Source organism: Musca vetustissima, unplaced genomic scaffold (genome assembly GCF_032173495.1).
Source record: "Musca vetustissima isolate MV318-11 ecotype Yass unplaced genomic scaffold, APGP_CSIRO_Mvet_v1 utg14521, whole genome shotgun sequence".
Taxonomy (NCBI): domain Eukaryota; kingdom Metazoa; phylum Arthropoda; class Insecta; order Diptera; family Muscidae; genus Musca; species Musca vetustissima.
The window spans coordinates 120,506-192,594 of NW_026878878.1; the positions used below are offsets into that span (position 1 = coordinate 120,506).

Here is a 72,089-nt window from a genome sequence, read left to right on the forward strand (position 1 = left end):
TCATTTTTTCCAACTCAATGGCCCCTCCCCCTCACTCGGCCGATCCCTAGGCTCCCAGCAAACACGCAGCACTTGCTTTACTTCCTTTGCATTTTTTTGTTCCTCTTCTCCTCTGCCTTTGGTTCGATGATGCAAAAATTATGGGATACCCTTTAGCGTGACCCTTGTTGGCTGGCTGTCTGTTGTTGTTGTCGTCGTTGATGATAACGATGCGATCCAATCCGAACCAATCTTGATGATTACCAAGGTGATGTTAATGATGACGTTAAGTGTAAATGTTGTTCTTGTTTCAATGAAAATGAATGGGAAGAAATGAAAATATCAACAAACGAAACAAAGATGCTTGGTGATGATCTGCTGTGAGAGGATACGATACGATATGGTGACGATGGCAATGGAGATGCTATGTGCTGTTGCTGTTATTGTTATGACTAAAAATTCATTAAAATCAGTCCACCAACAAGGGCTTTTGCTGGTGTGTGGATGGACTTCGGATTGTTATGTGCCCATTTTTGCAGGGCACAGTGAAGTCAAATTGTTCGGAAACATTTATATGTTTGTAAGAGAAAAAATTACTATAGAGAGAAGGAAGACCTCTACAGGCAATACAACTTCTTAAGGACAGAGCATCTTCTAAAGGTCTCCTTTAGATTGAAGACCTTCTGAGGGATTCTATAGACTGAAGACATTCTGAAGGACTTCTGCAGATTGAACACCTCCTGAGGGCCTTCTACAACTTGAAATCCTTTGGAGGGTCCTCAATAGGCTGAACATTTTCTGAGGGTCTACTTTATTCAGATGAATTTCTTCTACAGGCCTTCTATACGCAGAAGACCTTCTGAGGGTCGAAAGGTCTTGTTAAGACAGGATACGGTCGGAAGATTTTCTATAGGCAGAAGATCTTCATGTATAGTCATCTTTAGACAAATAAGACCATTTGATGGACTTCTGTAGAAAGAGAACCTTTGAGGGATTCTTTACATTGAAGACCTTCTTAGGATTTTCTATAGATTGAAAACTTCTGAGGACCTCAGTTTACAGTCTAAAGGATTTCTATACAGTCTATGTAAAGGATAGGGACCACTTACAGTTTGAAGATCATCTGAGGGTCTTCTTCTGTAGATAGAATACCTTAAGATGGAGATGCTATGTGCTGTTGCTGTTATTGTTATGACTAAAAATTCATTAAAATCAGTCCACCAACAAGGGCTTTTGCTGGTGTGTGGATGGACTTCGGATTGTTATGTGCCCATTTTTGCAGGGCACAGTGAAGTCAAAGGAAACATTTATATGTTTGTAAGAGAAAAAATTACTATAGAGAGAAGGAAGACCTCTACAGGCAATACAACTTCTTAAGGACAGAGCATCTTCTAAAGGTCTCCTTTAGATTGAAGACCTTCTGAGGGATTCTATAGACTGAAGACATTCTGAAGGAGTTCTGCAGATTGAACACTTCCTGAGAGCCTTCTACCACTTGAAATCCTTTGGAGGGTCCTCAATAGGCTGAACATTTTCTGAGGGTCTACTATATTCAGATGAATTTTTTCTACATGCCTTCTATACGCAGAAGACCTTCTGAGGGTCGAAAGGTCTTGTTAAGACAGGATACGGTCGGAAGGTTTTCTATAGGCAGAAGATCTTCATGTATAGTCATCTTTAGACAAATAAGACCATTTGATGGACTTCTGTAGAAAGAGAACCTTCTGAGGGTATTCTTTACATTGAATACCTTCTTAGGATTTTCTATAGATTGAAAACTTCTGAGGATTTCAGTTTACAGTCGAAAGGATTTCTATATGCGGGTCCTATGTATAGAGGAGACCTTCTAGGGACCACTTACAGTTTGAAGATCATCTGAGGGTCTTCTTCTGTAGATAGAATACCTTAAGAAAGCTTCCTACAGAGAGAACACCTTCCGAAGGCCCCTTACAGACATATATTCTGAAGGTACCCAATAGACATATCTTCTGAAGGACTCCTTTAGACAGAAGACCTTCTGAAGGTCTTTTGTAGACAAAAGACTTTCTGAAGGTCTGCTATAGACGGAAGACCTTCTGAAGGTCTCCTATAGACAAAAGAAATTTTGAAGATCTCCTATAGACAGAAGGCATTCTAAAGGTCTCCTATAGACAGAAGACATTTTGAAGGTCTCCTATAGACAGACGAACTGTAGACAAAAGTCCTTAGAAAAGTCTTCTAAAGACAGAAAATCTTCAGAGCGTCTTCTTACACAGAAGACCTTCTAATGGCATTCTATATACTTAGGATTTTTTGAGGTCTACCTGTTAAAATTTTCCGAGAAACTTATATAGACAGAAGACTTCTCTATAGGCAGAAGACCTTAGAAGTATGAAAACCTTCGAGAGGTCTTCTAAATTCAAAGGATCTACGAAAGGCGTTCTAGAGACAAAAGATTTTCGAGAGGTCAGAAGACCTTCTTCTATAGAAAGAACACCTTCTAAGGGTATTTCAAAAATTAAATATCAATATTCTGAGAATGCCTTGAATACTAAAGAGATGAACTCAGAAGGTCTAAACACAATATCTTTTGAGGATGTTTTGTATACAGTAACCCATAGGAGGTCTTCTGTTTATCTATGACATTTTGTGAGTTTTTTTTACGAAGTTCCAAAATATTTTCCCGAACCACTGTCCCCCCACAATATTGATTACATTCATGCAATACGACTTCTTGCAAGCAAAGACGGCGCATCGCTACGACCACAATTATATTCACATTCGTATTGCAATAAAATTCCAAAAAGCAAACTCAAAACAACAACAAAAATTTTGCGTGGCTTGTTTTGATACGGTTTTTAACACTCTGTCTGCCTCCACACACAGAAAATGTTCGCCTATATATTAGTCGGCATCTTTTTTGTTTTGTTCACTGCTTGTAAATGGCTTTTGTGGTACTACAAAACTTCAATCGATTTCCAAGGAATTTCGTTTAGTTTCTTTTGTTTTTTTCTCCTTCTTTGTTCATTTTGTATCCTCTTTCATATCTGGGGCTCCAAATACAATAAAGTTTTAAAACATATTATATGGGGGTTTTCTGGTGCAACATCAGCATCCTACATGAGACCCAAAATAAACTTGAAAACAAACAATTGGAATTAAAACCATGGACAATATTTCGGGTATATTGTACTTTGCTTTTGTATTTCAAAAAATTGGAATTTCTTTTTGGCAAACATAAGACAAATGCGACCAAAAGAAATATTGACCTACAATTTTAAAGTTCATTTGATGCCTACTTCATTGTTATATAGCAACTCCAATGCCAGCTCTTTGCTAACCCACTTCAAAATCAACATTTTTTGTTTTTCTGTTTATGTTCGGCGGACAGACGTCATACGAAGTTCCATGTGTTATACATTGTTTATTTGTATTGCAGTTTAGATGAAAACAAATATCATCGAATAATTTGATATTGAACAAGTTTGATTGCAGTTTGGTTTCATTGTATTACTTTATGTATACATAAGGATTCTGGTTAAAATATTCACATTGATGAGAGATGGGATTAGTTACACTTATAAAATATCTAAAAATAAATTGTAAAAAGTCTATACGCTACAAATATCATTTTTCGGGAAATAACCTTTTTTTATTATTGTATCATTGTTTATGTACTCTCTTTAGCCGTAAGACTGATGTTATAACAAGTACTTTTAGCATATTTATAGTACGAATTTAGAAAACCTCCCATTATATTATACTCCTTCACCTCATACCAGTTATACAAAAGTTAGTACCAATTGCCAGTTTTCCAAAGTTCTAGTACCAAGTTTCCAAACCTCCTCCTTATTTCAACCCTCCACCCTAACATGTATTACAAAAACTCAGATTCTGGCTGTATTCAATTGGTAAATTTTAGTAATTTCGTACGAAATATTAAAAACCATTTGGCACGTTCCCACAGGTCAAAAATTATCAGTCCTATTAATACAAATGAAGCAAGTAAAGTTCGACCCGGCCGAAGTTTTTATACCCTCCGCAATGGGGATGACACTCAAATGATCTTAAAATAATGGGGGCTCCTAGGAGAAAACTCTTGTTTTGATAGGACCATGAGCATACGGAAAAATACGGAGATGTGGATACCGTTGTGAGAACCCAAAATAACAAATGTCAGCCAAAATGGGGATTGATTGTCAAAAACCCTTATATTGGGATGCACCATATTATGGGACTACCCTTAAACGTACGCTAATTTAAACATTTTTGGTACGGACATGTACTATACAATGAGAACCCAAAATACGAAATTAAACCCGAGTTGGTTGGAAATCGTGTCTAAACTACCGAGTATTGGAGAGTACCGTTATATGGGGGCTACCCTGAAACTTGGGTCAATACAAATAATTTTTTGTACGGATATGTGTTATTCAATACCAAATTTAAGCCAATACGGTTGGAAACCCGGAAACTTGGATCAATATTAATAATTTTTGGTGACTTTATCTAAGCTAGGAAAATATAGCAGGCTGTGCGAAACTTGGTTCAAATTGAACATTCCATTCGCCTGATTTTGGATTTACAAATATAGCAAATTTTGACTATTTTTGGGAGAGGTACCAGAAATAGTGGACCAACGGGCCCCATTTACGGACTTAATCTAGGCTGGGTAAAAATAATATGTTGTGTAAAGTTTGATTCCAATCGGATAGTCCCTTCGCATGATATTATGAAATAAATTTTCATCAACTTGTTAACCATTTTTTGTGGGAGGTACCAGAAGAAATGGGCCGATATTCTCAATCTTCGAACTTGAACTAAGTTTGGAAGAAATATTACGATGTGCAAAGTTTGGAAGAAATCGGATACACCCCTCCAGAGTTTTCGTTAGCGAACATTTGACATTGTCTGAAACGGATTTGGTCCAAAGAATTATTATTCAGCCACAGAGATATTTCGATTTACTTTAAGGCTATGTGATTGACACGCGTCAATATAATAAAAAAAACAAGGCCATCACTAAATTTCATATATGTAGCCCTATCGGTATTTTTTTTTTTTATAGTGCAATTCCTACAACTTTTCAATATTTTTTAGTGCGAATTTCCAAAGTTGATGTGTATGTTATTACAAACACATAGACAAAGTCTCATTTTATAGTACAATTGCAAAAGTACAATGTATTGTACATTTTATTACACTTTTCCAAAAACCCAGTTTTACCAAAGGGTCTTCTATAGAAAACCTACCTTTATTTTGTAAAAGATCACATAAATCCTTACCAGAACCCCAATTAAACGACTTTTAAAATAAAATAACTAGTAACCATCTTCCATCCACACAACCATCATTCTCTACAAAAGCTATTTATGGTATTTATTATAAAAAATATATAAGAAAAATATTAAATATCAAAGTAAAAAACTAAAAATAAATAACACACACATCCACAACATGTCAGTTGTCCTCATTCCATCCTTCTTGACCACAAACAAAGTGAAGCCCTTCAACAGAAAAATTCCCACAGTTAAGACATTGACGACGATTTGAGCGGATGGACAGAATGGGTAAGCAAATTTAACACTAATGCGATATTAATATGTCATCTGTAAATAATATGGACTAACTATGGCAGAAAAGAAGGCATATATTTTGAACAACCTTGACACTTTTCTGGCTGGGTGTAGCCATTACAAGTCATCAACGGAAGTCATTAAGAGATGGTGAGGTGAAGAAGAAACATTTTTTATATATGTATAGGAAATAATGGATAGCAAAGTCAAGAGAAGTAATCATTTACAAAACTTTATACATACAAAAAGCCTTCTTGCTAGACAGGATGAATGTAGCAAGAAAACAAAAATGTAAGAAATAACAAAACAAACCAGATACACAACAAAATTAAAAAAAAAAATCTGCAAATTTCTAGGTAAAGATCATTGACAGTCTTTCAATGGTTGTTATTGTTTACAAACATTCAACGAGGTCCTTGCACTTCTCAACATTTACTACGACGACCTAGTGGAGGTTGGGAGACTTCGGAGTAGAAGAGCGGTTGGCATGGCGGCCGTTGAATGTTTGTTTTTGTTGGGCAACTACACAAGGCACGATTTTTTGTAAAAATCAGCAGAATAAGTAGAATATGTTGTTGGAGTAAATGCCTTGCTGTTGTCTTTAGCCTACACAGTCTTCCTGGCCATGGAATAGCTTGATCGCCTTACAAAATATTTGTTATTGTTTGTATTTTTCTATGTACACCACAAAGTCGTCGTCGTAGTAATATCCAGAAGGATGAACTATTCTCTAGTATAAGACAACTGGTTTAGACAAGAAAATCTACCGTAGGAATACTTGTTTACCAACTTAACACAAGGTATAACAAGATTTACGAAACGGAGTGGAGGCACAAAATTGCCATGTCACGAATATCTAAGTTGAGTACACTTACATATATACACTGAGAATAATTAGGCGGAATTGATCCTTTGTGGAGGCTAAATCCATTTTTTTCTACAGAGAATGAACTGTACTGAATGGTATTTTCCTACAGAAAATGACTATTCAGCAAGGCTCAACACAATTTTCTTATAGAAATTGATTATTCAGCCAGGCTGAATACAATTTTCATATAGAAAATATCTATTCAGCCATGCTGAATACAATTTTTCTATAAAAAATTTATATTTTCCTTTAGATATACAATAACTTTCCCATAGAAAATTTCTATTCAGCCAGGTTGAATACAATTTTCTTATAGAAAATTACTATTCAGCCAGCCTGAATACAATTTTCCTATAGAAAATTACTATTCACCCAGGCTAAATACAATTTTAACATAGAATAGCCATGCTGAATATACTTTTCCTTTAGAAAATTTCTATTCAGCCAGGCTGAATATAATTTTCCTTTAGAAAATTTCTTTTCAGCCAGGCTGAATACAATTTTTCTATCGAAAATTACTATTCACCTTGGCTGAAAATTACTATTCAGTCAGGCTGAATACAATTTTCCTATAGAAAGACTATTCAGCCAGGCTGAATACATTTTTTCTATGGAAAATTACTATTCAGCTTGGCTGAAAATTACTATTCAGCCTGGCTGAATACAATTTTCCTATAGAAAATTACTATTCTGCCTGGCTGAATAAAATTTTCCTATAGAAAATTAATATTCAGCCCGGTAAAAAATTCTAAAACAAATTTCCCGCAGTATCTTGTTTACAATTCCAATGGATATTCATATTAAGCCAAATCCGCTCAACTATAACTTAAAATAGCCAAGAATGAAAAAAAAAAATATAACCTTATCTAAGAAATGATGTAAATTTTGCATGCCTGCCATATGGTACCAACCGACGATGATCTTAAAAAGAGGCTGCTCTGCTGTTGTTGTTATGTTTTCAGAATTCTGCTCCAATACTCATCCAGCAAAGACGACTTTGGTTCTGAACATCTCCACGCTTTAATGATTCTTATTAACATTTTGTTATGCTTTCAAAAAAGGCTTCATTGCTGCTGCTGCCTCCATACTCCATTCAGGGCAGAGAAAAAAGTACGAAGGATGGGATGCAGTAGTGGCGGCAGCAGCAGAATATAAAAATTGAAAAGAATTATGATAGAGAAAATTAAATTTAATTGGTGATATTTATTTTATAACAACATCATCAGTGTCGTTGTTGTAGTCCTCCTCCTCTTTATCGTCATGTCACTTTCAAGTTACGTCGGATGGGGTGTTACTTAATCTTGTTTTGTTTTTATTTAAGTTTTCATTCTGTCTTCCTCTTCTTCATTTAATTAAAATAAAAGGACTCATAAATGGAGTTAATCAGTTGGACAGCGGCAGCAACACATGGCCACTGTAAAATATCTGTTTCTTCCTCTTTGCGGTAGCAGTTTTTTTGTTGTTGTTGTCGTTTCAAATTTTAGAAAGGTCCATCCATTCTTTCGCAAATTAACTTCAATGAATGGGACACTACTTACTTACCACCGCTACTTTGAGTAGTGCCGTATTTTCATTATGTGTGTCAATTTGAAGTTTTCTCATCGTTTTGTAATGAATTGTAATTTCTTTAGCCGCAAGAATGTCTCTGAAGTTCTTTGGGAAACAACTTTCTCGTCACTTGCGGAGTAGTTAATTTTAGGGAGTTTTTTGCGCAAGCGCCTCTTTGCGCTTTGTTTTTGTGAATGGCCAATAAAATGTACTACAAGTTTTAGTGGACTTTAACAAAAAAATGTCATTGTAAAGTGAATTGAAATAAATTGTTGAACACATGTTGTGACTGTCATGAAGTGTATGGCTCAAGAGCTCTTGAGCTTATAATGCAGAAAAATATATGTATTTTATGTATGAACATTTTTACATAAAAGTCAAAAGTCCTCGAATAGCAAAGAAGTAACCTATTTAAAACAAACTTTGCACATCATAATATTTCTTTCAAACCTAAATCGCAGATGGGGAAAATCAACCCACACCTTCTTGTATATTTCCAACCGAATTCAATTAAACTCTACACAAGAAATATTTTGCAAAAATATGTGTAATTTTTGAAGATGGGGCTTATTCGAATTTCTAACATTTGTAAATCTAATGTGAAGCGAATGGAGTGCCCCATTTACCATTGCTCAGGGATGGTCCGTATTACGAATTTTTAGGTTTTCGACTTTCAAAAAGGTGTAAACGTCGAAAACGTCATATACCTTTATAAAATGTAATAAATGTAGAAAACGTCATTTATTCGAATATTATTACCATATACCGTTATTTTAAAAAATACATCTTATTTTTACATATATCTGTCTGTTTCTTACTAGAACTAATACAAAATTCTAAACTTTTTGGAGAAAAATTTTTTGAAATTTTATATGGATTTCAGTAAAGCATACGTAATTTCCAAATAATTAATGGAAATGGGTATTTTGTCAAAAACCTAATGGTTTTGGGTGGGTTTCCGACGTTTCTGACGTATGTAATATACGTCGAAAATGTATGTAATTTACGTCACTGTTTCTGAAAGACCATCTCTGCCACTGCTCCACTCTTTCTGGTATTTAAACTCCGAAAATAATATGCATGGTAGTTTGGATGATGAGCGGTCAACATTTCGAGATAAACTGACTTAGAGGGATTATTGTAAATATTTTTTTCAACAAATTCTGCAACCAAAGCAAAAATCCTTATAAAAGTATTCTTAAAAAGATTTTTCAAAGAATATTTTTCCTGGGAGCCTTAACCGTCGAATTGACAATAAATATTAGATTTTTATATGAAGTACAAGACTTTATTTAACATATTTCGTAATGTCCGATTTGGTCCAAATATGCACCGTTTTGTTGTATGATTTATTGCCACTTTAAAGGTAACTTCACAAAGCCTGTCCTGATATTAAGACAGAATACAGTCTAAAGTCCTTCTATTTTTAGAATGCCATTAAAAGATCTTCTACAGAGATAAGACCTTATAAAACCTCCTGGTAGTATTTCAAGGCAGAAGAACATCTGAAGGTATTCCATATAAACGCAAGATCTTCCTTTTCGACGGGGTAGAATTCATTCTGGAGGACCTTTTGCAAGTAATGCAGACATGAAACCCTTATAATATCTCCTACATACTGAAAATAGTATAAATGCCTTGTGTAGACAATATTTCATAAATAAATACCAAAGACAATCTACAGGTCTTCTTTAGTCAGAAAAGCATCTCAAGGACTTTTCTATAACAGAAAAACAATCTGAGGGTCTTCTAAAGGTACTCTCGGAATTTTGACGATCTTCTCTGGACAGAAGACCTTATAAACCATATTGACAGAAGGCAAGCTGATAGTCTTTTATAGTCCATATTGAGGATATTAATGGTGTCTCTGGATAAAGGTGGGTATTTATTGAAACATGAAGGATGTTATTATATACGAGATGGAGCAGTCTCCATAATCTAGACGAAGGGAATACCTATAGATCAGATTTAAGGGAATATCATTAGAAGAGCTAAGGGAATGATTTCATAAACGTACTAACGAAATGAGTTTGAAAAGAAGGCATTCCAATATTGGATTTGTAAATATGGAGAGGATCAATGGGTCCCATTTTCGGACTTGATCTAGGCTTGGTAAAGATAATAGGTTGTACAAAGTTTGGTTCAAATCGTATAGTCCGTTCGCATGAAATTATTAAATACATTTTCAGCAAAATTGTCACCATTTTCTTAGGGAAGTAACAGAAGGAGTGGACCGATATTCCCCATCTTCGAATTAAGTTTGGAAGAAATAAGAAGAAGGTAACATCATAATGCCCCTCTCATAGAAGTCCTGCTATCTATATGCAAAAAACTCTAGTAGTCGATTTTCACAGTAGACACTAGATACCAATTTGTTATCATTAAAAATTTTGCAATGTAAGAAAGATATGATAATCGCTTTCGAACAAGTCCGGACTGTATGGCGGATGCATCAATACTGCCCAGCCAAGCTCGCGAAGTTTGTGGACAGTCACTGCAGATGTGTGTGGCCTAGCGTTGCCCTGGTGGAACACGACGACTCTCCTGTTGGCTAGTTCTGGCCGTTTCTGATTACTTGTAAATGGTTTATGGTCGATTTTTACCTCCTAGCGACCGCCAACATGTCGGTCAACTTCGATCATTTCTCCGATTTTATCGACATTTTCGATAAAATCCCCCAACCTAATATAAGCTATAAGCTTGATTTTTTTCAAGGACTACTATGAGCATGCATTTGTTTATACGAGGGCAGCTCGGAAAGTTCTTAGCCTAGCACAAAAAGCGCGGTATAAACAGAAAAAGTTAAGTGTTTTGGAAACTTCAATCTCAGTTATGAACACACGTTAAATTTTGTTTCGATCATATAGAAACAAGTGTTCAAAAAAGACGCATCAGCATTTTTTTTTTACATTGAAAGCACGCATTTATCATTTTTCAATTGTAAAAATTGTGGATTGGCATCGTCCTTGACCATAACCGGAACTTCATGTAAAATCGTGATTGACAATATTAGAATAGGTAGACCCTAGTAAAGTTTTGAGAATAACACTTGCATCCGAGGACGTGCATCAACAAAATTGGTATCAATTTAAAGGTAAACCACTCCTCTTGCACATTTTGTCATTTGACTCGATAAATATTGACATATCTTCATCAACACAGTCATGCCTATTCCATTGGCAGACCCCTTTCGCATAATTTTGGCCTCAGAGCGTCCTGAATATAGACAAAAATAGTTTTTGTTTCATTTCATCCCCTAAACAAAATTTCGTGGCGATTGGTCCATGACTGTGGCCTGTATCGTGTTTACAAAATTGGCAGACGAACGGACAAACATATCTACATCGACTAAACCAGTCGAGATATGATCGATGTATTGAAAGGACCAGGACCAATATTTCGCGGCGTTTCAAAGTCTTGGGTATAAAAATCCATGCCATTAGTTTTCAAAAAAAAAAAAAAATGGTTTTTGAAAACCCAAGCTCTTTTTTAATTCCACGGCTATCTTATCACTTAAAAGATAATGTTTTAAATATCCTCGCCTTTCGTAGATCTTTAAACAATTTTTTTTTAAATCCACGTCCTTAAAAATATATATTTTTTAAATCCATGTTGATATATTTTTTTAATTTATGCGTTATACAGGTCTTATTTTTTTAAATATATGTTTAAAAAATCCACGCCTTTCAAAACTCATAAAAAATATTTTTGTTTTAAAACCTATCGCCTATCAGCATAACCCTTGAAAATATTCTTTTTAAATCAATGTCTTCCATAGTTGTAATATATTAGGTTGGGAAAAAATCCGTTGCTTTTTTTGTAAATGGTTTAAAACATTTATGGTCAATTTTACGACTGCTAACATGCCGGTCAACTTCGATTATTCTTCCGATTTTATAGACATTTTCGACGACCGTCAAAAATTCCTGAGCGGAATCTACCGAACCAAAATTGCACACCGTTCACAATTTTAGCCACTTGGCTTGCATTTTCGCCTTTGTAGTAACCCACAACTGAATGCACCAAACAAAAAACAGCAAAATATTGTTTTATACTGTGAAATGTCACCCTTCAGCATAAATCTGAAATTGTTTGATCGATACTTTACGAGAAATCTATCAGTACAGCCATCTGCCAAAAAATAATAGATTTCACATAAAAACTATAATACCCTGACAACATTGTTGTGTAGGGTATACAAATTCACGTCTCGACGCATCATAATTCTTCTTAATATCATTTTTAAATAAAAAAATCACACAGCTTGGACGCGATATAATTAAAAGTGTAGGTTATGACCATTTCCTTTATGACTCATTTCCAATCGCAAATTATCTGTCCAATGAACCCCGGTACCGTTTGATTCATTCATAAAACTAAATTGACATTCATTTCACATTTAAACAGATTTGACAAACAATACTACATACTCTATTATTTATTTATCTGTTTTTTTGTCTGTATGGATGTACGTCAATGTCAATAATAGCGAACACATGTTTGAATCGCCGACGTAAATAACTATAAAATCTTAACAAGTTAGCAACAAATTGTCAAAGAGAATAATTGTGTGACAAACTTCGAATACGGGGAAGTTTTCGGGATGCTGGGAAAAAAACTCAATATGCAAATAGAAAAAAAACTCAATATGCAAATAGAAAAAAAAACTAAAAAACTACGCGAAATATGAAGAGATATTCTTTCAAAATTTAGACGTGATATGGGGCATATTTCCGCTTACTTTTTTTGGGGAGAAGTGAATAATAGCTAATTGGTATTTGAATATCGGACCTTCATCTAGTGTAAACCGTGGCAAATTATGGATTGACAAAACTCAACATCCAATTGGGTCGCCAAGAAAAAATTATGTGCCTCTTAATTTCTTATTAATATTTGTTGAGGAGATTCAAACTGCATAATTATTTTGATCATTACTTGAAGTGAGTACACTCTTCCACTCACTCACACCTTGTGTAGTGTGAAAAAATAAACATCTCTCCAGCATTGATTAACACAAAATGATTAAAGAAACACTTTGTAGGAGAGGTGAAACATATTATCCCTAAATGGACTCCTTTGGCGTTTTTTTCCTTCAAAGAAAAGGGTTCATTACACTGTCACACATCAAATTGGACAAAAGACCCCCACCACACCTCAGTCAGATTTAGTCATGTGTGATGTTGTGTGGATCCTACGTGACTTTTTTACACATTGTAATGTAATTATACTTACAACACTAAAAAAATAAATTGTCTTCCATCTAATCGTTATGCCTACCTCAATAGATTTCCCCCCTGCATTTCATATGCCATACAAATGTAATTTAAAAAGGCAAACATGGAGAAAAATATTCCTACAATTACTACAAATAATGATGCTGCTTCGGCTGTTGTTGTGTGCGTTGTGCATTACAGCATTTACTTTAAAAATAGCCCCTTTTCATGGGGTCGTCCAACCGAACACATCAACACCACCACACTGACTATTGTGTGCAGGCTTGCTGGATTCGTTATCCATCAGCAGCCAAGAACAACTCAGCAATGACAATGCATTGCAGGCTCCATGTTCGCTGTTGCTGTTGTTGTTTACTTTTGGTTCTACAATAAAGCATCATTAAAATGGGAAAAAAAAGTTCAATAAACTCCAACTAATGATAGAAATCTTCAATGTAAGAAAATTGTTATTACAATCCAACTGATGATGATGATCGTGACGGTGATCATGAACATCATCACCATTGTCGTCGTCGTCCCCACTCGGAGCATTATAAATGTTGCTGAAAATCAAGAACTATTAGAGGTGTCTGCAGCAACAGCAACAACACGATTAGGTTTGGGGTAGGGTAGGAAGTAGAAAATTGTTGTTGAAGTCAAAGCTAAAAAAATAACACAGAGCGATGAACAACATCCTGTCTGCAGCAATACTGCGGCAGCAATTTATGTTTATGTATGTACTTTATAAATGCAATAAGAAAAAAAATGAATGTACTACATTGCACAGTGGTAAAGTAGATACCTATTAATTGGCTATTGAATATTATTTTATTCATTACTTTATTCTAACGGATATGTGAGGTAACGGATATGAGGTAAATTTAGGTACTAAATGGTGCTAAATTTGGAAGTTTCCAAATTAGTACGAATTTCGAAAGTTCCTACATACCCCAACTCTACACCCTAAAAGTGATCCTAACTCCAAATTTCAGGACTCCAGTTCTAATTCTTACTAATATCGAAATTCGTACTAATGTGTACTAAGTGGTACTAAATTTGGTACAATTTGAATTTTAGGTAAACCAAAGGAGCTAGAATCCTTAAATTTGGAATTAACATTATTGTCGGAGTGTGGGATGTGGGACGTAGTTTTGGAAATTAGTACATATGGGTGTAGAATTGAGGTACGTACGTTTTCGTTCAGGAATTTTTGATATTAAAGATACACCTCGCACATGCCGGTCATCGAAAATGTCGATTAAATCGGAGAAATTATCGAAGTTGACCGGCATGTTAGCAGTCGTAATATCGCCCAGCAGCTTAAAATCGACCACTAAACTGTTTTAAACCATTTACAATTGACCAGACAGGTGTCGTGCTCCGTCAGGACAACGCTAGGACACACACATCTACAGTGACACGCCAGAAACTTCGGGAGCTTGGTTGGGTAGTTTCAATGGATCCGACATAAAGTCCGCGCTTGGCACCAAGCGATTATCATCTTTTTCTTGCATTGCAAAATTTCTTTTATGACAAAAATTGGTATCTATGGAGGATTGTGAAAATCGATTACTAGAGTTTTCGCAAATAGAAAGCAGGACTTCTATGAGAGAGGCATTATGAAATTATCTTTGAAACAAAATTTCAACAGGATGTTAAATAAAGTTTTATATTTCATATAAAAATAATAGATTTCTTCTTCCCCAAACAATATCTGTCGGCAACACCGACTGTCACTTTTGTACTAGTAATAGGACTAGATACAGGAAAGGGGTCTGACCATGGAATAAGCATGCCTGTTTTGATGAAGATCGATCAATATTTAGAAGGTCAAATGGACCCATACTTTTGTGTGGAAAACTACAAAATTTGTATTCTAGGGCATATATATTTATTCCTGAAGGACATAGACCCCAGAAGATGATATTACATCCAAAATGAGTGGTTGACATATAAATGTGGGAGTTATACTTAAATATTTTCAGGGGTCTACCTATTTTTATATTTCGTATTACAATTAACACACTAGGGGGAGGAAATGTCGCGCTGATGGCTAGGAAATTTTGCATGAAAATCTGGTAATGACCAAGGACGACGCTTATAATAAAATGGACCGAAAACTCAATTTTTATGCGTTTTTTCAAGTTGCCCTATAGACCACAATTATAAACCGATTATCACAATAGATGGGGTAGGTAATCGGGCTAACTAATTAGAAGGGATGTTCTGCTAATGATCGGTCAATGTTCAGTGGGCAAATCAACCTAGATCTTTCTATGTAAAATGCATGTTATGGCGTCAATATTCACCCCGGGAAACCAAGGTTCAGAAAAGATGACAGGGTAAGGAAGAGGAGCTCTTAACCTCTAATCGGTCGAATATAGCGAAGTAGTGCCTAGACTCGGAATGTAGATCCACAAAAAGTATGAGTTCCGTTGTAGTTGTGTCGGATATCATATGGTCGTCCCCGTCCGGCTCACTGATTTTTAAGTACATATTTTCTAAACAAAACAGATTCCACTACTTTTCTAAGCTAAGTATATTTTTTAAGAACCACTGTCAATTGCAAAACACATTTCCAAGAAAACGAGAAGTTGCAAGCAATTGCGCATAGAATAAAAACTTGTATGGAAATGTGCAGAGTATTTATCTAAAAGTTCAAAAAACTCTACAATCCTCTGGAAGAGTATAAGCTGGAGAATGGAGACTTATGGCAATAGTCAATTGCAACCTCCACCAAGTAATTCAAGTGCAATTGTTGTATAATTCTCAAAGAGCATTTCTTGTTTTGTTTGTTCTCAACCAAAAACATATGGGGGAATGGGGATTCCTACTCTTTGTGGACCCCACCATAAAAACTCTGTAGCATCCTCCATCAGATGGGGGGCTTTATTAACAAAGGCCAATTGTAGTTAGACAACATATGTGTACTAGTGCAGTTTGAAAGGGATTAGGGGAGACCATGGGGGGAAGGAACTGACTTTCATGATAGAGAAGTTGAGGGAATAATAATATCCATGGGTATAAATACAAAATTATATACGAGTACAATACATACACAAAATCTATGCCTTGCCAAGTATAGAAATACTCAGCAATGTTCCTTATTTAATAGTTTCTTCTTTTCATAGGAATTGAGGATGAAACAGAAACCGTGACACACGTCAATAACATTAAGCCGAGTAGAGCAAAGTCAGGCATCCGATTTGTGAACAAAAAAGCAACAATAACAACAACGCAGCGACAGGGACATTAATGGTCACGATTTTAATGTTCTGTTGTTGGTGAAATATATATTTTTATTTTATTTTCTTCAAGGGAGAACTAAAACTAAAATCCAATGTTATTCCTGGTATTCATCAAAAACATTAGTTTTTGTGTTGTTGTGTGCGTGTGTGTTTATCGTGATTTCTGTTTTTTTACGATTTGTTATTTCTGTCCAACGGAAAGAGGTTATCACAAAAGGGGTTAAAAGGATTGAGTTTTGTGTTTATTAAAATTTTCGATAAGAAAGAAATAAAACATTATGTTGTTGGTTGTTAGAAGGTCAAGTAACAAACATAGAATGTTAGTGATGAAAGGATTGGAGAGGTCATAAAGGACCTGTTGAATTTATCGCTGACCATTAAAAACAAAGCCTATCAGAGGAAATAAATCCTTTCTAAAAATAAAAATAAATTTTACATCGCGCATGATAGGATAGGAAACAAACAAATATTTCCCATAAACAAAATATAAAATAACAATAAATTGTTGCATTTGAAAGAAATGGCTTTATGATTTGTTTTTAGTTTTATTGAAAATAAAAGTGGATTGATTGTGATTGCTATTCGGAAAATCCAGTATAGGATAGGGTTTTTATTTTTTTATACTTGTTGATACTCGTTCAAGAAATAGTAAATATTTTTAATGTTCTTTGAATTAATTTTATAGATTTTTCAGATCTGTAAGCTAAATCTGGCGGAATACTGTAAAAAATATTATAAATAAATTAAAAATTAAAAAATCTATTAAAAACTACTTTGAAATAAAGAAGACTAAATTTCTTCTTCTTTACGCGATTTTCAAAAAAAAAAAAAAAAATTGGATAGCTAATTCATTGGAGATGTCTAAAAGAGCTGCAACTTTGTTTAGGATCTTCTTCTGAATGTATTCCTCTCAGGCAATGGGTTGGGTGCTGTCAGTTCAATATGAAAATTGTCATTGCAGAAAAAAATTGTATTAGTACGTCCTGGAGGCTATACCTAAAACGGGACCAATACCGATTGCATCGTGTAGGAATTACTGAACATTTGTAGTTATCATTATATGAGGTGCTGTGCCTAATTGAGGACTGATATAGCTCAATTTCGAAACTAAAATTTCACAATACCTTTCATACGCTATTTATTAAAAATACCGGAAATGGGTAGGTTTTATATGGAGGCTGGGCCTAAATGCGGGCAGATATAGTTCATTCTCGAACTTTACGTTCTAGTTTTTTATCTCAATATCCTCCGCATGGAAGAATGATTACAACAGAGTCTTAGAACCAAACTCAAAACGAGGAAGAAATCAGACAACTGTTTTAATATAAAAATGGGTTATAAATAATTTTTGGGAGGGAGATTTGTTATCATATACGATTACAAGAAACCCAAATTACAGATAATTCGGTTGAACAAAGCGCTCAAAGACCCCAAAATACCGAAAATTGGGGTTACCGGAAAAAATTGACCTATATTTATAATTTTTAGTGGAGAGATGTGCTAAGTAATAAGAACTTAAAGTACTAAATTATCATCTTGGAACCTGACCTGCCTGCAGAAAATAGACGACTCTATGCGAAATTTTGGCGATCTGTCTCAATTCGTTTAGAGGCAACAGTGATTACTAAATACAAACGGGCATGCTTATATGGGAAATTACAAAATTCTTTTAAATTCCTTGAAGCTGAGGTTTGCAAGGTTATAACTCGCGAAATATGAACATATAGCATATAATTTAAATTCAGTTCTATAAAATGAAGTGTTCTTGTCAAAATCTTAAAATATTGGTAATAAATAATAAGCTGCGTGGAAGCTGTGATGGTGGTAATGTAAAAAAATGGGTGAAAATGTGTTGAAGCCAACGAGTTTTTTTGTGTTCCTTCATGATTTGTGGCTAAACTACACGACGCACGCACTTGTGATCAGTGACTAAGTTGCAGAATACCCCATGGACAATATGGTTCTAATGTATGATTTTTCGATATAATCAATGGATCCACCCAAAATGGATGCTGACATTTTGAAGCCGGATTTTCGGTGTTTTTTGATTTTTTCTTATAATTAGGATGCGCATCCAGATAATGGACTAAACTGATTATAGGATTATAGAACTCGTGATTTTGCTTCGTTTAGTGTATATCTCATATATGTGCTCACCGTAGCTTCTTTGCAATTGGGTTCCAAAGACGAAAATTTGGTGCGTAAATTTTTATAAAAAACATATTTTTTGAGTCTAAAATTAAGAAAGTCCATTCAAATTCCGTGGAAATTCCCCGCGTGATTTTAGTTTTTTTACGTGCCGGATCTAATGAGCTCAGCCATGTTCAATTCTGCCCAATAAAACGGCGGATATAGGTACCTTGAATGTGGGAAAAACTGCAAAAACATATTTTGACAAATTCGCCCATATAATCGCGTTTTTCTTCGAATTGATTTTAAATACATTCATGCTTGTGTTATCATATTCGCGAATCTGTGTGAAAATAGGTCAAAAATATATCGATACGCGAATAATATGCGTATTTTATCCAAAATCGATTGTGGAGGCACATTCGCGGTTCTTCACCAATCCTTTTAAAATAGGTGTCCTTTTGTGTATTTTCAGAGGAAATTACTGAAATCGGATGCGCATAAAAATTGTATGCACGTTGCGTCATTTTTAGCCATTTTTAGAGTTTTTGCATAGTAAAGTGCATCGAGCGGCACACTTTTGCCGCTAAATTAAATATCGAAAAATGCATAATTATTGGAGGAGATTGATTCGATTTACACGAAAACCGCATGCGCAACAACTGATTTCCACGAATACGCGAATTGCATGCTTTTCAATATTGATCATTTTTATGTATTGTAAGTGCAATATATTTAATCATTTTTAACGCCGAAACTCTTGTCAGATGAATCTACCGATATTTAACAATATGTATTTTAGAAGATTAAGGCAAAACCGTATTCCCTTAACCACACTAAAAAATTGAAAATTCAAAAAAAAGTTCTGTTCTAATTAAAAAATTAATTTATTTTATTTTCAGATATCCTTATGCTTTTTTTTGTTTTTTTTTTCGCGAATATTGTACCGTATTTCAATGTGATTTGACAAGTATGCAAAGAAAACAAATGTGTTTATCCATTTGTGAAGAAATTCGCGAATTACAACAAAAAGGCATCCATTTAATATATATTTGAAATACAAGATTTAAAACCGCTATAACTTTTGTGCGCAGCATTCGAATTTGTGAAAGCGAACAGATTTCGAATCAGCATATTTTTCTGAACCTATGTACCAAAAATCATAAATGTGCTCGCAAAAATATTTCTCAAATTTTTTTTAATGGAATTTTAAAAGAATTTTGTAATTTCCCATATATACTTTATAGGATCAGAGATGATTATTTCGATGTAAGGAAAAACAAAATTAATATACCCTCCATACTATGGTGGAGGGTATAAAAATGCTGCTTCACTTTACCCGCTTAATATTGACGTTCATTATTATTGCAGAATTAGTTGGTCTGATCGCCTTCTCTATTGACCACAATCGGATCCTCATGCAACATTTCCCGCCCATCCGCGCTTCCGCCCTCTAGTGTGGTAATGCTAAACAATATCAAAATAGGTAGATACATGTAAGTATTTAGTAAAACTACCACATCCGAGCACATACAACAATATTATTGGTATCAATTTAAAGGTCAGCCACTATTCTTGGAGTAACAAATAAAGTAATAGAATACAAATTACCATTTGAACAGCTTAATATTGACCGATCTTCATTAAAATAGTCATGCTTATTCCATGGTAAGACACCTTCATCTGTGTAAAATTTCGCGATGTTCGGGTCAAAATTGTGGTTTTTAGAGCGACCAGAAAAACATACAAAAATGAAGTTTTTGCTCCATTACATCCCCTAAATATTAATCGTCCTATATTCAAAATTTCGTGACGATCGTGACGGTCTATAACTGTGGCCTGCATCGAGTTTTCGAATTATAATGGACAGACATCCATGTATAGATCGTATCAGCTAGTCGAGATATGACGATCGGTATGCTAAATTGTAGGTCTGATACCAATATTTCGCGGCATTACAAACTTTTGGGGCCACACAGAGGTATAATACCCTTACATCATAGTTGTGTGGGGTACAAAATACGCCCACAATCCAAAAAGTTTCCTACGTTGACAATTTAAAAACTTTATTTCTTACAAAGTAGTTCAAAATCTATGCACAGAAAACAACATACAATGAAAACTTTAATTGACTGCTTTTAATGTTGCTGTTTTTGCGGATGGATAGTTATTCTCCGTAAGCATGTCTGCCATTTGCTCAACTTAATGTTCTCGACGTGTGTCGCGGATTTTGTTTCATCCTCAATTCCTACGAAAAAAAAAACGATTAAATAAGGAACATTGCTGACTTCTTATTTTCTTTGTAGTTTCGCCTAGTATTTTTTTCTGTATACTCATATTTTTCGCCTTCATCTTCTCTATTTGGAATTGTGTTTCCCTATTCCCCTTTCAAACTCTTATACACATATGTTGTCTAACTACAATGACAATGTTGAGCATGGATGCTGCATCGCTTTGTGGGGTTCATATGAGGTGCGGGGATCGCCCCCCATCACATATGTTTGGTTTGAAGCCATACAAAGTAAAATAGCAACAGTTATACTTGGGGATTATTTTCTTGAGGATGCACGTAACTATTGCCATATTGTTCCATTAACTTATTGTCTTTTGTAGAGTAAAGAGTTTTTTGAACTTAAGACAAAACGCAGTGACTCCTTAAAGGCTTCATACAATTTTATTTCGAATCTTTTATGGAAAGTTGTTTTTTTTTTATATGCTGCATATGTATTATATAATAGTAATTCTTTCAAAATAATTTTTGTTTCATTTAGATATTCTGCATTTTGGGAGGTACCAGAAGGAATGGACTAATGGGTCCCATCTTTGGACTTGATCCAGGCCTAGTAAAGATAACAGGTTGTGTTTGGTTTGCATGACATTATAAACACATTTTTGCACAATGGGGGAGCTACCAGTGGAAGCGGACCGATATTCCCTATCTTCGAACTTAAACTAAGTTTGAAAGAAATATTACGATGTGCAAAGATTGAATGAAATCGGTTGCTCACTTTGAGAGTTATCGGGCGCACCAGCCGACTTGACAGACGGACGGATAGACATTTGTAATTCTACTCCAAATTGCTGAGGTACATTTTCATCGTATCAAAGTGTATATACTCTCATTAGCCATAAGGCTGAGGGTATAAAAAGGAATGCATATCTTCCCTTTCGTCTCTTCACTTTCATTGGTCATTGTTTATTAACATCGAATCTTCTACTAGCAAATCGGATTGGAAAATTAGAGTAAAACCTTCAAAATTCGGAAAAGGGGTTACCCCATCTCCAAGAACGCCGATCAGTTTATTATTTAACAGATGACACGTGTCAAAAATGTATGCCATATTATAAATGTCAATTACAAAATGTCGGTTGAGTAAATAAAAACACGATCTGTCATACGCCTGAGCACTCAGATATATTGATCAGTCATTTTGTAATTCATTAAAATATGAAATATTCTAAATTCGTAGCAAGTGATTTCATCAGAAATTTCAAACCGAGAAACGTGTAGTAATTATTTATACAGATGAATTAAAATAATGTAACTTACAGAAAATATTTACCAAAAAATAATATAAATATAAGTCATGTCAGTACTTGCTTAACTATTATTTCAAATGTAAAACTACGATATCAAACAGCATCATGGATTGTCTGAAACAATTCTCAATCACTTTTGTGTTGGTTGTTGCGTGCATTTCCCGAGTAAAATCGCAAGGACGTGTTGTAAACGGCGCGCAAACCCATATCTCCAATTTACCATATTTGGTGCAACTGAGGATTCTGGACGGCGATCGCCTGTTCTGTGGCGGTGCCTTGATAACCTATTCCCATGTGGTCTCCGCAGCTCACTGTGTTCGAGAAGAAATCGCAGATCAAATGGTGGCAGTTGCAGAGGCTACAAGTATCTATGAAGAAGGTGTTAAACGTCGTATAATATCCTATTTAATACATCCTGAATATAGAAATGTAACAGCTTCAGCGTACGATATTGGCGTCTATAAACTAGAATCGCCCATGATGGGTGAAATGATACGACCAGTTGCATTGTGCTCGCGAAAAATGAGAACTGGTGATCGTGTTCAAGTTTCGGGTTGGGGAAGATATTATGAAAAATCGAAACCTAGTACTTATGTTCGCACGATTAATGTACCAGTGGTGGATAGAGAGGTGTGCAAGAGAAATTATCTGCAGTTGTATGGAAGCAATCGCATTACGGAGAGTATGTTTTGTGCTGCAGAATTGGGTGTAAAAGATGCCTGTCAAGGTGATTCGGGTGGACCGGCTGTTTTCCGGCGTGAATTATGTGGTATTGTGTCCTGGGGTAGAGGTTGTGCGAGGTCACAATATCCAGGGGTCTATACGAGTGTTTGGCATTTTCGTGATTTTATTATTTTTGCTGTTAGATATATGTAATTGAAAAAAATAAAAATATTTGTTTTAGATTTTAAATTGAAGTTTTTGTATATAATACTTCAAGCATACATAGTAGTAAAAAAATTTTTTAACTGAGTAGTTCAAAAAATAAGTTCCTTTTGTATGTGACCTAGATATAGCAGGGACATAGATGGACAATCCCGAGAATGTGTAAAAAGCCACCGATATAAAAAAAGTAGCCTCATACTCCTTATTAATGTTTTGGACCAAATTATTTTCATAATTAAACTATATTTGATTTTGATATCAATTTTATCTGAAACTGCCTACCAAGTGTTGTTGTTCTTGCGGTGGAATTTATATTTTTATTTATACATAAAATAAACATAATTTCTCAACATGTTTGCTGTGCGTTCTGTTGTGTATGCTCTCTGGCCCATAAAGTCAATGAATGGCAATAAGCTCGAAGTTAAGCGCAGCATCAGAGCATCAGTGCTTGCCTGCTTGTTTTTTTGGCTTGTTCCAGCCTTTGAATGCCCGACAGCCGATCATAAAACAGCCAGAAGAGCAGAGCACACAGCTTCGAACAAATATTGAACAAATTCTTTTCGGAGCAATTCGAAAAAAAAAAAATGAAATAAAACAAAAAACATATCGTCGTCAAGCATTGTCCAAAGAAACAAACACACAGGCACGCACACCAAACCGACAATAGCAAGAATAAACTACGAAATGATCTGCACACAACAACTTCGCGTGTTAGTGTGAAATTTTTATTTATCATTTACGCAGAATATTAAATATTTGCAAGAAGAAGACGAAGATCTGTTCTGTTGTTGATCCAACCATCCATACATCCGCGCTATCCTTTGCTCGCCATTTGTTGTTGCTGATCATCGTTAACACGTACAGAGTTATAGCAACAATGTCGTCTGGCTCAGCCCAGACATTGGTCTCAATATTAATACTCTGTGTTCCTATTCCCCTACGCCGCCCATGTCCATGCTGCAGTTGTTTAGATTGAAGAAACGCAGACATTTCATATTGGCGTGGGAATTTTAAGAACCGGCATATTTAGTCTGACTAACTGGTTGATTGACGAAGGCATATACATAACAAAAACATATGATTTTTAGCATTTTTAGTCATTCGAGTAGATTGGACTAGAGGCATATAAAAATACTCCAAAAATATATTCAACCATAATAGGAAATCTCCTAAAGGGTATTCCGTATATAGAATATAATGGTCTAATAACAGTCGTGATCCTTTATAATGACACCCTTGACTGTCGTTAAAAGGCTTTCGACAGTATATTAAAGGCTTTATATCGCTAATAGCGATCAATTTCACCGGTCCCTTGAATGTCGTTTTACGATATTTCGACTGTATATTAAAGGCTTTATATGAGCAGAAGGCCTTCCTAGCCTTCATAACTACCCACAATCCATATTTTCATCAAGGTCCGAATCGAGGGTTTTTTTATACATTTCCCATTAGCAAAACTTCGAAATATTCGTCGGAGACCCCAATGTCGATTTAGCCATGTTCGTATGTTGGAATAACGATAGAGATCACAATACTAATGATAAATCTTTGTAATTGTACTACTTCTAAGATGATTGGTATTGAAAATAGGATATATTGATCCTCGTTTTGGTATATCCCAAAAAAATATGTGGTCTTTTAGGAATTTTGGTCACGTTTTTGAAACCATTGACTTATTTTATTATATCGGATTCTCATTGGATTGAAAAATTTCCTACAAAAAATATTAATATTGGGGTTACGAAATAAATAATGATTAGGTTGATTACGATTGTGCAAGGAAAACGTAAAAATTCAAAATACTAAGTCAATTTGGTCGAAAAACGCGCACAAAATCACTTCTACCTGAAATAGACTTTTTGCCTGGTCCATAATGCGAATTGGCTATCATTTTTTATTTTCTCATTGTGTGTTATTTTGTACGTCCAAAAAATGTAAAATTCTATTTTTTTACCCCATTAATTTTTGATATTATTAATGTCTCCATCAGGGTGGATGGTATAACAATTTCAGCCCATCCAAACTTACAGAGAGAGACCCGGATTGCTAGGTGAAAACATTGTAAGTTGTCCGCCAGGAGTTTTTTGTTCTTCGAGGAAAATATATAAAACGGATAATTAGGGTGGAAAATTTCACTGAGACATTATAGATGCAGAGATGGGACCAATGTATATCACAATTATTTGTAAAAATCGTGTTCAACCTCCTCGAACTCCGATTGTCATATGACAGCAACTTTGGTGAAAAATAGGGCAATGCATTTTCTTAATTTTTCTTTCGCCCTTCTAGAACAGCCACTTGGGGCGTATTTTGAAATTCAGGGCGGGTCCTGTTCTTGAATATTTTTCAAAAAATAACGATTTTTTTTTTAAAAAAATTTGTTTAATTTCCCAGAATCCGCTATGCCTAATTACAGCCACTTTGGTTGGAGAATGTAAATGTAAATAGAGGTATATGAGTCGCTTATTTTGAAAATGCTTTAAGTCCATTTTTCTTGTATTGATATAAGGTTTGATATGTTTCAAAAATATTGTGCCCTTAAACATGATAGAAACCCAAGATTTGTATTAGAACCTTAAATGTACTTAAACCACCTTCAAAATAAACGACTCATATCAGCCCTTTAAACAAGGAATATAAAATTACATTCACTTGGATGGGCAAATGCGGCTAAAATCTTAAAAATACGGAAAATGTGATGGTACCGTAATATGGATGATATATTAAAAGATCATCCGGTATATCTCATTAAAATATCCTAGGTGTAGGAGCGAGCAACCTATGGGCAAATATCCATATACATTATTGAGCTCTATGTCTTATTCGAAATAGAATTTATTCTCCAATGAATATCTCGAGGTGCTGCAAATGTTATGACAAGTTTGATATAGACTCGTTTTATTCTTTAAAATTCCTTGAAGCTGTGGTTTGCAAGGTTATAACTCGCGAAATATGAACATATTGCATATAATTTAAATTCATTTCTATAAAATGAAATGTTCTTGTCAAAATCTTAAAATATTGGTAATAAATAATAAGCTGCGTGGAAGCTGTGATGGTGGTAATGTAAAAAAAATGGGTGAAAATGTGTTGAAGCCAACGAGTTTTTTTTTGTGTTCCTTCCTGATTTGTGGATAAACTACACAACGCACGCACATGTGATCAGTGACTAAGTTGCAGAATACCCCATGGACAATATGATTCTAATGTATGATTTTTTGATACAATCAATGGATCCACCCAAAATGGAAGCTGACATTTTGAACCGGATTTTCGGTTTTTTTGGATTTTTCTTATAATTAGGATGCCCATCCAGATAATGGACTAAACTAATTATAGGATTGTAGAACTCGTGATTTTGCTTCGTTTAGTGTATATCTCATGAATGTGCTCACCGTAGCTTCTTTGCAATTGGGTTCCAAAGACGAAAATTTGGTGCGTAAATTTTTATAAAAAACATATTTTTTGTGTCTAAAATTAAGAAAGTCCATTCAAATTCCGTGGAAATTCCCCGCGTAATTTTAGTTTTATTACGTGCCGAATCTAATGAGCCCATCCATGTTCAATTCCGACCAATAAAACGGCGGATATACTTACCTTGAATGTGGGAAAAACTTAAAAAACATATTTTGACAAATTCGCGTATATAATCGCGTTTTTCTTCGAATTGATTTTAAATACATTCATGCTTGTGTTATCATATTCGCGAATCTGTGAGAAAATAGGTCAAAAATATATCGATACGCGAATAATATGCGTATTTTATCCAAAATCGATTGTGGAGGCACATCCGCGGTTCTTAACCGATCCTTTTAAAATAGGTGTCCTTTTGTGTATTTTCATAGGAGATTACTGAAATCGGATGCGAATAAAAATCGTATGCACGTTGCGTGAATTTTAGCCATTTTTAGGGGTTTTGCATAGTAAAGTGCATCGAACGGCACACTTCGGTCGCTAAACGAAACCTCGAAAAATTCATAATTATTAGAAGAGATTGATTCGGTTTATCCGAAAAACGCATGCACATCAAATGATTTCAACGAATACTCGAATTGCATCCTATTTAATGTTGATCATTTTCATATACTGTAACTGCAATATATTTGGACGTTTTTAAAGTCAAAACTCTTAACAATAGAATCTACCGATATTTAACAATCATCTAAAAGAATTTGCAGAAGAAAGCGTGGTATATTTTAGAAGATTAATAAAAACCCGTATCCTCTTAACCATACTAAAAAATCGAAAATTCAAAAAACCTTTTTATTTTAATTTAAAAAGTAATTTATTTTCCGATATCTTCATCCTTCTATTTGTTTTTCGCGACTATTATACCGTATTTCAATTTGATTTGACAGGAATGCAATGAAAACAAATGTGTTTATCCATTTATGAAGAAATTCGTGAATTCCAACAAAAAGGAATTCATTTAACTTTTGTGCGCATTTTTGAACGCGAACAGATTTCGAATCAGCATATTTTTCTTAACCTATGCACCAAAAATCTTGAATGTGCTCGCAAAAAAAAATTTCAAATTTTTGTTAATGGAATTTTAAAAGAATTTTGTAATTTCCCATATATTAGAAGTATGGTAGAATATTAACATTTTCAATGTATAGAAGACATTTTTTCATGGCATTTCTCAAAGTGATTGTAATTATTTCACTTTTTGATATTTGCTATTATTTTGGAAATTTTATTATTATATTTCTTATATTTTGTTTCACATTATTTAGAAAAATAAACACAAGTGTTATTTTGCTTTGTAGCATATATTTATTTAAATGAAATAAGTTAATGTCGAAAAAAGAATTGTTTCGCAGTTTATTTTGAAACGACTAAAAGCATGGCTTCAAAAACAGTCGAAGTTCTCATCATTCCATTACTATTTACCATTTTTGTTCAAGTTCAAGGTGGATATGGTGACGAAATTTTGAAATTATCAGAAATCAAAAGGCCAACAATAAAACATGATAATCCCGTATATATTCCATACTACAATGCTCCATATATGATGCAGCTGAGAAATGCCGATGGAGAAGTTATCTGCGATGGTACATTGATACGATCACAATTTGTGCTAACCGCTTCCCATTGTTTTGATCAATATCGAGATTCAGATATCATAGTTGTGGGTGGAGCCACAATGAAATCGGATAAAGGTATCATACGTAAAATATTGCATGTCTACAAACACCCTCTGTATAATGCCACAAATTGGCATAATGATGTTGCTATAATCAAATTGGAGAGCAATATGGATGGAGGTCGTATTAAACCCTATGAGGAGTTGTGTGATCATCCTTCGGAAACAAACGATTTTATTTCTATTACTGGTTGGTTGCGTCCAAATGTAACTGGTGCGTGGGTAAGAGACGAATTGCGCAGTAATCGTTTTCCAATTGTAACACATATGGATTGCATTCGTGATGCTGGGAGTGTTAATATGGAAATAACCGCCAGCATGTTTTGTGGTAATATTCTGAATCATGATGGATGTTTGCATAATTCTGGAGGTCCGGCGATTTCCTATGGTCAAATTTGTGGTATTACTTTGGGCGGTGAAAATTGTAACTATCCAAAATTCCCGGGAGCTTATACCAGTGTCTTTGCAGTTCATGATTTTATTTTAGATGCTATTGGGGAATCAGAGTACCAATAAAATTATAAACACCTTCAACACACATATTTTTTATATATTTCTGTTTTAATTCAAAAAATATATTAAAAATAATGCCTTTTCGGCGTAATGCCACTTCTGCTGGAAACTGGCAGTGCAAAAATACCTAACATGGCGTGGGACCTTGATATGAAGGCTAGGTCAAAACATGGGGAGACTTACGTCTGTCCATGTCTGTCTGTCTGTAAAATATCTGCGATAAAGGTTTTATGCCTACCAAAAACTCCGGAATGCCATATAACAGTACTCTGAGTTGGAACAGGATCTATATATGGGTACAATGACGAATATGGACCTATATTGAATATGTTCAGTAAATATGTGCTTCACTCTACCGCGGAATAACAATTTGCAGAGACTTTGATTGGTAAAATGGTATTTTTACTATATGGGCTCTCCAACAAATATTTTGAGGTGTTGCAAACGGTATGACATATTTATTATATACCTAACGATGGAGGTTATAATAAATATTTAAATATAATATTGATGCTCATATTTATTTCAAAAAACGTGTTTTCAAATTACAATTTTAGACTTTTATTTACAAAATCAATAACATTCATGACATTGGTAAAGACTGCCGGTTTATTTTCCTCCAAGTTCACCGAAACAATGCCACACAGCTCCCCAGCAAAAATTCCAGGGCCACCGCCATCAATCTCCGAGACATCTTGATCACCATCCGAGGCACACAATATTCCTTCACTGCTGCCAAATTTATCCTTACAAATTTCCGTTGACAATACCGGCATACGTATTGTACTTAAAACATTAGAATTGTCATTTAAATCCTCCTCATCAAGTTCATCCCAACCAGCAATTTGTAATAAATCGCCTGCCTGTAAAGCTTCAGAGCAGAGATAGGTGTTGCGTATGTTACGACTTCTCGCCAGGGGTTTATTTAGCTTTAAAACGGCCACATTTTTACCGAAGGGATTTAAAGGATCAAATTCGGGATGAATGTGTAGATTTTCAATGCTACGAGAAACACCTTGTTCAAGGAGGGAACTTGCTCCAGCTACCACATTTATATGACGATAATCCCGATCCACAAAACAATGAGCAGCTGTAACAACATGTTCCATTGAGATTAGGGTCCCACTACAAAATGTCTTCCCTTCCTCATTACGAAGTTGTACCAAATATGGTGCTTTATCAATTGTTATAATATCGCCATTGATAATACGTGATGTTCCGATTTTTGTAGCTCTCCTAGCCGAACAGTACACCAAAAGGGTGAATATTAGAAATAATTTAATGCTCATCTTTGTGATGGTTTTCGCAAGACTGCAAATGTGAATGCCTTTTTATGTTTTGATCAAATTTTGTTAATGGAAACCAGATGTTTAAATGTTTGTTTATATTTGAATAGAATCATATTTTAAAAATTGTGTTATACCGATTCTTGGAAAAAAAAATACCCTACCATACTATTTAGTATTTGCATATAATTTTCTCTAGAATTTCTATTCAGCCAGGCTGAATATAATATTCAATGTACTATAAATTGGGCATGGTACATAGAAAATTTTCTTGTATACAAATTCAACCATATTTAATATGAATTATTATACAATTTTGCTCAAACATGCAAATCTTCTTTTATATATTAGATCAAAGTATTGACTTCAGAAATACCCATCCGAATCACATAATAATACGAACTTACAAATCAGCATCCAAATCATTCTCCCAGTATGGAATACAATGTACTCCCCGACTTTGGTTGTTTTGGACCTTATGGCGAAATTTATTTCCAATGACAGCTAACATGAATAACACCCGCATTGTGGATGGAGACGTCATCCACATTAGTCCCAATGTTGGGAATTGGTACACAGTTTTTTTTGCGGTGGTACCAACATCCAAACCGGTGAATGTGTTGAACGTAGAGTTTTTTTCATGACCACAAGAAAATCCTGAACACTGATATAGCCATCCTCAAGCTGGAATATCCTATCATAAAGAATGTACCGCTGTGTTCTGCTGAACTTGAGGAAAGTGATTTGGTACAAATTGCCGGTTGGGGTTATACCTCGCACAAGGATGACGGTTAGCAAGAATTATATTGCTAATCGTATTCTAACTATTGACCGCGAACAATGTCACCGGTATTATGGATTCCCATTTCTAATTATATGTTCAATGCTGCTGGCGGTACTAAGGATTCTTATCAAGGTAATGTTGACCTTTGTTTTATAGAGAACCTGGCCTTCTAGTTATGGAATATCTCTGTAAGTACTTACATCTACAAAAGACTTGTAAAATCTCTTCTGTCTACGATGCACCTGGAAAAATACTCCTCTTTGTATGGGACTTCAATAATGACTTCTTGAAATTATATTTTTATGTAGAAGACTAGGGGAAGGTGCTCTAACTATAGAATAACTGCAAAAGTTCTTCGGTTCCTATAGGAATTCAAATTATTCCTATTATTACTTTGTAAAACTGAAGTTTATATAATACAAAAAATTAAATTTAGCTCAGCTGAATTCAGATTTCTCTTCGAAACTATTTATTAAGACCAGTATAAGTTCATCGGCTCCTATAGGTTATTCATTCCATTGTATAAAATACAATTTGAATACAGAAAAGATGTATTCAGGAGGTTAAATATAATTTTTGTTAATAGCTGAATATCATTTTCGCTCAGGAAATTTCTATTCAGCCAAGCTCAATATTATTTTCGTACAAAAAATTCTTATTACGCCTAGCTGAATATAATTTTCGTAAAGAAAATTTCTATTCAGCCTAGCTGAAAATCATTTTCGTAAAGAAAATTCCGATTCAGTCTAGCAGAATATCATTTTCGTACAGAAATTTCCAATTCAGCTTAGCTGAATATCATTTTTGTACAGAAAATTTTTATTTAGCAAGGCTGAATGTAATTTTGTTTAGAGAAAATTTGTATTCAGCAAGGCTGAATGTCATTTTCTTTGGAGAAATTTTGTATTCAGCAAGACAGAATATTATTTTTATGCAGAAAATGTCTATTCAGCTAGGCAAAATTTAATTTTCCTAACGAAAATTACTATTCACCCAGTTCATTGCTATTGCTATTCAGCCAGGCTGAATATCAATTTCTCATAGAATTTTTTCTGTTTAGCCTTGTTAAATATGATTTAATTATGGAAATATTTATTTAACGGGGCAGGTTATGGGTTCTGTATATGCAGAAATATGTAAGTATTCAGCTGTAGGGTATCAATAGATTCCTATTTCACCCGAATATATTTTAATTATTTTTGGAAACTTGAAAACAATAAGAAAAATATTTACTAAAAAAATTAATGGAGATACCTTGGCATTGAAATTGTTTCTAATAAATACATAAACACAACATAATGCTTAAAAGACCACAGGTGTTTTAGAATTTCTATTAGAGAAAACAGGCCCGATCTTTCAATCATAGAGCAGTCATTGGTGTGGGAGGCAAAAATAAAAATGTCGATTTTTGGAGGTTGGATTTCTACAATTTTAGTATTGATTATTTGTACTACAACTCAAGCAGTGTGGAGGCCAGGGAAAGTACGCATTGTTAATGGCTACAGTATCCCGATTGATCAAGCCCCATATATAGTACAATTGAGGAATAACACAAACCAACATTTCTGCAGCGGGACGTTGGTGACCCCGAAACATATAGTAACTGCTGCCCATTGCTTTGATGAACAAAGTACCAAGGGGATAAAAGTAGTTGCTGGGGCCAATATTGTCAAGGAAATAGGAATACAAAGGCGAGTGATAAAGGTCAACATACATCCCGAATATGACTCCACAACATATGATATGGATGCTGCGGTGTTAGAATTAAATGAGCAATTTTATGAAGATGAAGGGGTCCATCCAATTCCCTTGTGTTCTTCGGCATTAAAACCGGGTGATGTAGTACAAGTTTCGGGTTGGGATACCACCACTCGAGATTATAAATTTGCCTTGGATAGTTTACATACGGTACTTCTAAAAGTTATATCGGAAGCTGATTGCACCTATAGGTTGGCTCATGATCCCTATGGACTTGATAAATCTATGTTTTGTGCCTTAACGGAGGAAGAAGATGTTTGTAGTGGTGACTCGGGTGGACCGGCTGTAAAAGATGGAGAGCTGTGTGGTATTATTTCATGGGGTCACGGCTGTGCTGAGGATTATGCTGCTGGGGTGTTTATCAATATTAATATGGTTCGTGGTTTAATTGAGCAGAATTTGAAAATGTAATTTTTTAAATAAAATATATTTAAAAATAAAAATTAATTTAATAAACAGAAATTCAAAATTTGAAGGTAGGAGAGGCGAGCCTAAACTAAAGCTTATGCGGATTAAAAATCTTACTTTTTGGCTAAATATTATTTGCATTAGAAAATATATATTTAGCCAGGCGGAATATCAGTTTCCTATAAATAATTTGTTTTCTGAAATTTCTACTGCGCCAAGCTGAAAATCATTTTAATTTATAAAATTTTGATTCAGCCGGGCTGAATATGATTTTCATACCCAAAATTTCTATTCAGTGGGTCTAAATATAATATTCCAATAGAAAATTACTAATCAGCCCGACAGAATATAATTTTCGTAAAGAAAATTTTTATTCAGCCAGGGAGAATATCATTTTCTTCAAGAAAATTTATTTTCGCCCATTTTCCTATAGAAATTTTCTAATCAGCCAGACTGAATATAATTTTTCTGTAGAAAAAGTTTAGTCAGCCAGACTACATTTCATTTGTATAAATATAATTTCTGCATTAAAAATTATTATTCAGCCTGGCTGAATATGATTTTCCGATAGCAAACTACTATTCAATCCGGCTGAAAATCACTTTTTATAAATGAATGACTACTCAGCCTGGCGGAATATAATTTTCTTATAACATTTGACTATTCAGCCTGACAGAATATAATTTTTCTATAAAAAATCACTGAATATAATTTTCTTTTAGAAAATTGCTATTCAGCCAGGCTGAATATCATTTTCCTGTAGGACAATACTGTTCAGCCAGTCTGAAAGTCATTCTATTCAGACAGGCAGAATCAAATATTAATATTCAGCCGGGCTGAATATTATTTTTCCATGAAATACTACTATTTAGCCTGGCTGAATATGATTTTCCTATAGCAAATTACTATTCAATCTGGCTGAATATCATTTTCCTACAGAAAATCACTATTCAGCCAGGCTGAATATCATTTTTCTTGCCGAAAATTACTTTTCAGCCAGGCTACATATAAATTTTCTTATAGAAAATGACTATTCAACCAGCCTGAATATCATTTTCCTATTGAAAATTACTATTCAGACAGGCTGAATATAATTTTTTGATAGAAAAAAAGACTATTCAGCCAGGCTAAATAGCATTTTTTACTATGAATTTGCCATACATTTGCATGGAACTTTATCAATATAGATCACAGTTGGAATAGAGATATATACATTTTTTAAAAGATTCACAACAATACAAAAAAAAAAAAAAAAAAAGGCAATATGAATTGCGTAGATCCATTTTTAATTAAAAAACAATAATAACAATAACATTAACTAACATTATGAAATAATAAGCATTGCAAAATAATAGAATGCAATTATTTGCTGAATATTTACTACAAAACATGTTTTGATGTTCGGATATGCATACACAAAGAACTTCTGCAAAACAGACCTTGAATTAGATCATACATCAAAAATATTCGGCTTTAGAAATCCATATTCAAATTGAATATAAAAACCACTGCAATTTTAAAAATCAGCATTCACAACATTCCTCGAGCATAGTCTACAATGTATTCTCCGTTTTTGATTGGGTTGGGCCTTATGGCAACTGTTATTGGCGCTTGGGCCGACTTGGACAACACCCGTATTGTCGATGGTGATGTTATCCACATTAGCCAGGCTCCCTATGCGGTACAATTGCGTATTGGTACTCAGGTCTTTTGCGGTGGTACCTTGGTTCATCCTCAAATTGTTGTCACAGCTGCCCATTGTTTCGACGACCTTACCCCCGAACTACTGAGTCATTTGAAAATTGTCGGTGGTGCCAATACCCGTACCGATGAAGGCGTTCAACGTAGAGTTGTGTCCATGATCAAATCCGGTACTTATAACAAGAAGACCCTAAATACTGATGTTGCCATCCTCAAGTTGGAAAGTCCTATGGAAGGTAAATTTATTAAGACCGTACCTCTGTGTTCTGCTGCTCCCGAGGATGGTGATTTGGTACAAATTGTCGGTTGGGGTCATACCTCACACAAGGGTGTCGGATCACATGAATTGCTTACCATTCGTATTCCAACCATTGGCCGTGAACAATGTCAGAGGTACTACGGTATTCCAATTACCAATTATATGTTCTGTGCTGCTGGTGGTACCAAGGATTCTTGCCAAGGTGATTCCGGTGGTCCAGCTATTTTGTATGGTGAGCTATGCGGTATTGTGTCATTTGGTGCTGGTTGTGCTTCGGGTGCTCCGGGTGTCTATGCTGATGTTTACAATTTGAATAAATTCATTTCTGATGCCATGGATAGTTTGTTGAAGAAATGAGAAGGAGGAGGGAGAGCGAAATTCGTTCGATTCCTTTTTTGAATAAATAATGTAAATAAAGTAAAATGTTAGTCTTGTGTTTTATTGAAAATTTGTACAAAGGATAACTTTTTATCGGGTTCAGCACTGCAGCTTTTAAGTCGTAAGAGGTTGAAATATTAAAAAGGCCTACATATAGACACAAAGGTTATAATATTTATAGAATATCAATAGAAAGTTTCTGACTATAGGTAACCTGTTAATCCTGTGGAAATGGGATTATAGAAGTCCTATAGACCCTTGAAAGTTCTTTATTACCGGGCGACATAGGATATTTGTATAGGAAATGGAAATATACAAAAAAAATCATTTTCAGTAGAAAAATTATTCATGACTGAATATCATTTCCCTATAGAAAATGACTATTCAGCCTGGCTGAATATAAGTTTCCTATAGAAAATGAGTATTCAGCGTTGTTGAATATCAATTTCCCATAGAAAATTAGTATTCAGCGTGGTTGAATATCAATTTCCCATAGAAAATTAGTATTCAGCCTGGCTGAAAATAATTTCCATATAGAAAATGACTATTCAGCCTGGCTGCATATCATTTCCATATAGAAAATGACTATTTAGCCTGTCTGAATTTCGTTTCCCTATATTCAGCCTGGATAAATATCATATTCTTAAAGAACATGACTATTCAGCCTGGCTGAATTTCATGTTTCTATAGAAAACGATTATTCAGCCTGGCTGAATATCCTTTTCCTACCGAGAATGACTATTCAGCCTGGCTGAATATAATTTCCCTAGCTGAATATCATTTTTCTACTGAAAATTACGATTATGTCTGGTTGAATATAATTTTTTTGCAGAAAAGAGCCAAATTTTCTATGCACTTCTATAAACCCATTTCTACAAGATTAATATAGGCCTAGGTCCTTCCACAGCTTCACTTGAAACTAACATGCAATACAATATTGCAGGTTTTCTATTCAGCAAGTTTTCTGAGGACAGTAGTCCTTTCACGGATTATTTGAGAACAGTACACACTTCAAATATCATCTAATAACAAAACACATTTCGCTGGACTTTTATAAAAAGAAGTCCCCACACTGGTCTTTAAGTTTTGGAAGACCTTGAGTTCAGGAAACCTTTCGCAGGCCATCTATAGACAGAAATTTCCAAGATATTCTATAAACCGTATCTCTTCTGGTCTTGTATAAAAAGGAGACCTCACACAAGTCTTTTAGTTTTCCAAAACCTCCCATAGGACGTCTTAGAGGTCTTTTAAGGACAGACCATCTTTCGCAGGTCATCTATATTCTGAAATATTCTACAGATATTCTATAAATTGGATCTCCTCTTTGTCTACAGATACATGACATTATTTTTAAACTTCAAGCTCTTGCGAATTGAAAGCAGAAGTGCTGGACCCGATAACAATTTGTTATCCTTTGCACAAATTTCCAATAAAACATATGTCTAACATTTTTCTTTTTTCACATTATTTATTCAAAAAAGGAATCGAACGAATTCCGCTCTACTCCTCCTTCTTATTTCTTCAACAAACTATTCATGGCATCAGTAATAAATTTATTCAAATTGTAAACATCAGCATATACGCCCGGAGCCCCCGAAGCACAACCAGCACCAAATGACACAATACCGCATAGCTCACCATACAAAATAGCTGGACCACCAGAATCACCTTGACAAGAATCCTTGGTACCGCCAGCAGCACAGAACATATAATTGGTAATGGGAATGCCATAATACCTCTGACACTGTTCGCGGCCAATGGTTGGAATACGAATGGTAAGCAATTCGTGGGAACCGACACCCTTGTGTGAGGTATGACCCCAACCGACAATTTGTACCAAATCACCATCCTCGGGAGCAGCAGAACACAGAGGTACGGTCTTAATGAATTTACCTTCCATAGGACTTTCCAACTTGAGGATGGCAACATCAGTGTTTAGAGTTTTCTTGTTATAAGTACCGGATTTGATCATGGACACAACTCTACGTTGAACGCCTTCATCGGTTCGGGTATTGGCACCACCGACAATTTTCAAATGACTCAGTAGCTCTGGGGTAAGGTCGTCGAAACAATGGGCAGCAGTGACAACGATTTGGGGATGGACCAAGGTACCACCGCAAAAGACCTGAGTACCAATACGCAATTGTACAGCATAAGGAGCCTGGCTAATGTGGATGACATCACCATCGACAATACGGGTGTTGTCCAAGTCGGCCCAAGCGCCAATAACAGTTGCCATAAGGCCCAAACCAATCAAAATCGGAGAATACATTGTAGACTATACCGGGGGAATGTTGTGAATGCTGATTTGAGAAATTTCAGTGGTTTTTATATGTTGTTCGAGTTCTGAAGATTCTGCAGTCAATTTTTTACCCATTCCAAAATAAAAAAATGTATATTTGATCTAATTCAAGGTCTGTTTTTGCAGAACTTCTTTGTGTCTGCATAGCCGATCATCAAAACATGTTTAGTGGTAAATATTCAATAAATAATTGCATTTCTATTATTTTGCAATGTTTATTATTTCATAATTTTGGTTAATGTTTAATTGCTTTGTACTTTGGGAAATACCAAAATTTTTTTAATTAATAATACATTTACGCAATTGAAATTGAACTCAACATTATTTTTAAAGTAAAAACATATGCCGGTGTATTCAGAACTTCAAATAACAGATGTGTCCATTCTAAGGATTGTTTTGAATCGATTGAAAAACATATATATTTATATCTGTATATATATTCGTCTATGATGAAAACAATATCAATTTAGCTCCGCAAAATAGAGTTCCTTTTTGTATGACAAATCCATGTCCTTCCATATTAAATCCTTATATAAAAAAGTGATATAACTATTGAAATCGGCAAATGTGGTTCATCAAATTTGTTCCTTCCTCGAATGGGAATAGCGAAGGACTATCTTTATCACAACAATGGTTTACCGAATATATTTTGAAAGTAAGACAAATACACAAATTCCGAACTTACCTGTAAATAAAAAAATAAAATTTGTACAATATTTGAAATGAAGAAATAAATTAATCTCAGTAAGAATTTGGAGCAGAAGTCGAAGTCTGTCAATATCGATGTTTGTTTCCAAACATATGTCAAGTCCGACCCGGTCAAAATTTGTTAAAAAAGTCGTTATTTTTGTGAGATTTATTCCAACCATCATCAATCAGTAGACGTTCAAATACTTAAAATCTATGGAGACTTTCATATACCGTGGTGAATTGGTACGAGGAAAAAATGAAGAACAGATATTCAGGTTGGAAGAGTGGCCTAGAACCTTGAATATTGGCTTGAAAAAAAACTAAATATTCGATGTATCGATATATGGAGGCTATACCCAATGAGTCACCAAAAGTTATAATTACAATTTTAAAAACCATTTTAAATATTGAGAATTCCGAAACTAGGGTCAATATCGAAATATAATTTGTGGTATGGAGGGGATATAAGCCTTCAAAATAAAAAATCATTCGCTTTATATTACACTTACCGATTTCTACAGGTCTTCTTAAAGAATTGCTGGATATCTTCTCATATAAGAGCTAATACTGCAGATTTCTTCTTAGGAAAACTTGGTAGAGAAGAAATGGAGGTTTTCCCAAAGAATATTTGTGGTATCGTTATAGAAGGATGAAGACTTATTATAACAAAATGTGGATCGATATGTAAATTCAATGTTAATCAATTTTAAATATTGAGAACTCTATATACATTTCAACAGACGGACGTGGCCGAATCGAAATCTACCTTCAGCGGTGACGAAGTTATACGTTTGGTAAAAATATCAGGTTGTGCAAGTTTTGGATAAAATTGAATACTTCGTTCGCTTGGTCTTTTAAAATAAAATGTCATCAAAGTTTGACCACTTTGTGGAGAAGGTACCACAAGTAGAGGATCGAATTTTCTCAATTTTGGACTTCATTAAAGTATAGAAGGTATAATAAGATTAGCAAATATGCGCAAATGTTTGATGAAATTGGTTATTCCCTTCGAGAAATATCGTGCCGAAAGGCGAAAATGCAAGCCAAGCGGATACAATTGTGCATGGTGTTTATGGTTCCGATACTGTAACATGTGCAATTTGTTTCGTAGTTTCCGTTCAGGAATTTTGGATGTTAAAAATGCCCTTCACACAGGTGAATCGCAGAAATGATCGAAGTTAACCAGTATGTTAGCAGTCGTAACATCGCTCAGGAGCTAAAAAGCGACCATAAAACTGATATAAACCATTTACAATTGACCAGAAACGAGCAGTCCGGCAAAAAGCAATATTAAACCTAGTCTTAAGTTTGTACAGAGTGGTCCCAAAAAACACAGCAATTACCTAAAAAAAGGAGTATGACGTAGAACGGACATATTTACTTCCTGACCAGTAATAATTAATTTCTCTTGTAATGCAGAAGGCGACGATAGACGATGTAATTGTAATATATTACATAATAATATAGTAAAACTAAAATTATAATGTCCCCGATATATTGCAATTTAAATCCTATGACAATCCGAAATTTTAAATACCTGAAAATGCAATAATTTCCAACTAACAAAGTATGTATTAAACAATCAATTGTTCGATTCGTTTACCTTATTACGACTTTGCCATCCCGTTGAGAATTTTTTGTGTCCCTGTGTGTCCCTCTTGGAATGCAGACGAACAAGTTTCTTTTTTCATAATACACGTTACCTACTCTCCTTTTTGTATACACATTCGGGATAGGAGCTTAATTTTGTGAAAAATTCCCAGGAACATATTATAAATTCATTTGTGGCGAGAGTAAAATAATAAAAACAAGAAACTAAACCAAAAACAAAAAAGATAATACCCAAAAAAAGGCCGGTATCGAACAGTTTTTATTTTTTGCCAATCAAAAAACCATATGATTATTAGGAACGGATATATAAAGGAAAACAAAATGAGAGAGAGAGAGCGCGAGCGAAGTGAAGTGAAGGATCTGAAGACAAAACATTTGAACGATTGCATTTTGTTAAGTCATAAATATAGGTATAACTAAAAGGAGGTGCACAAAGTCAAAGAAGAATGAGAGTTATGTTTTTGAAGACGAGGAATGCCCCCAAAGGTTCGGCCATTTAATGCAAAAAAAAAATGTTTAAAGTGATACCAAAAGAGGTAGAGAAAAAATTATGCCGCCTCCCGCAGACAGAAAAATCATTTTAGGAGGATATCATAATTTACCCACAGAATTAATTGTATACATGGTAGGGAAACAACAAAGAAGTATTTCTGACTTTGGTTATATACACATATGGAGAGCATGAAACGTTGTTCCATAAGAGGGTTTAGAATAACTTGGGCCAAGGTTATTATATGAGAAGATAATAAATTATATATATATATATATATTAAATTTGAAGCCCATAAAATTAAAAAAAAAATTGTATAGAAAATTAAGTTGCTTCCTGTCTGCTTTTTGAAGACGAGTTTCCATTTGAAGTAATAAAGCAGCTCAAAAACAAGTAATTTCTTTAAAATTTTTGGCGGCAAAACTTCGGCTTTGTATAGTTTTATTGTATGAACAGAAATTATATCTTCTAATATTATATATTTTCGGAAAATTATATATGATAAATTAAATATAGTATTTATAAATTATTATATATAGAATTTGTTGTATACTATAGGTGGTTAAAGTAATACAATAATAAATCAAAACCATTCAACGTAACAAAGAGAATGAGGATCGAAGTAAAATTGTGAGAAAAAAATAGTGAAGTGAATAACGCCAATATATATCTGGACTGGCTTCATTTGAATGAATTGCAGCAGAACTTTTTAAACCCTCTGGAAATGTGCTACACAATGCAAACATCAAAGGAGTACTAGCATTGTCTGTGCACAATCATAGAGCTCTATCATAAATACTTGCGATCTCTATCGTGATTTCCAAAGACGAGCATGCGTAAATCGACATAGAATTTTATTCTGATCCAGTGAGCGGAGCAGTGCAATCAGACGGGATCGACAGCACAAATCTACAATTAACTATTTCGGAGCTGAAGTGTAAGAATCTCCCTTTACAAATTTTAGTATATAGCCTATATCCGCCCTCTTACAACAATAGATTTGATATCTGATTAAAAGTCAGCCATCCCACAAATCACAGCCGGCTAAGTTGTCATCAGATGTGCCATGCTTGTCCGATTTGTTCCAAAGAAACATGGGGTATAAAACCAATATTTCGATGAGGCACTTTATTGCAGTATTAAAGTGTATATCTATAGTAATCAGTGTTGCCAAAACATGATTGAGAAAAAATGCTAGATTTTGTTTAAAAAGATGCTAAAAAGTGCTAAAATTTTTAGAAAAGTGCCAGAAAATAGTGCTAAAACTGAATATAAAAAATTAGTTTAGTTTTTAATGAGCTATGTTGTGAAGGTATTATAAGTCACGAAATATTGGTCCTGGACTCACATTTTAATATAAGGATCATCATATCTAGCTGAGTCGTAATAGATATGTGTGTCTGTCCATTAACATTTGTGAACAAAGTAGCAGTCACAGTTGTGAAACAATTGTAACGATATTTTGCATATCCGGTACTGGCCACTTATTGTGTTTGGTAAAATCGGTTCGGTTGTTGAAGTCAACCAAAAGCATTTTATATGCGTTTCTGGCCTCTTTAAAGATCACAAAATTGTACATGGGGAAATGCTAATGAATAAGCATATTGAGAGAGTCTAATTGACCAAGACTTTTGTGTTAATAAAATGCAAAATTGGCATTCTATACCATATACATTTATTCTAGAAGGACAGAGACCGGTGTGGGAGTTATACGTAACGGATGATATTTAGGAGATGAAATGAACCAAAAAATAGTTATTTTTGTCCCGATGCACTTTTATAACCCAAAGCTGAATTTTAAATGTATTTAAATTATACTGATTTCTACCCGCCATTTGTCATTCGGTTTGCAACACATCGAAATATTAACCAGAGAACCCACAAATTATATTCTTGATGAGAATAATATTCTATGTCGATTTACGCATGTCCGCTTGTTGAAATCACGATAGAGATCGCAATATTTAAGATAAAGCTCTGAAATTTTGCAGAAACTTGCTATATCGATTCAGGTATTGGTCTAGCCCTCATATAACGGTACACCCAATAATTGGTATTTTGGACACATTTTACAATCAAACTGGCTGTAATTTGGTATTTTGGGTTCCCATTGAATTACACATATGAAATCTCTCTACCAAAAGTATCAATATTGATCTTCGTTTTATTATAGCCCCATATTTGCTCCTTGGTCCTTTTGCTCTATATTTGATATTTGCTCACATATTTTTGGGATGAATCGGCCGTATTCCTTTTTTACTTGTTACATTCTGAGGTGGATATTTCGCAGAATTTTTCACCGACACGGCAATTAGTTTCGCAGAAAATTGAAGTCTTGGGGTATGTGCGTAGGGTATCATATGGATATCCCCGTCTCACTGGAAAAAACATTGGAAAATCTAATCCACCATGTGAAATATAGGAAACTTCAATGTGTCAATGTGAAATCGAAAACGAAAATTTGTTTGGAGTGATACTAACATTTTTTAAAAAATCCTGGAACAAATTAAAAATGCTAAAAAAAGTGCCAGGTGCTAGACCATTTTTTTTGGTGCTAAACGAGTTTAAAAAGTGCTAAATCTAGCACTAAAAGTGCTAAATTGGCAACACTGATAGTAATTAAAGAGTAAAGTGATTGACTGACTGACTTAACGATTCATCAACGTCCAGAAGAAACGATTGAAGCTAGAATCTTGAAATTTTGGGTGAGGGCCACTCTTGGTCGAAAGGTGACAGATAAGGCTGGGTTTTTAGTACTAAATGTGGTAACATTTGTATTTGCCGAAACGATAGAGCTTGAACTCTTAAATTTCAAAAGAGGCAAAGGATTGTTTGAAAATTCGAACTATAAATATGCGAAAAGTACTAAAATGTACTAAATTTGGTACAATTATGTAGCATGTGAATGGATAGAGGAATGGGAATTAGGGTTGAGAAGGAGATGGGTTCGAAAGCGTGTACGCATGTGTACGAAAAGTACTATATGGTACTATAGTTGGTACAAATTTCATTAGGAGGTACAGATGGAGCTGGAATCGTGAAATCTGAAAATAACATTACCGTACTATTTTTGACATAATTTGGATCTGGGTGAATTGATAGATCTGATATTCTGAAATTTTGAGTTAGGATCATTGTTGGGGTGTCGGATTGGTATATGTAGATAAAATTTGGAAATTCGTACTAATGTAACCAAATTTTATTTTTTTTTTTTTTTTGCTGGAATCTTAAAATTTGAGGTTAGGATCACTGATGGTTTGTACGCTTGGGCTAAATTTGTACAATTTGAATTATTTGGAGAACTTATAGAGCTGGGATCCTGAAATTTGGAGTTCGGATCATTGTTGGGGTGTAGGATTGGGTTTTGTAGAAGGTTTTGGAAATTTGTACTAATGTGTACTAAATTTGGTTCAATTTATATTTTGGGTGAACCAATAGAGTAGGAATCCTGAAATTTGGAGATAGGTTCACTGTTTGGGTGTAGGATTGGGATATGTAGAAACTTTTGGAAATTTGTACAAAATGGTACCAAATGTGGATGTGGTTGAGCCGATAGAGTTGGAAAATTGAAATTTGGTAATAAGGTTACTGTTGGAGCTTAGCATTGGGGTAAGGAAGTAGTTTTGAAAATTCATATTTATGAGTACTAAAATGTACTAAATTTGGTACAATTAGAATTTTGGGTGAACTGATAGAGCTGGGATTTGTAGTTAAGTCATTATTGGGGTGTAGGATTTGGGTATGCAGGATGTTTTGGAAATTTGTACGAAATGGTACCAAATTTTGTTTTGAGTCAACCGATATAGTTGAAATCTTGAAATTTGAGAATAGGATCACTGTTGGGGTGTAGGATCTGGAATCTTGACATTTGGAGTTAGGATCGCTGTAGGGGTGTTGGATTGGGGTATATATATTTTAGATATGTCTACTGATGTGTACTAAATGTCAGTAAATTCGGATTAAGAGAGAATCCTGAAATTGGGTAATAAGATTTCCACTGGATTGCATGATGTACGTAGCAATGGAAATTTGTACGTATGTGTACTAAATGGTACTAAATTTGATATAATTTGGATTTAGGTGAACCGTGAGATGTGGGACTAATATTGGGGTGTTTTGGAAATTCGTACTTATGATTTTTAAAGTTAGTTAGTTAGTTATGGAAATTTATATTAATGTGTATTAACTTGTACAAAATTTGGATTTGGATGAACCTCCATATGAAATTTGGGATCTTTTCGAAATAAGTATTACAAAAGTACAAAGGGTAATAAAAGATGCAAAATTTAGGATAGATCTAGATTACTGTTGCTGTCAGAATTTTTGTGGTACCTTTGGAAATACGTAATATAAGAGAAAATATTAAAAGTTTAATTATTGAAATATGTGATAAATCGTTCAGATTTACTTTACTTTTGATTTAAAGTAAATGGTACCAAATACTTAGCGCATTGAATAAACTTCAGTTCAGATTGACATATAGCTCTTCTATATTCGAGTTCGATACGATATGCATATATCGTTTTTTTTAGAAATCTGGAACACATCATAAAATATGAATATGTTTAAAGTTAGGACCAATTCGGTTATTCCGAAATATATTGTTAGCCTGACAGAGAATTGGCTCAATTTCTAATGTGGTCCAAAATTTACTGAGACACATTTCGTTTAGACACTGGATGTAATTTTCCATAATTTGTAATCTGAATAATCTATGCCCGCGATAAAATTTTTAAATTTGTAATTTCCACATCCTTTCCTATCTTACCTCGTTATCTCACATGTTGAGATTTCTCAACAGTTACATAAGCATGAAAAAAATAAAAAGGCGCAAGAACAGGTTTATTGGCAAAGATAAATAAAAGAAAACGGAGAGAATATAAAATTTTGGCGCCAAAATTTCTGCAGGTTAACACCACCAACTCAAAGCTACGCTCTTCTCCGCCCTTCAAAAGTATTCAACGCCTAAGATAAACCCCCACTAAATCAGGATTCCTTTTAAGTTTTGGCGATGACAAGCCCAAGATAAGAGGTCGAATAACACAATCGAAGAAGAAGAAAAAAAGACAAGTGGGTAGACAACATATTTGGGAGAGCAGAATACAGAGATTTTTATTTTTCATTGTGTAGGATCCAACCTTATGGTGGGGCCATACACACACAGACGCAGGCTCTGTGTGGCATACAACAGAAACTGGTCCAAAAATACCGCCAAAAATTCACATAATTTAAAGAAACAAACAAGAATAAGGAGTGAAGGAAGAGTCCCGAAGAGATAGCCGGTATCCCACGCAAAGAAATGGAGCCACACAGATAACATGTGTATGTATGTAGGGATGGATGTTATAATTGTGTTAAGAAAAATGTTCAGGTGTGGTCCAGTTTTTTGTTTTATTTTTAATTTCTTTATAGGTTATGGGAAAAGAAGTAAAAATCTATGTTTCGGTTTTTTTTTGTTTTTGCAATAAAACTATTAACAAAAAACGGAAGCCAAAAGGAAACAATTGAGCTCCATTTAATTAGCCACTAATTGTTGTACACAATTTTTTATAGGGCTATTTACACTGACAGGTCCATCCTCGTTCTTCCTCCCTTTTTTTTGCAAACAGAAAACACAACGCTAATCCCCACAAAACGAACCGCAGAAAATCTCTTCATAATTGAGATATGAATGAATGGACGGACCGACCAACTGACATGCCGAACATTTGAAAACATCTCAATAAACTACTCCCATTGTTATTGCAAAAAACAGGCCTCGTTACCACCTCCATTTCTTTGGGAATATTGATTGAAAAATAACACACCAAAGTCCATCAATTCTGGGCCACACAAGTGTAATCTGCACTTGTCCTACATACCATAACTATCATCAATGAATGAATGTCGTTGTTGTTGTGCACACAACGCAATCATAATCCGTAAAATTACAGGTAACTTCCTGTGTGCGAAAAAAAAAACCCAGCCAGCCAACCACTCCGTTTGCTATGAGCCTCTTCTTCCTGAACTAGATATTTTTTGCATTGTTTTTGTATCTTGTGCAATATTTATTTTTTTACGGCACGGACATGGACACCTAGCCTGTGCAACAGCCTATCAACATTTCCTAAGGATAACACAGAGAGCTAACCTGCCAGACAGACACTGCAGAAAATCGCATTTGCTGAAAAGCATAAATCCTTGTTATTCTTTCATCATTGTCCCTTTTTTGGACAAATATGATACGGTGATGATGATGATGATCGGTGATATCATTCCCAGGCCAATGAGTTTATTGAGTTGTCCAAAAAAATAATATTGCAAACAAGTGGACCACCGGCTAACCGTGCGAACTATTTCGGAATAAGGTTATCTATAAATGATGACAGTCGGGCTTGGGTAAGCGATAACCATATGGTCGCCCACAGTCTTTATGGTTGGGATGATGAGAATGAGAATTTCTTCCCAGACCTGTTATCAATTTTATGCAATTGATTTTCCACAGAGTAGTTGTTCTTGCAAAAGTGTGCATTCTTTTAGTCCAAAAACTCCATTGATAAGAAGGTGAATCGGTTATCTAATATGAGATTAGTTCCCAAGTAATGTCAAATGATGTGGGTGGTTCGAAATTGTTGCAGAGTAACCATTGATTTTTTTTGTCACTATGCAAGTTCTAAATGAACATAGTAACGAGTTAAAATGGTCCTTGTAAACAGTGTAAATTGAATTAAGTTATTTTTGTTACCACTCCGGATTTTGTGTTGTTTCGGCTCGTCAACTTCGTCCCACTGTGGTACAAGATATTATGCTGTTGTGCATATGTTTTAACATGCAAAAGGTACGACATAGAGACCCATAGTTACTATTGATGATATAAAGAATCACATTCTGAGTCGATTTCTATAAGTCAGTACATCTTTCTGCCCATGTATTATTAAACAAAGTACAGGTCATATTTTTGATCAGAAATTTGGCACATCTCATTTATTTCGCAGAACCCTGCAGAAATTGGTGAAAATCGATTCTGATTTAGATATAGCTCTCATATGTACTATTTAAAATCCTCCGATTTTAAGTAGCTTTACAGTTTCACCTAAATTTAACCAAATTGAGAAATATTTATCACACACTAATATAAATTTACATAAGTACCCAGCCGATCGGTTCACTCAAATCCAAATTGTACCAAAGTTGGTAACATTTACTACACATTAGTGCGAATTTCTAAAACTTCTTACAATCTTTAAGATTCCAGCTTTATCGAATCACTAAAATTAAAATTTTGAAATTCATATACATGCTTGTAAGAAAAAAAATCAATAACATAAGAAACCAGTGAGCGGAGCAGTATAGTCGGAATGGGGCCGACCATGCGATATCCCACACAACTACTACGGAACTCTAACGGAACTGAGGATTTTTATTCCGAGCTTGGGCAATATTTCGTGATATTTGCACCCCCCTGACCGACTAGAGGTCAACAGCACCTCTTCCTTACTCTAACATATATTCCAAATATTACTAATATTCAGTACAGCCCTTCTAATTACTTGTCCATATTCCCTTCACCGTGAGTTGTGGCCTATAGTTCGACTCTAAACACACAAAAAATAGGATTTCGGTCCACTTCATACCAAAATGATTATCTGATCATCGCCGAAAATTATCCATGACCACAACTGGAATCTCATGGAAAATTTCATAGTGATCAACCCAATATTACCGCCATCTAGTGTGGGTAACTAAATAATATCTCAGTACGTAAGCACCTGTAAATATTTAAGTGTAACTCCCACATCTGAGTACATACGACCATATAATTGGATATAATATCATCTTCTCTGGTCTATGTCCTTCGGGGGACATATATACACCCCAGAGTACAAATTTTGTCATTTTTCACACAAAAGTCAGGGTCCATTTGACCCGCTGAATAATGACCAATCTTTATTAAAACAAGCATGCTTATTCTTTAGGCCGGTCCCGTTCTCCGTGTAAAATTTTGCGATGTTCGGGTCATAATTGCCGCCTCTGGAGCGACCAGAAAAACGGACAAAAATTAAGTATTTGGTCCATTTCCTCCCCTAAATATTAACCGATCTTTGCCAAAATCAATAGGGGTCTTCATTAGCCAGAACCCATCCTACATGCACAATTTCGTCCATAACTGTGGCCTGGGTCGTGTCGAGATATGACGATCTAGGTGGGTTTAGGACCAATATTTCGCTGCGTTACAAACTCTTGGGGCTGCACCAAATTATAATACCCCGACAACATAGTTGTGTAGGGTATAAAAATTAAATAGTTCATTACTTAATACTATTTAATATGAAAATAGCATGAACTCCTTGGTTTATGTATTATGGGTATTCAATTGTGGCATACATAAATTAAATTTAAAATATAGCAGATTTGCTTAAAAAACGTGCTCAAAATATCTAAAATGCAGAATAAAGGAAAGTACCATTTTTATGACGCCTCGAATCTTAAGTCAATATTGATAGTTTTTGTACGAAGATTTTACACACAAATGAAAATTCACAAACTAAATTAAGAGCAACTTGGTTGAAAAACTGGCATAAAATAAAAAAAAACCCAAAATAAATGGATACCGTACTAAATAGTGGACTAAAATTGATAAATTTTGTTATGAATATGTGGTACACAATGAGAACCCAATGTACCAAGTTACAGCCAATAATATGAAATAGTCATATTATCATGCCGATAATATGACTATTTCGTATTATCGGCATTAACTTATCAAGGCGTCGATTGATCTTTTTTATTGGCCGTAATTTCTTGGTAATATTTTGACACATGTCAGTGTTGTATAACATTTTTCAAATACAAATTATATTCACAATGATATACAATTTTACTGGTAAAAACTGAATTCTGAATTGAATTTTTGCCAAAAAATTGGGATTCTGGTCCATAGTGGGATGTCTCCTGAATACTTTTGGTAGATTTATGGTAAATGCATTTTTTGCTTAATAAAATAAAAATAAACAGGGAAAGACGTCGATAAGTTCCATCGGGTCGAACTTGTTATACCCCCTCACCTTGAGGTGGATACTTAATATACATAAACTCGATTGGGATTCAATATTCGAAAAAAATCTGCTAATTCGGTTCACTAATATGCATAAAGTGCTGAATAATGAATGATACCGTTAGATGAGAGCTGCGCCGATATATATATATACATATATATATAGTATGAAGACAATCAGAACCCAATTACTGCCTATTCAGGACCCACTTTCAGTACCAAAAATCCTAGAAGTATATGCAAAGTTTCAGAGCTCTATCGTGATTTCAACAGACGAACGGACATGCCTAAATCTACATATAATTTTATTTTTATCAAGAAGAATATGCTTTATGAAGTATCTGGCGAATATTTTGAGGTGCTGCAAATGAAATGTCAAATTTATAACTGCTTAAGCCAGAAATGCTTAATTGAACCTTTATAATTAGGTAAATTGGAACCTTTATAATTAGGTAATTGTACTTCGAATTCGGGAGGCCAAATTATACTAATCAGTACTTCTAAATATACTTACTTACTTAGAAGAATATGTCAGTGGTAAGTTCTTGGATTTCATTCCAATGGAATATCCTTTCGATGCACTTTCACACACAGTAATTTTTTTCATGAAATAATATTGATTGCTTTATTGGTATAAGTAAATGAATTCAACGATTCGATTTTGATGGTATATACTATTAAAAATCGTTTCAAATCAGCAACAGGTAGTTCTCACTTTTTTATGAAACCCTTGTAGTAGCCTAAGTAAATATTTACTGGTTCCCCAAATTTGGTTATAATTTGTCTCAGTTTTCTACGAAAATTCCCTAGAAATGCAACCAAATTCAAAGGAATGCAATTAGTTAGCCTATATAACAAAATTCTCCAATCCAAGGGCAGTTTTCTAAAAAAATCTCAGACACAAAGACATCTTTATGATATAATAAATTCATCAATAGGATACTAACGAAAGACAATTATTGTCCTTTCATAGACAGTAAGAGGAGGTGGGAACTATTTTTTTGTGGAAAGGCAGAAAATTTCTTGGTTTTTTTCTGGTATCAATAGAATAGCCAGCGCAAAAGGAGTCAATATAAAATTAATTATTTGGGCATACAACAAGTATTTATTTGTGTTAAACACAGGACAAATATTTACACTGCAGGACTGAGATTTATGAAACAGAGAAGAAGCAAAAACAACATCACCCAAAAGAAAAAAAACCAGGGAAGAAAAATTCAACAATTCACACGACAGTCAAATGAGGAGAAGACGTTGCCAAACGAGAAGAAAAAATAACAATTTCCAAAAATAACATTGAATTGAATTCCGATGCACCAACAACATCTTTGTTATGTTGTTGTTTGTTGGGAGAGGAGGATATTTTTTAAGGCCCACAGACAAGACACTTGTGGCGGCGGCGGCCGAGTCAGTGGCAGCATTAGGGTTGTTTTGTTCAACAACGGGCCGAAATGCATTTGACCAAGTTATAAGACTTGTCCACAACGACGTCGAAGAGACGAAGATTTGAGCCCGAAAGAAGAGAAATATCGTAGCATATAAAAATTATGATGAAATTCCTGGAAATCCATTAGCCAAAGAACACAAATCTCTGGCACGGCCAAAGTAAGTCCGTCCACCCGAAATCAGTCAAGAATGTTTGTTGGTTGGAGTGAAAAAAGGGAAAGGGACTCGAAAGTAAGTGTTGTTGGCTGGACGGATGAAGGAATCACTGTAACAAGTGAAGTTTGCCGGCATTTTTGTGTGTTTTCTTTTTTCCATCGTTTGCGTAGACGGGATAAGAAATTGTATACACAAAGTGAGTCCGTCTTACTGACTTTGAAATATTTTAACCAAATATCCAAATTCCGAATGGAGGAGGGTGGAGGTAAACAAAATCCTCAAGAACAACAAAAAATAAAACAAGGCAAGGCAACATAGACATAAACAACAATAAACGTCTAATGGCTGTTAGTTTTGGACAATTTTCACTTTTTCCACAATAAAACTCAAAATCTAGCCAGGATGGGAGAAAGATAGCTGGAATGGAATGGAGAGACAGACACTTGTTTTTGGGTCCAGACATTAAACAATTTGCGGCAACTTGTTCGAAATGTTGTAATGGAGTGTAAGGGCAGGGGTGGGGGAACGCAACTAGTGTCTGATTTCATTTTAGAAATATTGTTGTTGTTTTTGTCTGGTAAAGGACTACACCACCATTATTTTCTGGTGTGATAAAAAATCGTTATCAAATTCAAAATATTACCAACATTGATTTGCTCTGCTTGTTTATTTCGATTTCTTAAAATCAAAATAGGTTACAATGTCGGCAAATTGAAAGTAAAAAATGAAAACATTGCCTAAACATCAATACTTGTCACAGATCCCGAATGACATTTAGAGTGTATTTTATGGCTCTCAATTGCTTTCAGACGACAAGCATCGTTGTCATTAATTCCAGCCCAGACCTTATTCAAATGGCCTGAACGACTCTTCTTTATTTTTTTCTTCTTAGGGATTCGACTTAGAGCAGCAATAAAAATATCATTCTTTTGACTGCTAAATGCATTTAATCGAGCGATGCCAAGGATTAGGCCAAACCGAGATGAGTGTCTCATATTCAAAATAAACCAAGAGGCAACAATAACAACAAGTCGTCTTTAATTGTGTTAATGTGATAAGGCCACATCCATGAGGACCAGTATTTTTGTTATTTCTGTCACTTTGTTTGTCGGCAAAAATATGATGCTTCCCTCTAATTTTCTCTTGTTTTTAATTCTCCTCACTGATGAACTTTTAGGTTAATGTCTTGTAAGATCAACCTAAAACTAAGTTATTATGCTGGCACAACATAACTTTGTAAGGTATTGAAGTTGGTAGTAGATGAATGGGAAATACCATACATCGGAGAAGACTTTGACTGTAAATTTTAGTGTCTCGAAGTAAGATAACTTCAGTTGTGACTGGTACCCATAATGTACAAGTCCTGCAGGGGACATTGGAAAAAAATAATTTTCGTTGATGATTTACAGAATTATAATTTCAGTGATTGGTGGGTCGCTTTTCTTATTTCCTCTGAGAAATCTGATATATCCTCTTATTAAACGGGCACTGCATCATTCAGTGATTCTCTCTGAATTGGATTATGTGAATGACAAAAATGATCCGGATTAAGGTTTCAATGCATACCACCCTGATAGATTGTAAAATAATCTATGGCATTTGGGAGATTATAATTTATTATGTTTTTGGGTAATATCATAAGGACCAACCATGATTTATGATTGGTACTCATGCCGAACTATTTATATATCCTTAAACCGTTTAACGACAGGTGATAGCGTTTCAAAAGAAGAAATCTAAATTTGTCCACTTTCTAAATCTCTCCCACTTTCCCGAATGTCTTCGAATTTGTTTATCACAATAGTTTAATTAATCTTGGATCAAGTTCCTCGCTTCAGAATATCAGTTCACGACTTGTGGCATCTCATCTATAAAATATCAAAACTACGGAAATAATTCCTTAAAAATGGATCAGGGCTACATTTATATCGACTTCGACTTCAGAATAGACAATATTTTCAAAATTTAAAAAAAAAAATCCGGATATAATCCGAATAGATATGTTGCATTTAATTCTATTGGAAATGTATTTTAACTACACTGACATAATTTTTTGGTTGGAACAAATATGGTAGGTAGGAATTCGAAATGCAAAACTACTTTCTAATATCAAGAGTTTCTGATATATGTATGAACCCATTGAGAACCTGAAAGACTGTCACTTAGTTTCGAATATTTTCAAATGACATCCCGCCGTAATTGATTCACTAATAATATATTGGCATTTGTATCCAAATGGGCCTTAGCATCAATGCTAACCTCCTAAACCAATGAAGTAGACTCCCCAGCTATTATTCATTGAAATCTAAGGAAAATTGTCTGGGTTTCAGTATGTGGAGAATATATGGGATATGGAAGCAATTTGAAGCCCAAAATTGGCTATTATGACATTGCGAAACATCACTTACTTTTTCTCTAAAATTAGCCGAACTAGGGACGTCGTATTTTTACAAATTAAGTCCGAAGGTGGTACATTCCATCTGGTACCCTTTGACTCAACATTTGGTCCATTATATTGAACACATGTATCTTTGTATATATATCATCCCTTGAAGCCTTAATAAATAAGAAAATAAAATGACATATTTTTGCTGATGTGATTTTGTAGTTATTTTTTGTAATAACTCCAAGTCCTTCATTTCGACGACTGGTTCCAAAAACTCCAACGGCATTCTAAAGATTACATGTAAGGTTCTGGTTCTTCTGAACTAGGATTATTAAAATCGCAAATTTCCTATGCTGGGACATCCTCATCCATTCTCAGAAGATGCCAACGTAGTCGCTGCAGCTCGATAGGTCCGACCATGTCGATGCCAGATAATAGATGGTACAACTTATTGTTGTGAGACGGCCATATTCACCGTTGACACAGATATGACACAGCCCATAGAGAATTTTTTTTTCGGAGAATTTTTCCATCAAACACTACAAGAGCTGTCATATCTGCTTGCGCAAGTTTCCATGCTCCAGATCCATACAACGGCACGGGTACTATCAGCGTCTTGTAGAGTGTGAGATTGGTCGGGCGAGAGGTAGCCCTGTTCATAAATAGCTTACTCAGACCATAGTAGCATATGTTAGCCACCACTATTCTTCTGGACATTTACTACCAGTCCCACTTTGGCAGACTCATTCTCAATTCGATCAAAGGTGGCTGGTTCGCAATTTTCGACCCATTACGTCTATATCGTCGGCGTTGTCGAGTCGATTGGTGTACAGAGTGTCATTTCTGTTCACATTTGCATCTCGTATGACCTTTTCCAGCAGGATGTTAGAAAGGTCACACGACAAATTGACAAATTGTGCTTTTCGTGGGTCTTTTCTAGAATTTCGGGCAGTGTGAAAATCTGGTCTATGGTGGGTTTGCGGGTCGGAAACCGCATTGGTATGGTTCAATATAGCACTTTATGTGCGATGGGACGGAAACTAATTTCTCTATAGTTGGCACATATCGTCTTGTCTCCGTTTTTGCGCACGGGATAGAGAATACTGAGGTTCCAATCACTGGGTGTGCATTCCTCTAGCCAAATTGTACTAATCGGCTGATCACTCCTATCTGTATGTCACCAGGTTTCCTTCTTCATCTCTACAGGAGGATCAGGAGTACCAAATCCTTCGGTTTGGTGTCTCACTCGTTGATACAATTTCCGGACTTCAATCTGACTCTCAATTTGAAGAATTGGAAATATAAAAAAGAATCTCCTTAGATACCCTAATATAAAATTATGCATTATATTTTAAGTATGTTTTTTTTTCATATAAATTACCATTTATAACTTTTTTCCTCTATATGAAGTTTAACTTAGCATCAAATCAAAAATGCCGCCTTGAAATTGTTGTAAACCGCACATATCTGTGGTTTTGCTGCAATCAGCAAAGTGATGGACATCATCACCAAGGGAGAAATGGGTCGGATTTTAGCATACAACAAAGTTGTAGGCCATTAATATCTAATTTACATGGCGTTTATATTAACATTTATGAAAAAGTGGCAAAGAGTTGAGAGCAGGACATATGTGTTAAGGACGACACTTTAAGTGTTTGGTTAATGAAAAAAAACGAACATAATTGGTAAGCCTAACATTCGGCAAGCCTTAAAACAATTGACCCATAATTGACATAGCAACAATGTAATCATGTAGAGCAAATCATAGTATTTTTGGGGTGATTGACTTAAATCTGTCACCACAAAAAGAAATTTGGTCAAGGTAATCAATGTTGGAGTCTGCCTGACATCCATGGGAAGTTCGTTTTCTCTTCATTTCAGAATATAAATTCTCATAAAATTCTTTAGTTAATGGTTTATTCACAAACCCAAAAACAACAACTGCCAAGCAAACTGGATATCAGAACCGACAATGATTATTCAAAGTCATGGTCAAATACTTTATTCGACAAAAAATATCATCATATCCGACAGACTAAAATACTGACCGACAGCGGTTTTGGCCTCTCTGATATAGGTATCTCATGCGGTGCTGGGCTGCATTCACCATGAACAAAAAAACTTAATTCCATTCATTAAAAAAAGCAAAGGATATAAACCTCAGGCGAAAATAAAATGTCAGTGAATATTTTCTTTTAATTTTGTTAGCCCCTTTCGTGAGTTGAGAAATGTTTTCTTCTTTTGCTTTGCTCCTTTCATTTTATGATTTTGTATATTGGATCGTAAAACGCCTTTTTACAGTTCGGTATTCGTTTTTCAAGTTAACAATTCATTTCTCCGATTTTATGGCACTGATTGCTGTTCATTCATTAGATCGTTTTAGTTTAGTGTTATGTGGCATGATAATCGGTTTTAAAGTGATCGGCAAGATAAAAAACACTGGGAGAAAAAATAGTTGGATTTTAAGTATTATATAGTAGAGAAATACAGAGTTGTAGGCAGTAGTTCCAAGTCCATAACATACACAACTTCTAATATAAGGTATCGGACACAATCGAGTCAGTATGTAGGTACAATATAAAGGAGACAAGAGTTGGATCAAATCGAACTCTGTATACGTTCATAAGAAATTTACAAGTTTTTAAAATGTTGACTTTTTGTGGGAAATGCAACAGAAGGAGTAGACGATGGGACTGATTTAGGTTAAGTAAAAATATTACGATGCGGATAGTTTGAATCAAATCAGACTATACATTCGATAGGGCTCATCTTTGTACTCTGCTAAGTTTAAATGAATTTGGGGATTTCGTTCGCTTTGTATGAGATTTACAAATTTGAAAAATGTTGACTCTTTGTGGGTGAGATATTAGAAGGACCAGTCCCATCTTCAAACATTACAAGGACTTGGGTGAAATATTATTTCGCATGATATTATAAAATTACTTTTCAAATAAATTTTTGAGCATTTTACGAGAGAGGTACTAGAAGGAATAAGCCGATATTTTCCACGTTTGAACCCAATAATGTTCAAATAAATTATTACGATGTCCAACGTTTGGACGATGGAAGATATATGTTTGGTTCCAAAATATATTAACAAGATATGGTCCCGTAAAAGTGGTTGTGGTGTCCATGTTTCTTTTAATACCAAAATAACACCTCTAATTTTATATGATAAACACATAAGCGTACATACTTAATTTAACCATTTTGAAACCCCCACTTTAATTTTACAACACAAGGAAATACATCAAGTTTTCATGTTTTTAATTTGGTTATATATTTTTTCTATTACGAAGCCTATATTTTGCCTTACGAACTTCATCTATAACGAACTAATTGTTTGGTATCGTACTGCATTTATAATGTGGACTATCCGATTTGAACCAAACATTCCACAATCTAATATTCTAAGCAACCCTGTAAAATGTTGGAGGATGGGTCTTGTTGGTCCACTGCTTCTAGTTCCTGCCCCACAAAGGGTCAACATTTCTAAAATGTTAAAATCTCAATGAAGCGGACGCAAAATCCTAATTTTGTCCAAACCTTGAACATCGATATCAAATAAAGGCGAAACGTTTTTCGGGACTTCGGGATACCCTTCGAAAAAAAATTCACGAAAAGGATATGGTCCTATGGTGACCACTTTCCTTTTTATTATGAAAATATAAGTTCATTCTATGATAATGTCTCAGGCGGTATTGTATCACCCATGGAAATCTCTTCTGCTGAATTTCCAAATATTTTTGTAACGTATTTCAGAAAATCCGTTAAGAAACCATATTCCATAAATATGTTATTCCCATTGACTTAATGATGTCGTTCGTTCGTTGAGCAATCGAGAATGAAATCCTTGAATAGTCGCCTCCCTCCCTTTTGTTAGTCAAACCAAAGAAATTAATAATTCCTTTTGTTTAAACTGTCATTATTAGTATTGTTTTGCTGTATATTTGGGAAAAATAACTGTCACCATCGAACACTTGAACACGTTACATTATATCTCTGGGATGATTTTTTAAAAGAAATTTAATGAAAAAGTAGTAAAGATAGGTGCAGGAGCAACAGGAAAAAAGGACACTTTCCCACGATTTCTACGTTGAGCACTTGAGCAAGTCAAGAAACCAATAACAACAAAAACAAGAAATACAGAAAAACAATTTACGTTAGACAAATATCAGGATCTTCCCACGAGTAACTCTAACAAAGATGCTGGCCGTTTGCCTGCACGAGTTACATTTCGTCCATGTTGTTGGTATTTTTGGCACTTGGCGGCTCAACATGTTGCTGTAAAGTAAGTAGAAAAAATCCCTTCACTAATACCACTACTCTTTACTGAGGCTCAACATGACCGAGTTCGTGTTTGTTGTTGGCGCAGGCTCATCACGTTCGTAACCTGTGTCTGACTTGTGTGCGTGCATCATAAATTCAGTGCATCGTCATTGCACTGCCTGCCTATCGGATTGACTACTTGCCTGGCTGCCTGCCATGAGCGGCTCACAATGTATTTGTCCTCCTCACTGATTCCAATGTCCTGTTGTGTTTATTTTTCACATTACTTAGTATCCTTTCCCAAAACAACAAAAACTAAAAAAGGAGCAACAATCTAAGAAAATTGTGAAAGATTTTCAGTTTTGGTTCCCACACTTTTCTCAATCACATTGCTGCCTTGGATGGCAGGCCAAGTGTCCTTTGGCTTATGCAAAAGATTTTCGGCATGTTGTTATTGTTGTTTGTATGCCAATTGTAACTGATCCCAACTCTTGTCGTCATGTGCCGTCCTCGTATGCCATGGTATATGGCATGGGATGTAGGTATCAATTGCTTTGCATTCCGACGATAAGAATTGAGCCAAACCCGTGCTGTTAAAACGCCCACTTAGTTTCTTCGCCAATTGAATTATCCCATGCCAAGTCAAGGCATACTTTTTGCTGTCTCTCCCTCCATATCTGCCTTGAGCCTCTGTGTATGGGTGTTTTGAAGTTATCTTAAGTAGGTGGCGGTTATGGAAATCTTTCTTTTCCAATTTTAAAGACTTCCTACCTAAAAAAATAAAGTCAGCAACAAGTAGAGATATTGGCTTGGATTTATGATACGGCACTTGCAATCATTGTGCTAAGTGATCACCGGGGATGTAGGAAAATAATCGTCTTCATTGGCAGATTTGGGTGTAACTGTGACAATTATTTTGTCGTCCTCGTCGTCGGACATTGTATGTTGGACACTTTTTCGATTTTTTGTGATATTTTGCACTTGAGTACTTTTTCTAAAGAGAGCAATCAAATTGAGCGACATATTAACGCCCACAAAAGTACTTGATTGAAGTAGTGGTCCTTGGACATTTCAACAGTGACATATTGAGGATTTTTATGAACATTTTATACCTTGGTGGCCCTAAACGCCTAATATATCATAATTTTCAAATAATAATGTAATCAAACCTGTGTTCTTTAAATTATCTTCATACTTGTCAAAATGATTATCGGCATACTCCTTACAAAATATCTTATTTTTTGCCATGCAACAACAAAATTGCTTCATTACCACACGCCAAGTTTTGGCAATTTTAAGCTTAATTTCGATATTTATAAAAATGGAAAAAGGACAAACGAGATGCAGCAAAAACCGAAATACTCTTCGCTTAACACAAAAACAAATACGAGCCGAACATCTTCGTATTTGGCAAAATATGAAAAGCCCTGAAGCATGAAGATGTAGATGGGGGATAATCGATGAAACCACACACAGTGTTGGATGGCAACAACAAATTTGCAAGCATTTCGAAACCCAAGTGTATACATAAATATTAAGTATTTTGTATTTAAAGAATGGATTTTTTTGGCAAGAGTAAATTTTGGAAATATAATGTTTACTCTACGTTTTTGAATAGTATCAAATAATATCCTACAGTACGATTATTGAATTAAAGATACTCAAAGAGAGTATTATTATTAGGAAGCTGGTTCCGAGCTTCTTAAGTCCGAGATAAGATGATCGGGTCTAGGATCAGTATTTCGTGACTTCAACAAGGAATCAAAATTTAAAAATGATATCAATGTCTGAAAAACAAGTCTAGACCTTTTTGCTGAATTCAAAAGCTCCAATTGAAGCCGTTTGTTGAAATTTGAGAGATTCTTCAGAGGATCCAAATACTGAATTCCAATGAACGCGGAGGAATGCAACAACGCGGATTTCTTCAGCAGTTTGGGCTACATCAGCAATCTCCTCAGTTATTCTTGAACGACTTTTCATAGTTCAAAACACTACAGCTCGATTTTTTCCATCAATTTTTGTGTTTCGGTCCGGGATGGTTCTGCAGGATGCATATATGAGAACATCGTAAGTAGGACATAAGTATTTTTTGCTTATATAATTTCGATGTCAAATTCCTTTTATAACTGATATTTCTCATGGATAGTTCCCCTTTCTCTTTCTTTAAAATCTAAAACCATCATCATTCCCCACAATTTTACGTAGTGTCTAACGAAAATCAATTACAACACATCATTACTTGTTCAACCCTCCCCCCTTTTGACTACCAAAAAACCAAAAGTCTAAAGACCTCCCACATATATTCAACATTTAATTAAAATCAATAATGAAGAGAAGAGTTGATGTTACTCCAAATGAAAATTATTGATTATTTCTGATGTTGTTGTTTCGGTGATGGTGTTACTGCTGTTATCTCTGTTAATATTAATGAGGACGACGCCGTTCTCAATATATAGATTTTTTTTAAGTTTATGATCACTTAATTTTGTGAGAAAATAATAAAGCCGAATGGCAGTCCTACATCCAACCATCCCATGGGAGTAGCTGCCACAACATTAACTGACCCAAGCACAACACCAGAATGTTGTAGTATACAACTCATTAAAACAACACACAACGTTCAATAATTGATAATAAAACTAATAATAAATGAAGACGGAGACGACATCGACGAGACGATGCTGATATTGAGCAGTCAGCTGAGAGTGTAGAACAGCAACGACAACCTCAAGGGAGTGAGTGGAGTGGAGAATGAACATTAAAACGAAGCTCAACATTATTTTGTTGAGCTTGGTTAATGGTTTTGGTTGTTTGTCGTCGTCGTTTGTCCTCTGCCATCGTGACAGCGATAACACAGCATCCAACAAAATGTTGAGCCAAGCAACTAACCAGGCAGGCAGCCAGTTATTCATGGACGGACATTAGTCACATAAACATTTTATACTGGTTTAGTTGAATGCCACAGATTTATCACAAAACCAAAATATACCAATACAGGCAAAGAAATATATAAAACTACAAAAATGTACAGTGGTGGATAAGATTTTGGGAATTTAAAAATGAATTTTGTTATTTTTTTAAAATATTCAAAAATAATCAAGATAAATATTCTGTGCAGCTCGGTCTTTGAATGTCCTTGGCATATTTGTAAACCTAACCGACGTTGGTGTGCCTTTGTGTGCAAGAGATCTCCCGACAAAATGTCGATATATGTCTAATATTCATTTAATAACATTTTCATAACCAAATCGATTGCCTTTCGAGTTCTACCTTCGACGCCTTGAATCGATGATGAGCAGTTTTCGTAGACCCTTATTTCCCTCTTGCTCCAGTGAAAGAAATCGCATGGGGTTAAAATCCAAGATATCGGTGGCCAATTGTAATCACAACTTCGAGAGATATCACAGATCGGAAATATGTCCCAGTTAAATAGCAATGGATTCGTTGATCCTTGTACATTAACTCTGTTAGTTTAACTTGAACCCACCTTATGATTTAACTACATCTGTACCAATTGGAATGCATGCAGGAAGCACACTAACCCCCTTATTATCAATTCTATTCAGAAGGCCGGAGCCCATCATCATCTACCAGCTGGAACCTATGCGTAAGCTGAATCCCCAATTAGTTCGCAAACCATTGCTGGTGGCTTCTCTTTCAACCGATCAAAGTGTGCAAGGAAATTTATTCTTTCGAGTGTAGTTATTCCTCAACAGCAGTCACGACTTAAGAATCGGAGGTTTAACAGCTGTGATAGCCCTACATCTAAGTTTGCCATATTTGCACCCTATAGTGGTGTTGACTTCATCTGCCCAGACACGAAGTTGTTGAGAATCGGCTGGCTTGAATAGTGACGTTTGTGGAATAACCAATTCCGAACAATGACGAGAAAAATAATTTCACAGCTTGGGGTCCAGCGTAAATAGAAAATTCAATGTGTGATTTTAGGCTGCAATCGATGTTCGATTAATTTTTTATGAACATTCGGGTTGGCATTGAGATTCCTTCTCTTCTGATAAGAAGAACAACTTTTTGATACCGGCCGCAAAAAATTAATGTTTAGTTTCGGATTCTGAGTGGAACCTCATTTACGAAAATTATCAGGTTTTGAGTGAACCTTGCCAATTGAATATAGGTGCCATATAAATATGTTGGCTTGTTTTGCCCACCACTGTAAACTACAGACGATAACAAGTTAAAAGTTTTTGAGCATATTTAATACCACACACATAAACTTCATGACAGAAAAAAGGCTCGGGCGCCGATAGAACTTGTCATACACTAAGAAAACAACCAACAAAGACAAAAAGAGATTGAAAACAGAACTGAGAACATGGAAAATATGTATAGGCTGACAGACGACGGAGATGGAAAGTCCGAATTTCGAAAAAAATGTTTACAACAATATTGCTGAAATCTGTCGGGAACCTCAAAGACTTTTATCGGACCACAGCCAAACAAAAGGTAATCAGATTGGAAATTGGGCTGGGAACTTCAACATACCGAAAATGGAACCCTCATATTTTTCTACTCTACTATTTTTTTGTTTTGTTGGAGCTCTATGCTGAAGAGCTCAAGAGTATAGGGCTTCCACAAATCTTCGAAATTTTACTCTTCCCACGATTGTTCTTCAGGTCTTCTTCCCACATGCCAATTCGTCTGATGTTGTCGAAAGCTTTATTGATGTCGATGAACAGTAGACACAGTGTGGTGCGCCATTCTACAGATTGTTCTATTATGACTCGTATGAAGTTGGTCTGGTCCACACATCATCTATTTGATCAGCTTTTTCACTTCGCAGAGTGTTTTCGACTTAGAATTTTTCTGTAGTATGATTACTAGCATTTTGTGTATGGTGTTGAGTAGGGTTATTCTTCTTCAGTTGTTACAATCCTTCAAGTCCCCAATTTTTGGTCCCAACGTTGAAGAAAGGTATTGATGTGAACCTTTCTTCAACGTTGGGACAATCTTTCTTCCTCCCATGGTGATATCAAATGAGATGGAAACACTCAGCTGCGGTTCTGTTAACGGTTTTTAGAGCTTCCGTCTTGTATGGAGGCTATGTAAAAACATCGGCCTTTTACTGTTTCCGAAGAAGAATTTAATTTATCGGAAATTCGGAGTACCAAAATACCGCCACTTCGGTTCAAATCTGTTACTCCCTTTGTGAGTCTATACAAATGTAAGAGTTATAAACTATCCATCTCTGATCTGAACTATAGACAGACATTAACAAAAAAAGTAACGGCTATTGGGAGAATTTTTATGGGTGTAGAAATACCCCCCCTTAATATATTACCCAAACATAAACAACACAAGTGGAGAAAGGGGAATATTGAAATAGAATTATTTTGAGCAACGGCAGAAAAAATATACCAAAGCGAATTCAAACTATAATGTTGAGCCACACACAGAGAGTGAGGACCAACTTGCAGTGAGGGTGATAAGGTTCAATGCCTATGGATGCAGTTGAGTACAAGAAGAATAACAACCGGGGAGGTAAGGTTAAAGTTAAGATGCCATCAATTGTGGCCATGTTAAGGCAGGCAAACAAACATGCAGACCCAAGATATTCAAGTTTGTTGAGCACTCAAGTAGAAAAACCAAAAAAGTTGAATTGTCGGTCTTGGTCTTTTTTGTTGCTTTCCTCACTACTAATGCATAGCGCTGCTGCGGCAGCATTGAGCCGCCAAAGAAATTTTGTCCGTTACAAAAATGTATTTCTCTGTTGGCAGACTTCCTCCTCCTTCAGTTACGATTTTGTGTACACTAAAGTCGTGTGTCGAGAATGTTCCTACAGCAACCAACCACCAAGAGAATTTTATGAGCAGAGCATATTGAGCTGCATACTGCTTAGTATAGAATACATACAATGAGCATAGAAGAAACAACCACAAGAGATACATGCAGTGAGACCTGGAGGGGGAAAAACCTCACTGAACAAACAGATAGTGAGCTGACTGGTCTAACGAACTTACTGGCTAACTGACAGACTGACTGTTAGGCCTAACGATTTATAATAGAAAACTGTCACTTCATACCATGATAGTCTCAACATTTTGGGTGTTGCTGCATTGCTGGCTTGCCGGAAAGGAAAAGAAGTAATGTTTGCCGTGTTAATAACGAATTCTTAATTAAATTTTCGGAAATTAGAAGACATTTATGATGGTACCATGACATTGGAGTTTTTCGTTTTATTTCTTTTGTTGAGGTAGGGTGAAAGTAACGTACATTGGCTCAACATTGAACTAAGGAGGAAATCATTTTTCATTTGGATAGTTATTTGCAAATGGGTAAATGAACTCAATATTGAGTTAGGGAAATAGGTAAATAATATTTTGTCCGTACATGCGATTGGAACGTAAGGAATGACCACTATTGGTACGAATCGATGTGCTGTGCAGTTTTTGGAAGGATCCTCCACAATTTCTAATCCAGTCCCAGAATTAAGAAAAAAATTGAAAACACCAAATGCCAAATTACAACCACTTCGTACTAAAATGTACCAAATTTGGTACAATTGGGTAGCATGGTAACGAATAGAGCTAACGACGAAAATATAGCTGGAATCCAGCAATTTGGAGTTAGAATGACTGTTGGAGTGTAGGATTGGGGTATGTAGGTAGTAATTCAGTTTTGTACTTATATGTACCAAAATGGTACTAAATTTACCAACAAAAAGGAATTTGTATTGCCGAGTAATATTGGTGGTAGAACCATCTTTTAGCCATATCTCTACTAACTGAGTCGATCTAGACATGTGTGTTCGCCCGACTGGTCATTATTTTATTGTTTTTGATAATGATCGGTTGGTTTTTATAGGATGAAATGGACCAAAAATTTTATTATCAACTGATCATCACGAAATTTTACACAGAGAAATGGGTCTCACCATGGTCACTTTTTAGTGAGTCAAATGAACTCAGATGCCGTTATGGAGTAATTATAGCCTGATGGATGTAGACCCGAGAAGTTTATAGTATATCTACGAGGAGTGGTCGACCTTTAAATTGATATACTTAAACTTTAAAAGGGTCTATGTATTCTTATATGGTTTAGTACAGTAGTTTTGATTTCGACGATGAAATAGACCGAAAACTTTATTTTTAGTATGTTTCTTTGTCGCCCAAGACGCCACTATTAAAAGCCGAATATCACACATTTTCAATGGGTAAGGCCATCTGACCAACTAATTCGAATGGCTGTCATGTTAATGAAGGGCAATAATTAGCGGGTCAAATGATGCTACAGAGGAGCTGTGAACATATAATCGGTCAATAAAGGGCAAATATTGCGAAATATTACTCAGTCTCGTGTAGGTTATCATATGGTCGGTTCCGTCCAACTTTACTGCTCCGCTCATTGGTTAAGAGATCACCCTCAGATATAATGCACTTACGACAGTGGTTCTTCCCAATCCTCGAAATACTTCTTATACGCTAATTTTGGTATAGCCTAAAAGTCTGTTTAGATTGTATAATTCGATGTGTGTGGTCGAATAATTTGATGTGGGTTAGATATGGCACATCTCATGATATATGAACTAGAACAGTGAATCTTGAAATATGTTTAAGTAAGTCCCGATTTTAATATCCTCAGTACTAATACACTAAGGTCCTATTATTCATCCAATACCGATGGAGTGCGTCAAGCATCTATAGCCTACAATTATGTTAGATAGGATTTTTGTCAAATCTCTGTAGATTACGACACCTCGAAGTGGTGTATATATAGATGTACAAAATACCATTCAATCATGTGGACATATCATTTTGACATTGTGTCATAAATTTTAAAACATGATATAACTTGTGTGTAAATATTACGAATTATTTTGATTGATAGAACTGAAGAGAAAATGAACTTTATCAAATGACCTCCATAAAAATATCTAAAATACTAAATATCCATAGGTCATAAATTCATATCGCCCATGTTGACATGTCATATTTTTGGAAGTTATATTAATTCTACAAAAGACCTACATCAATATATTCGTCGTAATTAAATTAAGTTCAATAATCTCTCTCTGCGTGTCATAAATTCAATTTTGATAAAAAAGAAACAAATAGATAACCCCTCAAAGAAATATCTTCTACTAGCAAAGTACCCGCTACTTCGTATGCGGAAAGGGAATAAAAAAATATTTCATATGGAAATCGTGAATACCGCATAATTAGTTGTACTATAGTTCTGAATTCCACCTCTATTCCTACATTTAATATTAAGTTTATTACCATACACATAAGCAATATTTTCCGAAATCCACACTTTAGCAAAAACGTACAGGTTCCACATGTAATTCCATTTAGAACTTTTCATTATACATTTTCAAGACTACCTCTAATACATTTTCAAGACTACCTCTATACCGTCACCTCCACTAAATTTAGTACCAAAAACCCTTTGGTGCTTCTTTCTAACTCTCTGTCAATGACCAACATTCTAAATTTTAGGTTTCCAGCTCTCTCCGTTACCCAAATTCAAATTATTCCAAATTTAGTGAATTTTCTATTCTATTTACTATTCAAAAATAGCCCAATACTACACTTCAATAGTAATCTAATTTCCAAATCTCAAGATTCAACCGAATCCAAATTGTTTCAAATTTAGCACCATTTAGTAATTCTCATACTCATAGGTAAGAATTCCTAAAACTACATCAATCCTACACTCTAAAAGTAATCTTACTTCTTAGCTCTGTGTGAAACCATTCCGCACTTTTCGTACCCATATACCAAACCAATCTCAATATTCCAAACCTGCTTTCAATCGTAAGTCCAAATTTAAGAGTTTCAGCTCTATCTGTTCACTAAACTGTACCATATTTGGTACCATTCTGTACTTTTCCTACAATCCCAGAGTAACCTAAGTTGCAACTTTCAGGATTCGAGTTCTACCCGTTCACCAAAGTCCAAATTGTAGCAAATTTTTTGGTTGTCGTACCCAAAGTACAAATTTCCTAAAATACCCCAGTCATGATCTCCAATAACAACCTTAGGTCCACATTTAAAGATTCCAGCTCTATTCGTTCACCAACATCCATATTGTACCATTTATTACTTTTCGTAGACGTAAGTATGAGTTTCTAAAACTGCCTCAATTTCCCACTGAAACAGTAATTTTATTCATTAATTTCAGGATAACAGCACTATCTCTTCACATAGATCCAAATTGTACCATATTTAGTACTTTTCGTACTCATGAGTTCGAATTTCCAACACTGTCTCAATCCTTTGCTATAAGAGTAATTTTCTTTTCAAATCCATCCATATCTGTCCTTTCACTCAAATCTAAATTGTACTAAACTTAGCACCATTTAGTACAGATAATTACATATTTTTAAAACTACCTCATCCTACACTCCAACCTTATTTTTAAGTCACAAATATTAGGATTCCCGCCCACACAAAACGAATTGTACCATATTTAGTACCAATTAGGTCTTCTCGTATCCATAAGTACGAAATTCCAATAATTCCTTAATCTTGTAATTTTAATTCCAAATTTACGTTTACTATCTCTATCCGTTAACTCGAATCAAAATAGTACCAAATTTTTTTACCATTCAGTACACATAATGACGAATTTTAAAAAATTACCGACATATCTCAATTCTGCACTCAAACTGTAATATTAATTCAAAATTTCAGAATACAGCCCTATAGGTTCACACATTTGTAAGCTTTTCGGTACCATTTAGTACTTTTTGTTTCTATAATTAAAAATTTCCTAAACTATGTCAATCCTATACTCCAACAGTAATTTTAATTAAAAAATTCGGGAGTCCAGCTCTATCCGTTCACACGTAATCAAGTTGTACCAAATATAGTACTATTTAGTACACATAGGTAATATGCTTCCATATCTCAATTCTATATTCAAACATCAACCATTAGTCCAAATTATGGGTTTCTCCGTTCACCCAAATCCATCTAGTGTCATTTAGTACTTTTCGTACACATAAATACGAGTTTCCAAAGATGTCTCTATAGCCCAATCTTCAACAGAAATCTTAATTCCAAATTTCAGGTTTTCAGTTCTATCCTTTCAAGCAACATCCAAATTGTACTAAATTTGGTACCATATATACCTTTCGTACCAATAAGTACGAATTTCATAATCTACCTCAGTCCTACACTCCAACAGTCATTTTAATTCCCAATTTGAAGACTTCAGCTCTATCTGTTCACCTAAATCCAATTTTAGTACCATTTAGTACTTTTCGTACAAATTAGAACGATTTTTTAAAGCTAATTCCGATTGTCAAGATTCCATCTCTGCACACTCAACTGAAGGTAAATAGTACGGAATTTAGTACCATATTACACTTTTATACACATAAGTACGAATGTCTTAAACCATTTCCGTACATCAACACCACTTCCCAACCTGTATTCCATTTAAAATGTCAAGATTCCAGCTATATACAATAGGAACTAAATTCAGTAAAGTTTAGTACCTTAAGTACACTTATAGGTCGAATTTCCAAAAACCCTTTTGCACATCTTTCTAACTTTCCATCATTGACCAACATTCCAAATTTCAGAATTCTAGCTCTTCCCGTTCGCTAATAAAAAGGGTACCATATTTGTTACATTTTAGTACTTTTCGTACCCTTCTACTTCCAACAAAACCTGCATACCCCGATCCTACACCCCCATAATGATTCCAAATTCAAATTTAAATGTACCAAATTTAGTACAAAGTAGTACGAATTTCCAATACTTCTTACTAAACCCACACCCCCACAGTTATCCTAAATCCAAGTTTCAGAATTCCAACTCTATTGGTTCATCCACAATTCAATTTGTACCAAATTTAGTACACTGTAGTACGAATTTCCAAAACTTCCTACTTAACCCAAACATACACTCCACAGTGATCCTAATTCCAAGTTTTAGAATTCCAACGCTATCGGTTCACTCACAATCCAAATTGTACCAAATTTAGTACACAGTAGTACGAATTTCCAAAACCTCCAACTTACCCTAACCCTACAACCCCAACGTGACCCTAAATCCAAGTTTCAGGATTACAACTCTATCGGTTCACTCACAATTCAATTTGTACAAAATTTAGTACACTGTAGTTCAAATTTCCAAAACTTCCTACAGACCCCAATCCTACACCCTCACATTGATCCTAAATCCAAGTTTCAGGATTCCAACTCTATCGGTTCACCCTCAATTCAAATTGTACCAAATTTAGTACACAGTAGTATGAATTTCCAAATCTTCCTACAGACCCCAATCCTACACCCCACAGTGATCCTACATCCAAGTTTCAGGATTCCAACTCTATCGGTTTACCCTCAATTCAAATTGTACAAAATTTAGTACATAGTAGTACTAATTTCCAAAACTTCCTACATACCCCAAATCCTACAACCCCACAGTGATCCTAAATCCAAGTTTCAGGATTCCAACGCTAACGGTTCACTCACAATCCAAATTGTACCAAATTTAGTACACAGTAGTACGAATTTCCAAAACCTCCAACTTACCCCAATCCTACACCCCCACAGTGATCCTAAATCCAAGTTTCAGAATTCCAACGCTATCGGTTCACTCACAATCCAAATTGTACCAAATTTAGTACACAGTAGTACGAATTTCCAAAACCTCCAACTTACCCAAACCCTACAACCCCACAGTGGCCCTAAATCCAAGTTTCAGGATTACAACTCTATCGGTTCACTCACAATTCAAATTGTACCAAATTTAGTACACAGTAGTACGAATTTCCAAAAACTCCAACTTACCCTAACCCTACAACCCCACAGTGACCCTAAATACAAGTTTCAGGATTACAACTCTATCGGTTCACCCTCAATTCAAATTGTACCAAATTTAGTACACAGTAGTATGAATTTCCAAAACTTTCTACAGACCCCAATCCTACACCACCACAGTGATCCTAACTCAAAGTTTCAGGATTCCAGCTCTATCGGTTCACCTACAGTTCAAATTGTACGATATTTAGTACACAGTAGTACGAATTTCGAAAACTTACCCCAAACAGCTAAATCCAAGTTTCAGGATTACAACACTTTCGGTTCACTCACAATTCAAATTGTACCAAATTTAGTACACAGTAGTACGAATTTCCAAAACGTCCCACTTAACCCAAACTTTCACCCCCAGATTGATCCTAAATCCAAGATTTAGGATTCCAACTCTATCGGTTCACACAATTCAAATAGTACCAAATTTAGTACACATTAGTACAAATTTTTAAAACTTCACATAAAATTCCCCTACATATCTCGATCTTACACCCCAACAGTGATCCTCACACAATTCAAATTTCATGATTCTAGCTCTATTGGTTCGCATAAAATTCAAATTGTACCAAATTTAGTACCAAATTTAGTACCATTTAGTTCACACCATGAATATAAATTACTGAAACTGCATAAAATTCAAATTGTAAAAAAATTCCATGAATATAAATTACTGAAACTGAGTAAAAAAATTCCTAAACTACGTACATTCCCAATCCTACACTCCGACGGTAATGTTAATTTCAAATTTCAGGATTCCAGCTCGATTTTTATCTCCAAGTTAAATTTGTACCAAATATAGTATCATATAGTACTTTTCGTACACATGAGTACACGCTTTCAAAATCATCTCCTTAAATAGGCTCTACATCTCATCCCTAATTCGCATTCCAAATTTCAAGTTTTTAGCTCTATCAATTCACATGCTACGAAATTGTACAAAATTAAGTACATTTTAGTACTTTTCGGATATTTATAGTTCGAATTTCCAAAAACCCGTTGGTACATCTATCCTACACTCAGCGACCACCAATCCAAATTTCAGAGTTCTAGCTCTACCGGTTCGCCATATATAAATGGTATCACATTTAGTACTTTTTAGTACTTTTCGTACCGTTCTAGTACGAATTTCCAAAAACGCTTTTGTACATCTTCCTAACTTTACATCAGTGACCTACATTCCAAATTTCAGAATTCTAGCTCTTCCCGTTCGCCTAATACAAAGGGTACCATATTTGGTACATTTTAGTACTTTTCGTACCCTTCTAGTTCGAATTTCCAAAAACCCAGCCTTATCTCACGCCTACACACCAACACCAACCCACACTCAAAATTTCAAGCTTCTAGCTTTAGCCGTTTCGTCTGGGCGATGATGTTTTTGTTGTTATTTTGGTTGTTTATGATAATGTGTCGAAAAATACGTTACGTTTAGCACTTTCTTGAGATATGTGTATAATGCGATACACACATATACACACACACCCTGCGATATATCCATGCTCAACACTCACTCACTCGCAATGCTCAACATTTGTAGAAATGCACACCCGGATGGAGTCTTGCCACGATTTTCAGATAGATGACGGAGAACAACAACAAGAAATTATTTATACCAAAAGAATAAGAGAAACCATAAAACAGAATGAAAATAGCAACAACACCAACAACGAATTCAAAGAATACTACCTCCCTGTCACAGTGTTAGTGCCGTCAAATGCATTTCTATATCTGCCTCTTGCTGTGTGGAGTAAATTATGTGGGGTGGGGAGGAGAGATAGAGAGTAAAGTCAGCACAACTATCGGGCTCAATTATCACAACCCACAGTATGAGCAAAAGCAAGCCAGCAGAGGCTCAACAACAAAAAAAAGACTAAAAGAAATATTGGCACATGTATACACAACAAATGTGTGTCTGTATGTATGGCTGGCTGCATGTCTACATGTGAATATCACAACCCAGAGTCTAAAATAATAGTGGTGGTGGTGCTGGCGCAAAATGAAATTTTCCTCCCCACTTTCGTTTGTTGAGTTCATGACATGCTAGTACTGCTTGATATGTATGCAGGCAGGCAGCGCCTCTGCTGCTCCTGCAGAAACCATAGTAATGGTATTGTTGAGCCCACATACATTGAGCCAATTTCTATAGTACCACCATTACCATACTCAATAGTCAGTTGCTATATGACAAGACTAAAATATCTTCTGCTCTCCTCCAGCATGGACATGACCAGGGCCATCCATGACCACTTTTTTTCGGTATGCCAAATGGATGCATGGTTGGATATTATACCCACAGAAAAAATACAACAACAATAATACAAAAAAATAATTGTAGAAATCCCATAACAATAAGAAAGAGAATTGCAACCAAAGAAGAAAACACACAAAAACCCGATATCTTTGAGAGGAAACCAGCAAAATCAGTTTGTGAGAGTGTGTTAGTGTAACGGTCGGCTCAATGTCGGTCTCAACATAAAATGAAAAAATATATATAGAAGCATGATAAATTTTATTTTGTATAGGGTAAATGAATTGGTTTATGATAAGAAATTCGAATTATGGAAATATAATATGAGGGACTACAATGGATCCACGCTCCCACATACAAAAAAGAAGGACCTACATTGGAATTTCTCTTGTAACGAGTTAAAAAAATCCTTGAAACACCACGTCACATGGTAAAATTTTGATATAAGCAGGCATATATGCGGTCCTATTTTG

The 72,089-nt window shown here is 35.0% G+C and overlaps 5 protein-coding genes across 5 annotated transcripts; 3 read left to right on the forward strand and 2 right to left on the reverse strand.

Annotated features, from left to right (window-relative positions):
* The first annotated feature begins 22,186 nt into the window (after positions 1-22,186).
* Positions 22,187-28,628, forward strand: LOC133323646 (trypsin-3-like). Its single transcript, XM_061532569.1, has 2 exons — positions 22,187-22,865; positions 27,874-28,628. The coding sequence occupies exons 1-2, from the start codon at positions 22,187-22,189 to the stop codon at positions 28,626-28,628; spliced, it is 1,434 nt and encodes a 477-aa protein (XP_061388553.1).
* A 328-nt stretch (positions 28,629-28,956) lies between these two features.
* Positions 28,957-29,914, reverse strand: LOC133323647 (seminase-like). The gene is made up of 2 exons (XM_061532570.1): positions 29,195-29,914; positions 28,957-28,977 (listed from the first exon to the last, which is right to left on the reverse strand). Exons 1-2 carry the CDS (start codon positions 29,912-29,914, stop codon positions 28,957-28,959), a joined length of 741 nt encoding a protein of 246 aa, XP_061388554.1.
* An 837-nt stretch (positions 29,915-30,751) lies between these two features.
* LOC133323648 (trypsin alpha-3-like) lies at positions 30,752-32,864 on the forward strand. The gene is made up of 2 exons (XM_061532571.1): positions 30,752-30,827; positions 32,161-32,864. Exons 1-2 carry the CDS (start codon positions 30,752-30,754, stop codon positions 32,862-32,864), a joined length of 780 nt encoding a protein of 259 aa, XP_061388555.1.
* A 1,555-nt stretch (positions 32,865-34,419) lies between these two features.
* On the forward strand, positions 34,420-35,178 carry LOC133323649 (trypsin alpha-3-like). Its single transcript, XM_061532572.1, has one exon. The coding sequence runs from the start codon at positions 34,420-34,422 to the stop codon at positions 35,176-35,178; it is 759 nt and encodes a 252-aa protein (XP_061388556.1).
* Positions 35,179-36,712: 1,534 nt separating this feature from the next.
* On the reverse strand, positions 36,713-37,471 carry LOC133323650 (trypsin alpha-3-like). The gene has a single exon (XM_061532573.1). It carries the CDS (start codon positions 37,469-37,471, stop codon positions 36,713-36,715), a length of 759 nt encoding a protein of 252 aa, XP_061388557.1.
* Positions 37,472-72,089: the final 34,618 nt, after the last annotated feature.

Bases quoted from the DNA above. Each gene is read 5' to 3' on its own strand.
- LOC133323650 (XM_061532573.1), bottom strand. From the start codon at position 37,471: ATGTATTCTCCGATTTTGATTGGTTTGGGCCTTATGGCAACTGTTATT.
- LOC133323646 (XM_061532569.1), top strand. From the start codon at position 22,187: ATGGATTGTCTGAAACAATTCTCAATCACTTTTGTGTTGGTTGTTGCG. The intron at 22,866-27,873 runs GTAGAGGTTGTG...TTTTTGTTCAAG, and splicing joins ATGTGGTATTGTGTCCTGGG to TTCAAGGTGGATATGGTGAC.
- LOC133323648 (XM_061532571.1), top strand. From the start codon at position 30,752: ATGTCACCGGTATTATGGATTCCCATTTCTAATTATATGTTCAATGCT. The intron at 30,828-32,160 runs GTAATGTTGACC...CAACTCAAGCAG, and splicing joins TACTAAGGATTCTTATCAAG to TGTGGAGGCCAGGGAAAGTA.
- LOC133323649 (XM_061532572.1), top strand. From the start codon at position 34,420: ATGTATTCTCCGTTTTTGATTGGGTTGGGCCTTATGGCAACTGTTATT.
- LOC133323647 (XM_061532570.1), bottom strand. From the start codon at position 29,914: ATGAGCATTAAATTATTTCTAATATTCACCCTTTTGGTGTACTGTTCG. The intron at 28,978-29,194 runs GTAAATAAAAGT...ATTCCGCGGTAG, and splicing joins TCATGAATGTTATTGATTTT to AGTGAAGCACATATTTACTG.